The 72,089-nt window shown below is 30.7% G+C and overlaps 1 protein-coding gene across 1 annotated transcript; it reads left to right on the top strand.

Annotated features, from left to right (window-relative positions):
- The first annotated feature begins 33,349 nt into the window (after window positions 1-33,349).
- LOC124354825 (neuroligin-4, Y-linked-like) lies at window positions 33,350-68,562 on the top strand. Its single transcript, XM_046805571.1, has 9 exons — window positions 33,350-33,984; window positions 52,622-53,364; window positions 54,616-54,771; window positions 56,560-56,760; window positions 58,868-59,598; window positions 60,094-60,245; window positions 61,767-61,885; window positions 64,553-64,745; window positions 66,225-68,562. The coding sequence occupies exons 2-9, from the start codon at window positions 52,893-52,895 to the stop codon at window positions 66,955-66,957; spliced, it is 2,757 nt and encodes a 918-aa protein (XP_046661527.1). The 5' UTR covers window positions 33,350-33,984; window positions 52,622-52,892; the 3' UTR covers window positions 66,958-68,562.
- The last annotated feature ends 3,527 nt before the right edge of the window (window positions 68,563-72,089 follow it).

Here is a 72,089-nt window from a genome sequence, read left to right as displayed (position 1 = left end):
ACATTGATGTACACTTAACATTGCTGTCACTTTCAAATAAATAAACTGTATTTAAAATTACTTTATATATATTGTTTGAAATATAACATTTATTAAATAATACGATACATGATAAAATAAAGTATGATAAAATAAAGTATGTTAAAATGGAATAACAGAGTTCGTGTACAAGTAGCATCTTAATAAAATATCTTGTAGCGGGCAATTCCTGGAACATCTGACAGAATGCAATTAACGTCAAAATCAGTACTGGTAACACATCAAAAGCTACTGTCAAAGTGGAACGTGCCAAATAACTAAGATTAAGTCTTGCGAACACATTCGGACATTGATAACACTTTTTATAATAAAGATATTAAAAATAAAACTTATCTTTATTTTCTTGGGCCTTACATAATTTTGTATACACATTTCGTTGACATTGTAGTTCTTTGGAATGAAACAGTAGTCTGACAATTTACCTAAATGACGCATTATTTTAGAGCATGATCATCACTTCTTAGCACTAAGTGGAATATCAGTGGAACTTGATTGTAATAACTATATATCACTGTCGATAACTTTTAGTTTTAGTTCTCAAATACACTGATTGCTCTCAATGTAGTAAAAACTCTCAATAACATCACTGATAGGTTAAAATCATCTTTTTTAATAAGAAGTTATTAATTCTCGTCGACCATACTAGTGACACGTATAATATAAGTTACATTCACGGGATAAAGTTACCAAACCTTACATGAATATTCATAATGAAGTGGTATTGCTGTGAGAAACAGACGTCAATCCAAGTGAAGTTTAATGAAAAATCGGTTCCTGCCTGAAATAGCTAATAAAATTGAGGCCTCAAAAGATAATTAGAGTTTTCGACGTCCCCCGTTGTTATATATTTAAAAAAGTATAACAGTACTTTCCAAGCATTATAATCTACCACCCTCCTTAAGCGTCAATAACATTTAGAAATTAAAATGCACACAAAATGCATACATAACGTAATAGCCTTGTAGAGAAACAAGTTACTGTCAAAGATATGACGTTGAACAATATACTAACTTATTAAACAAAATTAGCTAGCTTCATTGTTTAATACCATATTACTCGCGGCTCATTAGGCAATTTCATGTTGAAAAACAGGGACACCGTGGTCATCGTTTCAATGACGCACTAAACACGACTAGAATATTGTATAGCCACTGAAGCATATTAGATTTACCTGATCCATTTTAGATTTAAATTCAAATAAAAGAGTTTTTGAATCCGAAGTCGGGTATTGACTTAAAATTAGTTTTGAAATAACATGAATTCATCTCCAATACTCGATGATATTTAATTAAACAGGTCCGTCGAGATTAGTACACAATTAAATTAATGTAGGCCAAAGAGAGGAATCCTAAAGTCTAAGTTCTTAGATTTTCTGTTAATGAAATTTTATGTAATAAGTAATGTGGCTCTTTGCGAATTTAAAACAGATGTAGTCTTAAATTAGGTACATATTAATTCAGTGTTCACGGTTAAGAGAAATTATGATAAGCGAAATTGCTAATAGCTTTTGTGTAGATTATCTATGGGTTCTAGTTTTTTCCTACATTACAATCAATATATATTCTTGGAGCATCACTAGAATATTACTACTGATAATGGGATATAAATGTATTAATGATTGATACGCTAAATTAGGTTTTGAACAAGTACTTTGGTTTTAGGAATGCTAATAGATTATTAAAAATTTGTTTTGCCTTACTTAGTTCTATATCAATCCTAGTAGCAGAATCTAAGAACTTTTTATTACGAAACTCCGAAACCCGAGCCTTGGAGAACATCTCTTGCCATACATAAACAAATTAGTGCAGAACTTGATTACAGAGGCCAGAATAAAGTCTTTTTTTTAATAATAAATGATTATAGTACATGTATTTTTATTTTACAAATTTAATATAGATATATTGAACGCGTCAACAAGGCAAACTCAAATTTTGCGTCAAACATATAGTTCATTTGATTCGGAACTGGTCCTAATATCTTGCTTTGATTCGGAAATCCTGCTATAAGTGTCAACAGCAGTTTAGTTTAAGCCATTATCGTCTTTTTAGTCCTTTTAAAAGTCTTTATTTTATATCTTCAAATATGGTTACATAAATTGCGAAACATATAATATGATTAAATTTGTTATACATAAATCCTAAGTTTTTTCCATAGAAAACAGAAGACCAAAACTAACACAGTTTCAGGAAAACTGTATGTAAATGCCTGTTCCATGTAGACCAATTATTTACAAGACATTCAAAAAAGCATTTATCTCTGCATTAAAGTCGTATATTATTACCACACATGTGGTTATACCACAATAGTTCAAACTAACTCATTTTGTCTATCTAGTTTTGATTTTTACCCACACTTGCTAAACATAATTCACAGTTGAAACACATGACAATTAATATTCTTTAAAGGTAAATTTTCTTGTTATTATATAATTGATTCGTTTTTTAATTTATATATCGTCTAACAAAAGGTGTAATGAAATAAACTAATGATTGAGATTTATGTATCGCAATTATTTGTTACAGTGCCATATACAATATTTTTATTTCGATTGCAATCTTTCTTGTATCCGGTCTTCTTCATGCACATATCATCTAAGTGCTGAAAATATTTTTTAATATAATAATAAATTTCTTAAAATTATTAAAAACATATACGTAAAAATTTACCATATTAAAAGTATACGTAATTAAACTTAAAAAATAAAGTTGATATAATAATAGCAAAATGCATTAATATTATATTTAGAGTATTACAAATGTACTTCTTGAGTTTCTAATGTATTCTACGGATGGCATTGATTTTTTAATTATCTACATTAAATACATTTTGCTACAACAATATCTCATTCTAAAGTGTGACTTATCTCAAGAAATTCTAAATAACCAACTTAATGTATAATATTTATTAAAAAATCCTGGATCAGTAAAGTCGTCAGAGAACATAGGTCTGTCCGAAAATTTATGTTACTTAAAACCACTGATAAAAAACAGATTAAGGGAGCTATGTGATATCTTTCAAAAGCGTAACCAGACTGCCCCCTTTATATCATGGAGTATGGATTCCAATAATCGATTTAGTCGGAATATAAATGACTCCTTTTTCTTTAAAGAAATGCAGAACAACATTATGCTTAATTTTAACTAATATTGGTTATTTAAGGATTATTCTATAACTATTGAACTTCATAAAGCTATTGTAACTTTTCCGAAACTTGAGTATTAAACACCATTATACTAAAAGTTTTAATAATATCATTTTTTTAATTAAGGTTTTTGAGTGAAGTATTTATAAACCCTATTGTTTGTGCAGTATTTAGTTTATAATAAATTATTAAAGCTATATTGTTTCATGGTAAAAGTACTTTAGTAAAATATGAGAATTATGTCACAAATAATAATACGAATACTTCACACACATATTTGGATCCAAAGTCAGTGGGACTGTTTTGAATTTACTTGGATACAATTGTAATTCTAGATGAGTTTAGATGTCTTGATGAGTGAACTACCTGTTAATAGAGAAATCTTTTGACGATTGATGTCAGTGTATAATGTTATTATAATGCAATAAAAGATTATTATTACTACTACTAATGAACGATACAATAGAACGTAACGAAAGAGTTATCGTATAGGTGGACGGATTACGCATCATTCAAGTCGGGCGGACAATGCGTGATATGGAAAACAACAAGGATTTTTCTTTCAAATGAGAGTAACCTATGAAATAAGTGTCACGAATCTGAGACCTTTAAATGAAGATTCATTCCACGAGAAAACTGTCCCAATTCATAAAGCCACTGTCAGTACGAGAACAGTTTATAATAAATACTCCTAAAACTTCAAATAAATATAACACAGTGATGATTAATTTATATTATACCCCTCATTGAACATTGTTAATTTTATTAATTTTTAAAAATTATTTCCTGTGTAAATAAATATATTATCAATAGTAAACTACAACCCTTAGCTAAAAGTTATTTTAGCCTATAAATCTTATAAAGGAACTTATAATAAAGAGCATTTGTAACGGTAGCTGTTGCTCTATTGCTCTATTATTAATAAACCCGAGTATATCTTGATGAACTGACCCAATGACTTTGAGAAATACTTCCCAATGTAGTTTTAAAAGTTGGCATGTAACTTATACTGAAATAAAAATTCTATAAAATTATCTCTGTAATATGCACCTAAACACCACCTTTAACTTAGCATTATCAAAAGAAATATCTTACACTATATTCAGTATTTAACTTGTTTATAATTGCCGATCATAACGTAACTTAGTATACTTTATATACCAGTCAAATTTAGTTTTAAGTAATAAACTAAAACAAGAATCAAAATTATTATTTATATCAAAAAAATTAGATAGGTACTAAAAACAATGCATTTTTATAATGTTACATTTCTTACATATTTTACAGATTCAATTTTTTGATGTACAGTTTGATTTAATTTTCATGCGATTACGATTTCAACTTAAAATTTAAATATTTATTGGAACGATTCAGTTAAATTTTATTTAATATTGGAATTCCTATTGTCATTCCTAATCTTGTGTTTTCGACAACGCGCAAAAAGCAAGTGAAACTGAGAACAACATAGATGAATTTGAGTTGTTCTGACATTACCTCAATCCTAATACTTTTGAAAGATTAACAGGATTATTATAGTGGACTATTGGTCGAGATAAGAGTAACATAATCAAATTTATTCGTCCCCGTTCCCAAAACCTTTTTCGATAATAATAATTTTCTTAAGTAATTAACAGGAATGATAAGCCGAGTGCTTTTTAGTAACCCACCAATCGAAATTGGCCTCAAAAGACGGATAGTTTAGTGAATATTAAACCTCTAGAGATTATAACACATATCGATGTATGACATTTCGTTCATTCTACTTCATCCTTAATATTCCATTCTATTATTTGCCTTTAGTACTGCAGTTACTTTAAGTTATGCACTGTTTAGAATTGTATCAGAATGACTATGTAGAGTAATATTGGTTAAAGCAATGAGGAAGATAGAAACATTAATAATTATTGCACTTTGTAAATAAAGCCTTATACAAAATACTTACTGAAATTTACATGAAATAAAAGACTATAAAAATAATTAAAGATAAAATTCCATGAACTCAGTTACTATTAAATTCATATTTTACGTGTATTTAGAGTTGTTACCTTTTTCTAGTTTTAATTCGACGTGCTGGACAATATCACGTATCGTAATTATTATACAGCTTTATTGGAATCATGTATGTTTACTTACTTTTAAGAAATCTATTGATTGTAATCATCATAATAACATTTATATAATGGAATATAGAATTGTGATATAATGTAACTTTATATTTTTAATATAGAATACTCTTTAATGTGTAATAAAAAATTCATTGCTTTATTAAAAGATAAATAAATTATATTCTGTTAATTAAACGGGTTCAACGAATTCTTAGTTGCTTTATATGTTAATTGGTTGATTTACATTAGATTCTTGGTCCTGTGAATTATTATTATTTTCTCCTTGTACCAGCTAGTTACATTCATAGTATTAATGTTATATTTTTAAGGTTAATTAGTCAATATTCCTGGATGATATAAAGTGTGCAAAGACTGTAATAATATAGAATTATTATTAACCTATTAACCATTCGAAATCTTAGTTACTTTAAGGCAATTAAAAAATCTTATCCGAAAATTCATCATGTTTCTATCAATGAAAACATCTTTAAATAAATGTTGCCTACATCTTACAGGAATCTATCAATGATATTTTTAACTTTATTTTATTTATGAAATTTTCTTTTCTTAAACAAAAAATAACTAAAATTTTGTGACAATATTAATTTATTTTTCCTATAGCACTTTTAAATTACCCCAAAATCGATCAGTTCTTTATATGAAATTATATTATTTTAATAAGAGGCCACTCACTACTACTGTTGCAAATTTCTAAGTTGATGTAGATGATAAATTAGTAATACAATAATCTATAGCCAGACGGTATTTGACATACAAGTATTTACTATTTTAGTATTTTAAGGGATGGAATTACCAGCTGTTAATACTAACTGTAGGCAATAGTAAATTGTATAGTTGAGAAACTTCTGGTATGCTAACAGGAAGCGAGTGGTGATTAAACCCAAAGATTAAACACTACTGGTACATATCCGATGGTAATAAATAAGTTTGGTACAACGCTTCCGGCTGTAGGTGATTGGATGATCGTGTAACATTGTCCCATCGTGTATCAGTTGAATTCTCTACAACTCTCGCTATCAATTTATTTTTTTGCATTGTTAGTATAGTTTGATTGGGAGTATAATGCCGATTACCACAGATTTACGTGGTTATCAATATTGTTACCCGCATTTTCGAACGCTGTTTCCAAAGGATTAGAAGTGTAAAAGTTTCACGTATTAAAAAATTGCTATGACCTTATTTTGTACGTTTTGCACGTAAAATAGTATTCTGATTTCAATAAGTCATATATATAAATCTAAACTACAATAGTAGAGTTTTATATCTTCTCACGATCATACATAATCTGACAAGAAAACACAATCACACAAATCAAAATCACAATACACAACCTGTTATATAATCTGTTGTGATCTGTTTACATCATCGGTATATGAAACCTGCTTTAGAGAAACGTTTTCTACCCTTTGTAATCCTCTTACTGTTTATGTTATTCCTGTTGACTCAGTGTCGTTTTCATTGTTGGCCCGATAAAGAAAACGCACACGTACCTTAATCTAAAAGATTTATTTAGTGAAACTTCTTCTTCCTGTCTAAGTTTTCTTTGGTGCAATAATAGCGCTTGCATTGTTTATACAGAAAATATATGAATGCACAGGTCAGGTCAGTAAAATCTACTTAGATATTTCCGAGGCCATAGCAATGTTTACCTTGATGTCCTAAGGTAAGAAGTATACACGAACATTGGTCTGAAAAACCTAATTTAGTTAAAGATTTTTACTTATAAGTTCTTATAATCTTCTTATATCCCATTGCCCCACTATCGTTTAGCAAAGTTGGCTGGATAAAATAAAAACGTAAACGTTGCCCTGAAACGTTAACTTCAGTAAAAGGCTTCTACAGGCAGGGAAAGTCTTCATCGAAGAAAAAGTGCTAATTTCCAGTTATTTTGCCATGAACAAATACCATTGCCCTTATTTTTATTCTGGTACCAGTATTCTCTTAAGGGAACAGTAAATATGTGTATCAAATCTGACCTTTCTAGGATAGTAGGATGTCGAAAAAATATAGTTCTTCAAGAGTTTTTAAAGCAGTTCACAATCTGTAGGATCATAAAAACTATTAGTGTTCATTAAAATGCTTTACTTCTTCTTTACAAATAATGATCCATGTGTCTATTACACTTAACATTTTTAAACTGGGAAGTTATGCCAAATGAAAATTGATGTGATCTCGAGAATTAGTGATGATTGAGTGAGTTTTTTGACTGATTTACCTTTTGGTAGTATGAGAACAATATACAAATTGAAAACAGTATTAAAAAACGTAAACCTTTAAAGATAGAATTAAAATATTGTTAATCATGCAATTAATTTTTTTTAATTTTGTGTCAAATATTTTGTCATATTTAATCTGAATATAGAAATATCTAACTAATAACTATATATTTCTAATCGAACTATACACGTATCGCTGATAACCAAATGAACTATTGACTTTTTTAAACTATACAGTTTTTTACATTTTACTTAGGAATTGATAGCACTCAGTTTATTGATAAAGTGTGACAAACTCAAACTAATATACAAAATTCAAAGAGCTAATCTCTTATAGTACTGTATTACTAGCAACTAAACGTTTCAAAGATAACATCGCAATAATACTAGACAATAAAAATGCTGACATTGAAACTTTTTTCTTATACTTGGTTTACCACTCCTTTTGCAAAATATAAATTAATGTGATACTTAATGGCAAGTTATTCTATCTTCGTCGCTGCTTTGAATTGTTGCAGGAAAATGCAGTTAAATAATTTTATAAAGTTCTCTATTCAAGATACTGTTATCCATTCTCATCTTCCACTCTGAATGAATGAAAGATGTAAGAGTGATGTTTGGTTTACATTACACCTTTCTAGGATTATATTTATTTCCTCTCACCATGTTAAAGGATATTAAATAATAAATCTTTTAATTATTTTGATAACCCATATTTAACCAGAACCTGTAAATGGTCATGTAGTTTTTGCGTAAATATATGGACCATTCTAATCCACCCTCAGTGTATTCCGCTGGTGCGTGGACACTCGAACCCACGAAAAACCCCCACCCACAGGCCAAGGCATGACTCCTGTCTCTGTCTCCCTAAATTAAGGATATCTCAGGCAACAGAGAACTCCTAAGGTATGAGGAAATCTGTCAGGCAGAAGCTGGGTTGTATTACGTTTCTTCTAACATCGTGGTTTTCCTCACTCTTGTTAAATATAAAGTATTACTAAATAAATTTGTGTGTGTCAAAGACTATTTTCCGTGCTAAGGTTCCCCGGTGAGAGTTTGCCTATTTAAATCTCGATACACTGATATTTATAATTAGTAAGCTCAAATAGGCATTAACAAAGGCCACCTTGTTTGCCATGCCTAAGGTCTGATCCAAAACCTTTGCTTAGTATCAAGCGTCATGCGAGATACTTCATAGCGCTCTTTTATTCCATAATGTTCTAGTCTACTAGGTCTTAGATAATGGTATCAATTACCGATATGGTAAGAAGAACAATCTCGGTCTATTCCGTCAGAATGAGGCCATGCTCAGTCGAGCAGCTATTCTGCTTCTTTGAATATCATCGTACCAATGATTGGGGAAAATCGTCCACGTATCCCACGAGGAAACTCCCGTCAGGCATTTCAATTCGGATAATCCAGTCGTGGATGGTTTTCCACAGGTTTAATTCCAGGACAAGCCCTGCGTTGCTCCTGCTGTGGTCTCCCTCCAGCCTGGTCCGTGAGAATTCGTATTTGTCAACTACCTATTCCTAAATTAGTTTCCATGCGTTCTTAGGAGGAAGACAGGAACATAGAAATCGTCCAGAACGATGCTAAGCGTTTCAGCCCACTTAATTGAGTGGTTAGCGTATCCCTCATCCAGCGTGACAAGCACGAACAGATGGCGAGTACAGTTGGGGTAACCTGCCCAAAATCTTGTGATGGATATAAAAGCAACCGCCTATGAACACTTTGAGAGATTGAAAAACACTTCCCTACTTTTTAGAGTAAACTGTTAGGTCTGTATTGTTTTGAGGGCCAGTTGTCACCCTTTCTTCAATTGTCGTGAGTCGTATTAATAGAAATATGTGCCTTATTGCAACCATCGTTTTTACATATTTAGCAGCAGTTGTAAAGATTTCCGAGCTTCTACCTTAGGCACGTATGCTGGGACATCAACGGGGCCAGCCGATGTACGCTATCGTATTTCTTTGACAGCTTGGGAAAGCTCAGCACAGTCAAGAAGGAAATCTGCTTAGTTTCAACTGAGTTAATCCCGTATTCCCTGACTGTATGGATTGCAAAACAAGGCTTCAACTACGTTGTTCGTAAGAGAGAAACTGTAATAGTGCCGGCTAACTGTGCTTGGAGTCTACGAATTTTAACTCGGTAAATAAAGTCCCAAAGGTTCGATCAGGTCCTCATTTACCTCGTTCCAATTATTGAACTCTCTTCTTACTTTAGCTAGCTCTAGAGGACGCCTCATTGTATGGAACTCCTCTACTGTGGCCTCGGGAACTATTAACTTCTTCAGCAATAGCAGGTAATCCTACTTCTTAGGCTGAAGTAACTTCTGTAGAGCAGTGCGATTTTCTATTTTTACCATCAGTACATTATAGCTCCACTGTGATTTATGCTTCTCTTGTTCTGCATAGAGACGTTACAGTTCACCATAATAAACTCGTTTGTAAATTATACAGTGTTTCTGGGCATCCCTCGTGCCCTAAAGTTTTCTCTAAAGATAATCTCAGTTGACAGAGTCTTCGCTTTCCTCAGAAAGCTTTAAACCTTGAGGTGGTTGGGGATGTGTAGATTTGAGTGTTTGATTCCTTGTAACGGCACTTAATGTGACATAATGGTGACCAGACTCAGTAAATGTTTAACTAGAGTGAGGGAACCCTGAGAGGTACTGTGGCTATTAACGAACATTTACATGATTTCGGTATACAAATCTGCGAGAGTATTTATTACGGTACTATTCACGTATGATGACAATAAAATCAATAGCACACCTCTTCCCACCAGTGTCACGTACTACGTTTTTAGGGGTGACGTCAATATTCGCATCTATAATTTTATTTTGACCCAAGTGAAAGCTGATCAGCAGATAGTAAACGAACTACTGTACTAGTAGTATAGTGTTTATGCTAACCCCTTAGATTCATCGACTGCTTACAACTAACAAAATTTGTGTAAATATTTTAAACATATCCATGCCTTTCAAATATACAGAGTGGTTGTAAATTATTGTACACATTTTAAGATTGAATAAATAAATAACCAATCAACTTAAAAACATGGAAATTGTTTTATTAAATAGCAAATTTAAAACAGTTTTATTACCAATGAAAGACAAAAAGATTACTGTTACTCATACTTTTACAAGGAAACTAAACTAATTCCACGTGCTCTCCGAGGTTTGCACGCAAAGTTTGTAATCTAAATTCAACCTCACACCATGTGTTTCTGATCATTGCTGGAGTTATGCTTCCAATAACCTCTCGAACTCTATCCTTGAGTTCCTCAATATCTTGAACTTTTTTTTGCGAAGACTCTGTCCTTGACATAGCCCCACAAAAAAAGTCTAAGGGTGTAATGTCTGGGGAACGTGGAGGCCAAGGAATTGGACCATCCCGTCCAATCCAACGACCAGGAAACGTGTCATTTAGGTAGTTACGTACTATCTTACCCCAGTGTGGAGGGGCACCATCTTGCTGCCAGTAAACATTTGGTTGTCTATGCTTAATTTGCGGTATTGCAAAAAGTTCAAGCATGTCGAGGTATACCTCTTTAGTGACTGACGGTTTTGCGAAGAAAAATGGTCCTATCACTTCATCTATAGCCAATGCACACCAAACGTTTATTTTAGGGCTGTCTCTTTCTTGTTCTCGAGCATTATGAGGATTTTCAGTACCCCAAATCCTACAATTGTGTCTATTCACCTTACCAGAAACATGAAAGGTTGCTTCATCAGAAAAAAATACTTTTTTCAAGAAATTGCTTTCTCCAATGTTTATTGTTTGTTCTTCGAGGTCAAGTAATCTAACAGCAAAATCGTAGTGTCGAGGTTTATCGTTAGGTTTTAGTTCATGTAATAACTGAATTTTGTATGGATGGAGCTTAAGGTGTTTGTGCAAAATTTTTAAAACTGTTGATCGAGGTAATCCTAATTCCAAACTTGCACGCCGAGTAGACTTACCAGGGCTCCTCGTAAACAATTGTCTTACTTGATCAAAAATAGTTTCAGAAACTGGAGGTCTACACAGCACCTTTTCTATGTTGGACACTTCCCGTCTGTTCAAACTGCCTATACCAGCGTTTTATACAATTGTTACTCGGAGGATTGCGGCCATACTCTAAACGAAACCTTCTTTGAACAGTTATTACAGATCTGCTTTCATGAAACCAAAGAACACACCTTGCTTTTTCTTGCACACTAGCCATTTTGATACTGAGGTTAGTTTAGTGTTTAGTCAACTGTAATTAACAGCTGGTGTGGAAAGATCCATTGTTGACCAGCCGACTATGTCACAACACAAGTCATTACGAAGAATCATACCTTACACCCACAGTTTAAGTGACATTTTTACTTTCTTTTTATAACTACTTTTTATAATTATTGTAATGTGGACAATTATTAATTTTCAGTAAGTATATAAAACTGTTTTAAATTTACAATTTAATAAAACAATTTCCATGTTTTTAAGTTGATTGGTTATTTATTTATTCAATCTTAAAATGTGTACAATAATTTATAACCACCCTGTATATTTAAATGTAATTATTAGGCAATCCTACTCTATTATCCGTATATTATTGGCTGAGCATTGGTGAGGCCTACACGCGATGGTCCGCAAATGTTTTATTTCTGGTTGTTGTCTACCTACATGTGCGCATTACGTATATAAAACGAACTAATCAATAGATTTTGCGTGTAGATTTAATTCTGTATAGGTAACATGGAAGTAATTCGGTTTTGGTGCATGTAGTTTCATGGATTTGATTGAGCGTTGTGGCGCCCGTAGTAATGAAATCAGAGAGCATATAAATTTGTAAAGAGAAGATCTGAGAATATTATTATTATGATTTAACATGTGACCTAGCAAAATATGTAGCAACAAGATTTACATTTGCAGGTTTTTGTTTAATAAAATCCCCAATTCCTGTACTTCAGTGACTTTAGACTAATATGACTTAAAAACTGCTTATACAATTATAGATTATACACAAACTAAAAGGCTGTATGTCTATATTAATATATGCCAATAATTGTTAGAAGTTTTTATTTCAATGCATTTTACAAACATGTTTACTGCCTAAAGTTGATGACAATATTTTCTAGTATTCTCGTAAACCGCACAAAAGAAGAATACTTTTAAACATATAGGTGTATAATAGCTTGTCGTATCATATACCAACCATGATTTTCAGTCGTGCATAATTTATATACTTCACGTTTTCTCACATTAAATATCACTATAAACCTAAATTTTCTAAATATATATTAAAAATTGGATTTGGATTATGCACAATAATCGTGGTTAATAGAATTTCGGACACTTTCCATCGTTGTATATTAAAAAGATCATAAATAACGATGGAAAATTTCAGAAATCCTGCTATCCTTTCAAGCATTTCATCGTCAACCAAAAACTTTTGACAAAGAAACGTGGCTAATTTTAAAGGCTATTTACAGATTAAACATTTAAAATAAATATCTTAAAATGTAAACTCTGAGATTAACTACGCTTTGAAAAATCGTATTCTAATCATTAAGCTGAAAAACTTCCTTACTGAACTAAATAATATGTTATTATTTAGTTCGATTATTTAGTATTAATTCGATATCAGTGTCAACAACAACTTTGATTGAATAATTAATGTTATATTTAAATTGATTTTAACTGAACATTATAATGGTTTAACTAATAAAAAATTAGAGAGCGGGGTAAGTGGCCTGGCCCGAATTATTCGAAGCACATCCTGAAACCTACAACACACCAGAATCTAGGTCAATTCCTTAGTACTTGAAATCTGCTGATGAAGGTCGCCCTGGGGAATCGTAATTTGAGCTCTCGTTTCATCTGTTCGTTAACTCCCTCGGTTCAGCTAGATGAGTCTTGTTACTGAATTACGAGCTTAACTTGCTGGTAATTCAAATCTCATTTTCATAGAATAAGATTGTATTAATAAAGGAAAAATTATTTCAAATAGGCTATTTATAACTAAACATGCATATCTGAATATTGTAGTGTTTTTCTGATAATCGTTCGAGCAAAATGTTGTTTACATTACTTAATACTTAATAAAAGTCGTACATTAGGGAAATTTTGTAAGAAATGGTATTTTATAAGTTCTGAGCCCAACACCTATTCTTAGTATAAGTGGTTTCTTTAGGATTAGACTTAGGACTGTTGTTAATAAATTAATATTTAATGTATTATTCAAGAACATACATGTTATAAATAACATTTAATAAAAAGTTTAAGTTAAACACTTTAATTTCAATGTTTAAGATTATTTTGTGAAAAAAATTATCTTAAATTGTATATTAATTTAAATAATAGGGTATTATTTATACAAATTTACATAGTGACTGTATGAATTCTGTCTTTACTATACATATAGTATTTACTTATTGGTAGTTTATACTAGTACTAGTAAATATGAAATAAATAACATATTTTATATTTATTTTATATTTAAACTATTACAAAGGACAGTTTTTGTCATAATAATGTCAATACGTTTTATATACTATAGTTTTTTTTATGAAATCAGGATTTGATAAACATAGTCCTTTACCTAACTGGTATTATCACATGTTTTACACGGAATAACCGAATTGTATTAACATTTTATCCTAATGTTTCTTGTGTTTTTTCCTTGTGTCTAGGGAATCAATATTATTTTTTCAACAGAGGCTCTTTATTTGACACAAAACGAACTTTTACTCCAATCATAAAGTCATATTTAAACTCTGAATGTATAACAAGCTTTGTTATAGGGTAGCTGTGTGTATATATATATATATATATATATATATATATATATATATATATATATATATATATATATTATTAATATCCATGTAGGAGAAATGTGTAAGTATCCTTGTTAAAGAGTATATTAATTTATATGTTATGTTTGTAATTGAAACTGTAATTTTAATATGGCTTATTTACTAATTCATATTCATACATAACTTGTAACTGCTACAATTTAAATATTATAATAACAAAATTATGAACATGAACGTTCAATTCTTATTACTAATTAAATCTTAACTGTGGAAAGTATGACATATTTTTGAAAATATAATCCCCTAATTATATTTTGACTTCAATGCGAATTTTGATAGTTAACGGAATTCACGGCATCAGCTTAGTAAAATAATTACTAAACAATGAATTTCGATAGTAAAAAATACAGTGTCATCGAAAAATAATGCCTAGATTTAATAAAATTATAACATCAAAACCTTTCATGTTAAATGAGTAATTCTTTCACTGGACGATAACTGGTGAACGCAAGTTTAGTTTTTAGTTCGTCTGATTGTGTTTCCCTGTCTTTGTCAGCCGGCCACAGACGCGCCGCCGCTCAGTACGATGTTGACCGTGCAACAAAAAGCACAGTGCGTGATTTGATACGCGGAGTCAAAGTCAATTGTCAGTGTACAGCGGCTCTTTCGGAGAAAATATCCGGGTCAAACAGCACCTGATAACAAAGCTATCGTTCGATGGTTTAACCAGTTTAGGGAAACAGGGACCGTCGGCAAAAAATCTAGACCAGGCCGACCAAGAACATCAGAAGAGAATGTTGAGCGTATCCGGCAATCTTGTGTTAGGAGCCCAAAAAATTCAATTGCTCGACGAAGTCTTCAACTAAACAGTCCAAAAACAACAATACAAAATGTACTGCACAAACGGCTAAAACTTCATGCGTATAAAATTCAGATAAAACAGCAAATAAAACCTACCGACCGCCCTAAACGAACTGAATTTGCAAGTTTTATGTTAAATGAAATAGATGATAATCCAAATTTTCTACAGAGAGTGTTGTTTAGTGATGAAGCTACGTTTCACATAAATGGATGTGTAAATCGTCACAATTGCCGTGTATGGGGATCGCAACAGCCAAACGAAATCCACGAGTATGTGCGTGATTCTCCAAACTCAATGTGTGGTGCGCGTTATTTCATGACAAAGTTATTGGACCTTTCTTTTTTGTAGAAAAAACCATTACAGGCCTAGTTTACCTGGACATGCTTGAACTGTTTGTGTTCCCCCAATTAGACGATATCGAACAAAAGACTGGACAGCGAATCATTTTTATGCAAGATGGGGCTCCACCTCACTACCATCGCGAGGTACGCGCTGCACTAAACGCACGCTTCCCAAACGGTTGGATTGGTAGAGCAGCCCCCATTTCATGGCCTCCTAGAAGTCCTGATCTTACCCCTTTGGATTTATTTTTCTGGGGGTACATAAAAAATATAGTTTACGCAGAAAAGATTCGGGATTTGGACCATCTTCGGGAGCGAATTTCTTCCGCAATCTTAACTGTTACGCCAGATATGATTGGACGCACGTGGCAGGAAGTTGACTACAGACTTGATATCTGCAGGGCAACGAACGGTGCTCACATTGAAACATAGTAAGGTATGAAAAAAAAAATTATTTCTTTCCGCACATTTTAAAACTACAACCTTTAAATTACCTTTAATAGTTTTTATGACAGTTATTTAAAATCTAGGCATTATTTTTCGATGTATGTGACATCATTATGGAGTGTAAATTTAATGTAGGTTTTTTTGTCATTTCTGGCCTATTCGTCACGACGAATAAGATCCGATTTAAAGTATATAAGAACGGAATGAGTTTTAAAATTGACTTGTATTACTCTAAAAGGTATAATAACAGCATTATTGTAAGGTCCAGAAATTTAAATACTTTTTAAAATCATAACCAAATACAGTTAGAGTATTGATTTTAATTTCATACCAATCTGATAAGCTGATCAGTAAAGAGTCTTATAGCGTATCTATGTATCATTCCACGTATTATATACGTGCCGCGTATTTTAGAGACGAGACTGCCTCAGCACGTCTCCAGTGTGTTAGATGTATCATTTTATGCTTGACGAGACTTTATATTAGTAGAATATTAGAAAACAAACCATCAGAACATTTTGTTCTATCACAGTGTTAGGTATGTGAACGTTTAAGTAGCCTACAATGGGTTATTAATATTCTACCAAACCTTGTTGCCATTTATATTTTGTAACAAAATAAAAATATCTCAATATATAAAATCTCGTATAAAACTCTGGACATTAGAACACGCTAATAATCATGAACATGCATAATTATAACATGTTAAATCTATTTTAGATTCGCTTACAAAACAATTTTAAATATCAAGGTACAAATATATTATTAAATGTTTCAGTACCACCTATTAATAGCTAAAACAGTAATTCGACTGAATTATTTTTAAATTAAACTAATTTTACTTTACGTTAATAATTTAATTTTGTCTAGAGCTATTAATTTAAGTTTCTGAGACCTGCCAAATGTCATAAAATGCAAGTATAAAAATGTTTCTCAATTACTCAATATTAATGTACAGTAATTTATTTATTTTCTAACAGCATCCATCTTGGAAATTGCATAGGGTAGATTGTAGAGGTTAGATGTATATTAAATAATATAAATAATAATAATGTATAATTATAAAAAATATTTGTCTGGTTTCATAAAATACAGGCTTAACGTAGAAACAGAAATGTATATAGGGTATACTTATGAATAAGAACAACTCAGTTTAGCAATTCTAAAATAAGTTTTCAGCTTTGTATCTTGTTCAGTTGCTGTAAGTTGTTCAGTTATACCAATCTTCGGAAATGTTAAACACAAAATTTATAATAACACAAACATACCTGGAACAGATTTTCGTCCATTAACCATGTCATTATCGTCATAAATTTTAAATAACCCTTCCGTCATGTTTGAACTGAGATCAAGTTAATAATGTGAATATCTAGGACAAGTGGGATAGGACAGAATGCAGAGACGTGAATTTCTCTAAATAACTTGATTTGATATTTTATTAATTAGAGTTATGGCTCCCTGGGAAGCTTGCGGGGAATGGTAAATAGAAAGACTTAATATGTCAAATCTTTTAGTTTTATGGGACAAACGGGTTACGTAACATATTCATTGACAGACATACCTAAATACTGATAGATGTCAGGAAAGAAAGAGCATGCGCTAAGATCCTCATATGTATATTACTTAATTATTAATAGCATGACAAACTAAGCACTTAAAATATATTAAAAAAACACTTAAGAAAAGAGGTGCATGCAATAATATTATAATTGAAATCCTTATAAGACACGTAGTAGAAGTTTCTGTAAAATATTTCAGCTAAACTTAAAAATTATAAAGTAATCGTAGAATGAAAATAGAAGTCTCATTCTAATGAAGTGTTTGATGATTATGCTCAATGGTACAGTAATGGCATAATCTCCACGATTATGATTCTCTACAACGCACATGAAAGTACTTGTTTTGTAAACAAACAGCTGTTTGTATTCAAATATATTCAACAAACCCCAGAGTAACTTGGGTGACAGTGAGGGGAGACATGTGGCTTCAAGCAGGCGAAAATCATTCTGCATTACTTATGTGCATGTTTATAATAGAGGAATAATATTTGTAATGAGTTATTATATGAAGGAGGGTTTAACTACCTAAATTTAATTAACATATATTCTAGTATTATCGAATAGTACATAACACAGAAAACATTCACACACACACACACACACAAATTTATTTATTTTCTTGTATTCTAATTTTAACCACGGCAATACGATCAACGTAAAAATGTATCATAGCGCTCACCAGAATCCCATAGAGTGAGATTCATCGAACTCAGTGTTATGCAAAATTTTAAGGCTATATTTCAGTTCGCTTTAGTATATCATGAAGTCAGACAGGTAGATATACGTAAATATTTTTCTATTAGGTTGTAATTTTGAAGAACTTTTCTAATATGTATGTGTTATTCGTATTAAACAAGAGGAAAAATTGAGTGAAATAAATTTAAAATGTTTGGGCTGCTCCTGACAGATAGATGTTTATGTAATTTCTGTAACATTCTCTTTATTTTATTGCCATTAAATGATATAATTGTTTTTATTGTATTATGTTAATATTTTGTATATATATCTTCGAACTATAGATAGTAAGGTATATTACTGAATATAAGGACTAAGTTTAATTGAGCTGTAAAAAACCTGTAATGGACTAAATCTAATGTATATGATACTATTAAATAGTACAGAGACAAGTTTGTATGTTAAATAGGTTAAGTATAACATTCACAATAAGATTAGTAACACTAAACTTAATCAGCAAACACAAAGTTATCAGCGGTTTATAATCTTATCTCTTAGTGAAAGGCTTTGAAACGTTTGATGTGTTATTACTTCGAGAAATAACTTAACGATGCCTCAGAAGATAAGCAGTGTAATTTAATTGTTTTCTTACCTGAAAATCATACGATAGTCTGTACTATGTTTTAGGACCAGATAACTATGATTATAATACGTGCCTAACCTGCGCTTACAGCTGATTATATTAGCCTTGTAACTATTTGTGTCTAGTCTGTTATGCGCTTTTACTGAATATTAAGAAACAAAAGGTTCAGGACGATATAAATATATATTTATTTAACGGATATTAATATGAAATATTAATAGCGTTAGCACTTGACACCCACATTTATGCCCAAATAATAGATACGTTATAGGCATATATTTTTTAAATGATAAACAAAAACCCTTTGGAGATAAGGTAATATAACAGTTTTTCAATTTACGGATACATAACCAAGTATATGGACGTACAGTTTGGAAAAGAGTGATTTTGCAACCTGAAACGAGAGAACAAAAAATATTTGACAAATTTCCTGATTAGCAAATACTACATTTAATTATTTCGTTTAAAACGTATTGTAAAAGTCTCAACGATTTTAGTAATAATTAAACGATTAAAACCATTATGGATGAACCCTAATGTTAAAATCAGTAACTTTCTTAGTGAAATCACTTACAATGTAATACGATGAGTCTTATGGTATTTATTATAAGTAGGCTTAAATCCTACGGTATGTTAAGCAGAATCAGGCACACATCATTTACAAGTTTTTCAGGTCAATTTAGTGTAATTAAAATATACTTTATCAATAAAAAAATTTAGTTTGGTTTTTTATCCCGATAAATGATGTATGATTAATTGGGAATAAATTTAATATGTATAACATAAAAATCATTGATCATATCTTTGTCATCTGTTACGTACAATGTTTGTAAGTTTTGAAAATACAATAAAATAAAAAAAGAGATATAGAGAATAAACTTATATTTTGATTGCTTAGTTAACTAGATTTTATGTATTGCTGGTGAATGATTTTAATATTCTTTAAATTTTAATAAGATCCTTTATTGTAACAATATTATAATAATTAAATTACTCCATTCAAATTGAAGCAATTATAGAATTGATTTTGGTTAAGACGAATCTTATGTTTACAATTGTTTCTCAAAATTATCAGAATTATTATAACCAATTTAAAGCGTGTGATAAGTTATTCTTTGTCTTAAAAACATTTACATATATAAATACATTCTTTGGACTGATAGGCCTACTGCATACAGTTAAAGGTGTCTACTTCCTTCGCGTGTACACCCTTTCGGGTGTTAAGGGTAGAGTGAACAAACTTAACTCGTGTTGCCTTACCTATTAGTATACCTGCAATGGTGCGAAATCTCTTCTATATGTACTAACTATTATTGGGTATGTTGTATAACCATACAAAGACATTAACACTGTTCAAGCTGTCCCAGATTATAAATAGTATTTACTATAAAATTAATTCCCTAAAAGTAAATGTATGCTCATTTTATGAGCCACTCGGATCATTGATTTTGTTTGTACCCACGGTAATTATTTTTATAGTATGAATAAACCACATGCAGTACATTACATGATCTTGCTTCCCAATATATGTTCGCTATATCTGTTCCCATTTTCTAGCTTTATTCTAGGCATTATATCAATATTTATATAACTAACCAGTATCGTATATCACATCAATGCGAAACAGATGTTACATGCCTTTGCCAAAAAATGTATGTGTAGTGTATGGCTTATTGTTTTGAGGTTTCATTTGGTATTAGCATGGGGTCACTGAGCTCGCTTGCTTCTTGAAATGTTATCCAAGGAGCTTAGTGTCAGTTCAGTTATATTGTGAGTGCTCTATCTGCCCCAACCAATATACAACAGTACACAAAATGGTGACACTGCATGCCTGTATCTCAATCAGCTGTTAAAAATTTTTATAACGTATTTTTTAATTACTTTTAAGAGTAATTGTGATATTTTTAATAAAGGCACGTGTATTTTATAATCCTATTTATAGGTAACAGACATGCAAATACCATCTAAATTTGGCCAATATGTATTGCATGACTTAGTATTAAACATTCAAACATATTAACAAACTTTTGCACTTATATTACACTTATAATATATACTTGTACATATATGTTTTACAAATGCCCTTGGATAGAGTTAATAAACAGTTATTTCTTATATTAGAATGTTTTTCTTTTTTTACTATATTAGAAAATCTTTACCATATCACTTTTAGAACAAAAGTATATAGAGCGAAATAAACCAAGCTTTATTAAACGAGTTTAATTATTATAAAACTTAATAACACCTACAAACCGGAATATACACCCAGTTTCATTTTAAAAAGTCATTTACATACTTTTTTGAACTAAAAACTAACAACACACGTTAACGTTAGCACTTTAGCATACAGAGAATTTATTAAATGATGTTAAATCTTGAATCCACAGAATAAAGTAACACTCAGCCATTTAAAACTCTAAATGCACCTGCAATCATACTATTCCCATAATAGATACATTGTTGAAGGGACCACAATGAAGTAATTCATATTAATTTAGTGGTTAACTTTATAGAGACTGTGTATAATGGGTCGGGGATTTTAGCATTAGTGGTATGTAATTAAATTGTGGTTACGTTGCTTATGTACCTATATTATTCCTATTGATATTCGGTTTACATATACTGTAATTTATTTGGGAAATTTTCATTCATGAGAAATATATGTTTGAGGTTTTATGTTTCAACTGTTGAACTAATTATCTCTTGACTCACATACCTTACTGTTAAGCTATATCCCGATTTGACATTCTTGATTACAGGATTTACTCTGAATTAAACCTTAGGCACTTCTTGTATCTAAATTTTCTTTGTCTCTATAACTATACTTTTAAATGTACAATTTAGAAAATGTTAAGAAACTAGTGCTTGATTAGTATTCTAATGTACATAATACAATTTAAAGTTAATTTTGAATTATAACTATAAAATATAGTCTCTTTTAAAGCCAATCTTAGTTGTCTTATGGCAGAAGTAGGCTTTCTTGATATGTGTGTTTTTTTTTCTTGATCAGGAACCTAGGAAAAGTCAACAATCAAACATAAAATTCATTGATTAGAATCAATTTCAATGGTTACTGAGACCTATGTAGGCTATATTTTACCTGGGTAACAAAACAGAATTAGATATGAAATATGATTAATTTAAAACAGAAATTCTCCTAAAACGTGACATGTCGGAAAAGAACGCTAATAATCTTCACAGTTAAAAATAAAATAATATGCTCCTAATGTATGTCTACTTACGTTTTAAACAGTCATAAAACTCTACCACATTACATAATAGGTGCCTTTACTAAATAGTAGAAAGATTTCGATTTTAATCGCTGCGTCTGTTCAGACGTGTAGGACCTAGTTTCTCTGTAACTATTCTGCCTATAACACCTAGAAGTAAACTTCAAAATTAATTTATTAAATGTTGTATTTGTGTGAGACGAAAGATCAAATTTGTATAGTCAACTAACAATATTAAAACTAAATACATTATTGATAACGGTTTCAAATTAGGATTGAAAATTAATTAAATATAAATTGAACTAATATTTTTTTCAGCACATTAAATCTATATTTTGGAATGTGTGTGTGTGTTAGCGTGTTTCAGGCATATGTATCCAATATAACATTAAAATCAAATTATTCATTCATTAATAAAATAAATCATCCATGAACAAATCATATTGCCTTAACGACTTACACCGCATTATGTATTTAATGATAGAATCTAATTATTCTCACATCCTTTATGTTTTATAATTATGGATTGACTTTTTTCATCAAATAATATTACGTAAACAGAAAACATGAATGCATTTTCTGTCTTCACCTATAATAAGTAACTGTATTGTAGTATGATTTAAATGACATTTATATTCATTTATAAAATAAAATAAATTTTAAGTTTTATTACAAATATTGTATTTTATTCTTTCCACATTGGAATGTTAGAAGAGAAATATCACTAAAAGTATATGTTGGATGCTAACAGGCCTTAAGTCTTGTTACTTTCTGTATAACATCATAAATATCATATTTTACTATATTCGTATATTTATTTCTAATGTGATAATAGGTTCAGATTTATTAAATAAAATTACATATATTGAAGCACTTATAATGTTAAACATATTTAAGTTCATAGATAAAGCTGCCAATAAGTGATACCCTACATATCCAGGCTGATGCTAATGCTGATAATTGGGTCTTTGTGTAATCGGAAGCAATTATCTCTGTACTATATTATGTGGTGGTTAGGAACGTATCACAGTGCTAAGTATCACCAGTTATATTGCTCCCATTGTTGAATGTCTTGAATGATACCATAAAATAGCTACATGTAATAATTTAAAAACTTTTGAATGATACAACTGTTACTGTGCAATCAAATGAAATGTCAAAACGGTGTTGAAAGTCTATAGTACTATTATATCTTATAAAGAAATAAAGTTTTTCTTAATTATATTATTGCGTAAGTAATATTATCATATTTTGGTCACCAATTGATCAAGTAATGAATAAGTACAGAATAAAATAAGTCTTACAGTTTTTATTGTGTATTGTGATGAAAGTATTAATTTTATTTAGACTAACCTAGATAGTTTTAGCTATTATTTTACTTTTCATGAATGACTCACTAGTCGTGGTGTTCACATGTTTTAGAGCTGTGAGAAAGGACAAAAATAAAACGGTTTATAGTGTTGTTATGACTATTAATATTCTCAGTCCCGATTCAATGAAAAGCCAATGTTCTGTGTTTCATCTTAACCCTATTTTTGTGATAGAAACCATATTTTGATAAATTTGATTAAATAAATCCTTCTACCCTTTAACTATTTCCACTATTAACATATTATCCTACTTTAAATTGGCGTACATTTTACTATTTTAAAACTGTACTTTAATAACTAACCCTTATAGATAATTATAAAACATGTCTTTCACAAGATTTACCTATTATAACCTAATAGTAAAGTTTCTTTTATTAAATGAGTTAAAATCCATTCTCTCTACTTGTATATCGTAATTAGGCCAAATCCACCATAAAGTCTTCCATAATTTACAATACTAAAATATAACAAAAACACCTTTTTTAAAGTTAAGTATAACTTTTTTCTTCTCAATCTACCTTGATATAGAGCAATGTTTTTTTTGTTATACAAAATGCCACATGTTACTAATACATGCAATGTTCTAATTCTCAAATACTTTTAATGATTTGTGTGAAACTAATTGCGTTCAAAATATTAACAGACGATAATCGTTTGGCCCTTTAGAGGTATTGGCGACGCTACCACCGGCAATGATATGAAGATTGTCAAAGGTCACAGTTAAGGTCATACCACGTAAAGTCAAGGATACAGTTGGTGGAATATATATATATATATATTAACGTTCTAGAAATGATAATGGAACATTTAAACTTTGTATTATTGTACTTTTTAAATCATGTACTGGAATATTCAGTAATATTCTGTATATTGTTGAGGGATTTGAAAGAGCTTGTTACAGTCACGTCGTTGTCCGTCCATCTTTTCATTTTTGCAAAGAACCTTGGTAGAAAGAGTCTAGAAAGTTGACTATAGATACATGGTCTTGGGCCGAGGTCAAACGCTATTGATTTTGAGATGAACAGGGAAAACGACAATCCGGTTTTGTGTCATTGAATCTGTGCAATGAATCTTTTCTAATATTTTTCTGTTTCCTCGATATTCTGATATATATGATATGGAAATGAGTCTTACATCGCACTCTACTTTATATATATATATGTGTGTGTGTGTGTGTGTGTGTGTGTGTGTGTGTGTGTGCGTTTGTTTTTGTGTATAATTGTAAATATAGTCACATCTTTGTTCTTCCTTGTCATCCTCAAGTTATAACCAATATAGTTATTTATAAAGACTAATTAACCCTGAGTACAATTTGCCTTGTTAGTTAACCCTTAGTAGTCACGCAAAGGACTTTGCATATAAATTAGCTGACAGTCGGATAATTGATTCATCCACTTGTTCCCTTTTCTCTGTCATGTCAAGCAAGTGGTTCCTGTACAGTTTGTGAAATCCAAATTGCTCTATAGCGGTAAGACGTTTCCGCTTTAATATAATGTAACTCAGGTACAGAATGTTAGTTTGACTAACATCACTGTCTTGTATTGCTTGTATTAGATACATGTGAGTTTGTTGATAAATAGGTATAAAACTGCAACTTGTACGGTCACAAGTATCCGTTTTATACTTGATATTTTAAATGTCAATACAAAAACCTACAGGTGCAAAGTCCACGACGAGGAAAAAAGTTATTAAGTTTAAGAATAGATATGTGGGTAACTTTACACTCTTATAAATGTAAATAACAAACTGCAATTTCAAACGGAATTTCATTTGATGTAAAAATGTTATTGCCCTTTATCTGATTGTACTTTGTTATTACACGACTTATTTCAACAGTACTGAAAAGTATATTTTATTTCTAAATAGTCAATATAACGTTAATGACGTTTAGTAAGATATTGAAAGGGCCTTAGATAATAAAAATAAATTTTGCAGTATATTTTCTTATGATTTAGTTACTTAAATTTTAAATACATAATATTATTTATATATGTTTTCCCCAATAGTATTAATAATATATTGCATGCGAGAGAGGAAATGCTAAATAATATTGTATGTAACCCGGATTGTCAGATGTGATTTTTAATTTTCTGTGATATTAAAATATAATGTAAGTTCTAAGGGTTTAAGAATCCTTTTGCAACTTTTGACACACCATTGTCATACCACGCTAGATAAAAGACAATGTAGCCTATTGAATAACACAGGATTGTTGATGAGCTCAAGAATTCTAAGCCTCGGACTGCCCTTTGTCAAGGAAACACGTGTTCTAGACTTTAATGAGCCTTCGTTATACCGAATCTCCTCTTGTTACTGGATTTTATTCTTTTAATAAGTCTTGACAAAACAAATGTCTGGTCTTATTTACATAAATTTTAACAGTACTATTGTGCTAGTTTTAAAGTACTCATATTATACGGATAATTGCGAATTATAAATTCAAATGATTACATTTTAAGCGTGGCTGGATCATATTTTATAAAATGATGGTTAGTTCACAACTAAATTTATTATTATTACAAGATTTAAAAGTTTGTGAACTAACTATGTGTTGAGCAATGTACAATAATACGTCGAAAATTATAACAACATAACTGTAATTTGTTATTTAAAAACATTTTACTGGATACATTTTGAATTTGTCTACACAGATTTCATTCATTTAAAGTAATATTCGGATAATCTTTCGTCATATATTTTGGACAGAATATTAATCAAAAATGTAGTAACTTTTGAAATCATGGTAATATTGCTTTAAACGCATATATAAGTGCTTTAAATACATATAAGTAATCTCTAGTATATCTTTTTACTCTGTAACTTACCATTTAACTCTTACGGTGATCCGCAGTATAACCTTTCTTAATATATTGATAATTATTTATTTCAGAATCATAATAGTATAATAATATCCAAAAGTTAGAAGTAGTTAGTTAATTGCTACTAACTTAGGGCTACTTTTGCAACCTTTTATTGAGCAGTCGTACAATTAGATTTTCATACTGAAAACGAAATATCCGCGTATGTTATTATAATCTCAATTTATTTCATTATCTCTCTTTTGAGCACTGATTTAATAATTTAAACATACACATAATTGTTTTATTGGACGTCATCTTAAACAGTCATATTTTCATTTAAATAATCTGTGATAAGATATTGTCTTTCAATCTTCAAATTACATATGTAAAGTCCCAGTTTGGTATAAAAACGTGAAGTGTTTAATGAAACACGTTTTAACTTAGTACTGATACATAAATTGTAACTAAGTTTGTACCGTAACTATAATAAACAAATTTAAACACACAGATTTGAAACAAGATTTATGAAAACTGAATCAAACAACCAATCAAACTGAGTTAACAGAGTATGGATACTACCGCACTACCAATAGAACAACAAAGAAATTGGAGCAGTTTTATTCATGGCTAAGGGTTTACGTAAAACCAATTTACAGTCAACACGATTTAACAGAAACCGACTGACCTATTTACGATAATACAATCAGCACAATTTCATCAGGTTGTGATTTTATATACGTACATGCAATTTAATTGTTCATTACAAATCTATAGCTTCAATTCAATTGAAATATATACATACGACTAACGTAGTTTGTACAGCCAAGCCCTTTGGATATGCCAAATAATGCAATTTTGTAATTAGATTATTATCATGATAATGCCAATTAAAATAAACTTTATATATACTAAGTATAGTAATGTATATTGATTAATACATTTAATATATTATATTATAAATTCCTGAGTATGCCATCCACAAGTCACTTACTGTTTACATGTTAAAACTTTAAGCTTTAACTAATGTATATTTATTTAAAAATTGGCTCTTAATAATATCATAAGTTTCAGAGTTATGAATCTTCAAATTTGTGATGTGGTTGAAAGGCGCTAAAAAACAGTTGGTTCATTCTCTGTTATTTTAGATCACTGGATAGTTTATAAATAATTTTATAACAATTTATTAACTTTTTAATTTAGAGTTCAACTCCAGTTCATGTCCCTTTTCTTGCAGTTTCTGGGTAATTGACCCGTGCTGTATCAACCGCGCCGTTAGGACCCTGTGATTTCATTATCGTTTGTAACTAAACATATTAGATAGTTAATATAAATGTAATATTCATTTTTAAAGGACTCATACTATTCTCCTATTTATTTGTGTCTTAAAAAATTAAGATTTAGAAAGTAACACAACTCTTCATGAATTAAAAACTTTGTAATTGATGCGTGTTATCATATGGTTTATGATTAAGTAATGAAATATCGATTAATCCTCGATTAACTTACAGAAAACTTTATCAAACCAGAAAAAATAGTAAGAAGAGGATCAAAGCAATCATATGGTTTATGATTAAGTAACGAAACATCGATTAACCCCATCACTTACAGAAATCTTTATCAAACGAGAAAAAGTAGTAAGGAGAGGATCAAAGCAATTACAGAAAAGAGTCCCACCTATAATCGTCATCCTAGTTCTAGAAACTTACAATTGGCTTGACATAGTTATATACTAGTGATTCTATTTACTAGCAAGTTCTGATAACGAGTCGTAGTACCATCCTTAGTGAGTTATGAGGATTCACAATGTATTTGTTGATGACAGTTTGAAAATTATGTAACGGCCAAAACAACATCCCGAAAGCTTAATAAAAATTACCTTCAAGATTCAGTCAAGGTGAAAAAAGTATTCCATAGATCCGTGATAAGACCTTATTAGTATTTATGGTAATTAGTATACTTATTATTTAGACAAATAAAATAACTTTTTTTTCAAACATCAAAGAAACCTAGTTTAAAAATTTAAAGGTTACAAACATATTTAAAAACAGGTAAAATTAGAAATATTATTACCATAATTTACTATTAAAATAAGGCTTTAAAATTATTTTAAATTTAATGTAGCTCTGACAGGGTTCATATGAAGATATTTCAACAGATCATCAGACATATAAATAATAGTTATATTGAAGACAGGATACTAATAAAGGAACAGAATTTCGCCACTTTCAGCCAAATATTCGGGCTGTAGACGCTAATAGTTATCTGACCCAAATTAACATTTATTATATTATACACATATATTATTTTATACATTTACAAGTCAAGAAAAATAAAAGAAAAGGAAAAGCTAGAACAAAATTATCTTTGATGTTATTTACACTTCCAATAACCTCTCATATCATTCCAAACTAAAACTAGCATAACAGCATATATATTTATATCTCAAGAGAAATTTCAGATAGTTTGCATTTATACTATTTATTGGCCTAGGTTCCTAGATAATAACCGCTATTCACTTAATTTAAGGTATCAGTTTAGTGGTTTTGTTATAGTAAATTCATAACATAAACTGACTCCGTACCGTAGTTTTCCGGTTATTGTCTCTTGATGTATGCCTATTAGTTACAATACTTTGGGTAAGCAATTAAATGCATATAACATTGTTATCTTAAGGCTCCATTTAGAGATATACTATGTACTATCCATTCCTAAGAGATTTTTGAAAATGAAGCTTCCAGAAAAGAAAATACAATTAATATAAATAAATATAAAATTTAAAAATTCTTTAGTTTTTATTGGTAATGATACATTAATTTTCTTCATTATTTAATTCAACACTATCAATAAATTCCGCTTTAATTAGTTACACTGAATTATATTTGTTTAAAAACAATAGAATCTCTAAAACGACTTGAAACAATGATTATGCCCAACTGTAAACAAATCCGGTGTTATTACAGCAAACATGTGTAAAGAACAATCACCTTCAGGCAATTCATTATTTGTTCTATTAATTGGAAATGAAAACAATATTATTATTAACATTTTTATCATGATAACATATGATGTAAATAGCTGAAACTCTATTTCTTATATCTTTTATCCGGGATTGTTTGTAATAGAAGTTCAGAATATAGTTTATTTAAATAGTTTGTAAACCTCAGCCATCATGATTACACAAGAACACCACCCATAGTGTTCCTTTTTCGCCATGAATACTTCTCTTACCATCATCACTCTTCATGAATACTTCTCTTACCATCATCACTCTTCATGAATACTTCTCTTACCATCATCACTCTTCATGAATACTTCTCTTACCGTTATCACTCTTCATGAATACTTCTCTTACCATCAACACTATTCATGAATTTTTATCTTCTTCTAGCATCATCTGTTTGTGAACTGTCGTTAAAGCCTGACCCTTTTTTTGTCTTACGTGCAAGATTTTTAGAACACTTCCATTTGACGGAAACAGGTAGAAAATGATTCTTGTAAAATACTAAACAGTTGTCATTAAAAAAATATACTATAAGTTCTTATAGAAATAAAAAAAACACTCGGCTTATTTATAAAACGAACACTGGTATATTTTTAACAAATGAAAAAAATAGAAACGCAACGTTGAATGGAAATATTACTTTCTTCTCAGTCACCAGTGAGAGCTGAAACAAACATCTGGTACAGGACATAACGGAAATGAAACATACGGTACTCTATTTGTAAAACTTTAACTTATATATATATATATATATAAAAGTATGCTATATATATATATATATATATATATATATATATATATATATATATATATAGAGAGAGAGAGAGAGAGAGAGAGAGAGAGAGAGAGCAGTAAAAGAACATTACCTATGAATTTAGCTTTGGCAGATGCAAGTCGTTTGACACGTTTAAAGCTCCTAGTATTAGTTTGATGGATTCAATTCCACAGACCGTTGCTTATGTGCCCAAAGCATGTTGATTATAAACTATTTACTATGTTGAATTGTATGCTACGTCTATTAAACTGTCAACAGAAACTAATAAAATCTAGAAAGGTAATAAATTTCTATAATAATTCATATTTTTCGTTATAAATCTTTATTCTCCTGTATTTTAGCGGTTTATTTCAGATCATTTGCAAAGTTCTACTATCCCAGAAAGTTTTTTCATTATGACTGATGTTAAAGGGAATTAGGTTAATTATTATCTACAGCGTCATTAATTTGCACTACATACACATTCATGTTGCTTTTTAATTATTCATAATTTTTAATTACTGCATTACAGTTCAAATACGTACATCATTAGCTTTGTCGAGTTCAGTAGATTTGATGAAACATGATGATGAGTTTACGGACTCTATCCGACTTATACCTCGACATATGTTGAATTTCTGATTATGAACAATATTCATTTCTATTTCTTTAAAAAAAATTTTTTTTCAGGAACATTTAACGATTAAGACGATGTAACAAAGATACACTCTACTTTAAATGCGTTAAAATGAATTGTTTTTAATAACATGTGTTTATACTTAATTGATAATGCAGCTGTGTGCTCCTAGTGATGCAGGTTTGTCATGGGATAGAGCACAACAAGAGTAAGACCACCCGCTATACTATACGTAGTTGAACTGATAGTAGTGTGCTCCTAGTGATGCAGTTTAGTGGTGGGAGAGAGTACGACAGGAATAAGATCACCCGCTATACTATACGTAGTTGTACTGATGGTAGTGTACTCCTGGTGATGCAGTTTAGTGTTGGGATAGAGCACAACAGGAATAAGATCACCCGCTATACTATACGTAGTTCTACTGATGGTAGTGTACTCCTGGCGATGCAGTTTAGTGGTTCGATAGAGCACGACAGGAATAAGATCACTCGCCATACTATACATGTACGTAGTTGTACTGATGGTGGTGTGCTCCTAGTGATGCAGTTTAGTGTTGGGATAGAACACAACAGGGATAAGACCACCCGCTATACTATACGTAGTTGTACTGATGGTAGTGTGCTCGTGGTGATGCAGTTTAGTGTTGGGATAGAGCACAACAGGAATAAGATCACCCGCTATACTATACGTAGTTGTACTGATGGTAGTGTGCTCCTAGTGATGCAGGTTAGTCATGGGATAGAGAACAACAAGAGTAAGACCACCCGCTATACTATACGTAGTTGTACTGATGGTAGTGTGCTCGTGGTGATGTAGTTTAGTGTTGGGATAGAGCACAACAGGAATAAGATCACCCGCTATACTATACGTAGTTGTACTGATGGTAGTGTGCTGCTAGTGATGCATGGGATAGATCACAACAAGAGTAAGACCACCCGCTATACTATACGTAGTTGAACTGATGGTAGTGTACTCCTGGCGATGCAGTTTAGTGGTTGGATAGAGCACGACAGGAATAAGATCACTCGCCATACTATACATGTACGTAGTTGTACTGATGGTGGTGTGCTCCTAGTGATGCAGGTTAGTCATGGAATAGAGCACAACAAGAGTAAGACCACCCGCTATACTATACGTAGTTGAACTGATGGTAGTGTACTCCTGGTGATGCAGTTTAGTGTTGGGATAGAGCACAACAGGAATAAGATCACCCGCTATACTATACGTAGTTGTACTGATGGTAGTGTGCTGCTAGTGATGCACATGGGATAGAGCACAACAAGAGTAAGACCACCCGCTATACTATACGTAGTTGAACTGATGGTAGTGTACTCCTGGCGATGCAGTTTAGTGGTTGGATAGAGCACGACAGGAATAAGATCACTCGCCATACTATACATGTACGTAGTTGTACTGATGGTGGTGTGCTCCTAGTGATGCAGTTTAGTGTTGGGATAGAACACAACAGGGATAAGACCACCCGCTATACTATACGTAGTTGTACTGATGGTAGTGTACTCCTAGTGATGCAGTTTAGTGTTGGGATAGAGCAAAACATAAATAAGATCACCCGCTATACTATATGTAGTTCTACTGATGGTAGTGTACTCCTGGCGATGCAGTTTAGTGGTTGGATAGAGCACGACAGGAATAAGATCACTCGCCATACTATACGTAGTTGTACTGATGGTAGTGTGCTCCTAGTGATGCAGTTTAGTGTTGGGATAGAGCACAACAGGAATAAGACCACCCGCCATACTATACGTAGTTATACTGATGGTAGTGTGCTCCTAGTGTTGCAGTTTTGTGTTGGGACAGAGCACAACAGGAATATGATCACCCGCTATACTATAAGTAGTTTTACAAATGCTGGTGTGGTACTAGTAGTTTCATATGGAGTGACATAGATTTATGGTAAACATTTTAAGTAACATATTAAAGATAACATATTAAAGGTAACAGCAATAGTAGATGTTTAATAATTTTTACATAGTTCGTATTTTAAATAATTTAAATTCTGAAGTTTTTAATGATATTAAGACAGACAATACGTTAATTTTATAACAATATCTAAAGAAAACTCAGGGTAATTATGTATGTACTTTTTAAGCTTGGTGTGGCATACTCTATTTTAAGTTTTATTTGGTGTAGTAATTTCATAAATGACACGTTTCTCAAGGTAGTATTATTTAATGGATTTAATGAGAACACAAAGCTTAAACAGCATATATACTTTTAATATATCAACCAAAATTCAATACTTTAAACATTATTCAGGAGTTTGCCTTATAAACACAATATTAAGATTAATCTTTAAAATGTTTTGTATCATTTATTACACTAATTAATTTATTCATTTATAAATGTGAGAATACATAACATCAAATATAATAAATTACATATTTATATTTTAGAAGTTTCATGATTAAGAATTATTATTATCGTATTATCAAATAAATTTAGCCCATACACTTGGGGATTATGTGGACTTTATGTTGTAAAAACCACTCATATTGTACCCTGCACTTAAAACACCTGAGATCAGACCGTTTGAAGTGGGCGACACCCTCGTCACTTGGTAAGTATTTTGTAAAAGTGCTAACTACATCGTCATATCTATTGATTATTAAAGCAGGGGCCACGGCAGCGGCAGTGTCGGGCGTGCGCACCAACGATCTCTAGCGGCAGAGCTCGGTACCAAGCAGTTGCGTGTGTGGCAGGCCGCTGGGATGTCACCGCCCTTGCAGGCTCTCGACATGTATGTGACTGTGTGACCTTGTTTGCTCGACTTACCCTCTACCTACAAGCTAATAGAGACTGTTCTCTTCATTTTACTGATTAGAACTTTTTCATAAACGGATTTTAAATTATTAAACCTACACGTTGATTCCAACATGTGCAAAACGTACGAAAATGCATGTACTTATACATTTGAGTGTCTCACAACATTTTTGTTTTAGGTGAACAGTGTTTTTTTATCTTCATAGACTGATAAGAAATAATATATAAATTTTTTTATTACATTTATATAGTTTTACTAGTGTATTTTTTGTGTGAGATATCACAAGGCATAATTCACTGGTGTGGCGCCAAAACCATTGACGTCAGGCATGGTCTAGTGACCCTACGGTGAGAACAGTGCATCAGAATGCCGATGTACAATAGGGTGGGTCCCCCTTTCACAAGGTTTGTGTCTCCGTGGTCGACAGATTTTACGGGAGATAATTGGTCTTATTTTCCAACTCCGTGTTTCCAATAATCCTGTTGGATTTTTGTTGGTGGATTACTGTTGTGTTTTGTGCGACATAGTTTTGTGATCGACGTCCTGGGACTGGATTACATTTGTTAATAAACAAGGTAGGATTAATGTACTAAAATATTATTATTAACATATAATATTTACTATGTAATACCCCGCATTAGGCTTAAGTGACACACAGTTCATATTTAATTTCTAAAAAACGTTTAATATTATTCAAAAATATTAGTATTGTTGTATATCTATAAAAGGAACTACGTATAAGATTAAATATAAGTATATTAATAACTCTATCAGTTATAAATCTTGTTGATATACGTAACTAAAAAGATTTGGTATAAATTTTAAAGTATGTTTTGAACATGAATATTGTTTTTAACTAAATATATACTTTAATGTACTTAAACGTATACAGATTACATACTTTTGCTACACTCCAAATATGTAAGAAAAAGATGTAGATAAAAAACTTTGTATATTTTATACCTCATGAGAGCTTTTATGTCCCTTAATATATTTTATACCATAACTCACTACGTACGAGGCATTTAAAATGTATTCACTATATTACATGGTATCTAAAATTAGTATCATATTTCGATACTAATCGCACATCTCTCGTGAAGTAGGTCTTTTATAGCTTAATCAGGACATTACAACCTCTGATGATTATATCTCTTTCGATCAACTTTGTTTTTATGTATATATAACTTGAACAACGAAACTATGATAATATATCGTGATTAAGATAGTTTTAAATACTTTTTCCTGCATATAAACTTAGAACAGGACTGTTTTACGCTTTTTATGATACATTTTAATGTTTATTAGATATATGCGGAATATTTAAAAACAAAAGTTTAGTTTTTCTGAGTGTTTTCCATTTGAAGGAGTGAATAATAAATTCTATACTTATTTCTTAATGTTTACAAACACTTTTACACACTAACGTGGGGTTGAATATAATCTTACTTGAGGAAAAATGGTTCGCTGATTCAACTTATTTTCCGCATTCAGCACTGAAGTGTTCGTCATGGAAGAGCTCTTAAATAATCCTTATTTTTACTTTTGAATTCATGCAAGATATAACTTTGGATATTTTAAAAAGGTACGAATAGTTATTCAAATTTTGATATGTAAAATGTAGGACGTATTCTGGAAACTAAATTCAAGATACTTTCTAATGTAAAACAAATTGACATTAACTCGTGAGAGGCTACACCCGCGGCAGGTTGTTGCAATTTACTTTTAATTTTGTAATATTATTATAAGTATTTAAAAAACCAGCTTAGGAACTCATTTTATAAATTATCATTCAAGACATAAATTATCATTTAATCATCGGACGTTCATATCAGATATTCTTTTACTCACTTTTTCCGTAATAATTATTATTTTGTTGTCCTCTCCACCTAATTCGGCGATAATCTTTAATTCCAACATATATCAATTCAATAACTTATATATAATAAATTAAAGATCCATTTCGCCTATAGTTCTTTTATTAGACAGATTTTCTTTTGAAGTTCAAAAAATTATTTGTTTTCTTACTTGAAAATGTTAATTAGGCAATTTACGTTATGGGTAGTAGAATTTTACAGCGAGTTTAATTTACTTTTTATATGTTTTTACTGATACAGCTTTATTTGCAAATAATTTAAAGTAGCTTTTTCTGAGCATTAGTTAGTAAAATAGATTACGAGATTTCTTAAGAACATGTAATATTTAATTAAAATAAAAAAGGTTGGCGAGAGCAAATTAACTTCAAGCGCCCTGTCGCTTCGAGGAAGCAGATGGGACCTCTCACGTGTTGGAAGTCCCTGTATATACTTTGCAAATCGTCTAATAAGCACGTAGTTGTTTTCTTCAAACGTGCAGTTACTTTATAACTTTAGTTTAATTCGTAATGGGTTTACAAACCATCTAAAACATATTTTATCAATTTAAGTGTTCATTAAATACTAGCCAAAACTAAAAAAGGTTAGCTACATAATTCGTGTTATAATTAAAAACATTAAACATTAGCATTTAACATTTTATAACTGTTAAAATATAAAATAATGAAGGTAAAACAATTATTTCAACTCCTCTGATCTTTAGCTGTAATAACTGTAATAACAATGTTGCTTAGATAGCAAACTACCATTTAATTAAAACGTTTCATTTGATGTTGTTATCTCAAAAGCTTATTATCAAAACATATTTACTGTCTCTTATGCTGGTCATAGAAGTCACGTCGATGAAATTAATCACAAGTCTCACATTTAATTTGAAAGGAAATGTTTTTCCTCGTTTGCTTCTCAGATATTTGATTCTGCAGCGTATCTCAGGTGGTGGAGATCAAAAAAGGACCAGGGAGGCTTATGGGCAAATATCAATGTTTTTAACTTTCCTTTAAATCTCTCTTAACCGTACAATATTCCGCCTATTCCTTAATACTTGTATAACTATACAATATGTATATAACTGTTTTTCCTTACTAAATAAAATAATGATACAAGCCTTTAGATTACGTCCTATCTGTACGTATATCAGATCAGAAAAAGCCACTACCATCAGATGGTTCAGTCAGAAGAGTGTGTCTTTACGTCTGTGGCCAACTGAGAATTATATATTTAATTATATTTCATTTCCACTCGTTGTGATGTTGAAAACTGCAGGTCTTACTTACGACAATATGTTCTCACGATAGAAACACCCTGAAAGGATTAAGTAGAAGTAGCGAGAAACAATGACGGACCATAGTCTTGCCAGTTAAGAATAGATATTAGCAAAATAATTATGTTTTAACTGATAAGCTTCAATGCCTTATTGTTCATCAAACAGTTTTTAACTTACAAAGAGTTCGTAATTCAATGCCAGCATTGCACCTCTTTGTATGTAGCCTCCACCTCCTATGAATCCTGGGTTATGCTACCGTTTATTTTACTTAATTACAATCATTTTCCCTTTAATTAGATTATGTGCAATAGGATGAGATATTTAGATGGCTAATACCGAGCTTATAGCCTTGACATTAAGCCTGTCTCATACACAATAAAGAATGCCAACCGGACTGATAGCAGGATCAACATGAAAGTCAGTACAGTACAAGTTCGAATGCTCTGATAAACATTCTACAGGGGCAGGCTGGACATAAACCTGAAAAATCTTTAACCCACATTTAATGTAAAATGGTAGACTAACATTGGGCGGTCACCTGCTCTCCTGATCCGTGTACCTATATTTCATGTACAGACAAGAACTCGTAGAGTAAAAACCAAATATAGGCACTGGTTTTGTTTAAGAAGTACAATATAGTAATCTTAAACCGTCCTGGTTTATACTTAGTTCTTTAGTTGTCCAAGAGAGCGAATTCTTAATGAATTTAGGCTTGAAGTTTCGTCTATTGATAAAATCAAAACTTTAACAAGGTCAAAAGCTTTTCCAGTAATGGGAAATTGCACCAGGACGGAAGAGGTTTTGGAGAGTCAAGTAAATCGTCCACGTCTTTCATAGTAGACAGCGGGATTAATTGAACATGGATGGGTCAGTGTATGTTGAGCAACCCCTATCATGCAACTTAATTTATCCATCTTCCTTAACTTTGGCTTCATTTATGTATGACAAAAAAATTAAAAAGAACAATTATACAAAGATATTTTATTTTGCTGTATGTATAAAATTGTTTTGTTTTAAAAGGCAACTGCCTCTTTTACCCGTTTGTTTAGGAAAGTAAATAAAAGACACGTACTGTTGTTTTAAAGTTGCATTAAACCAGGATATTAATAATGTGGTCTTTTTTATAATATATATTTTTATATTATTTTTATTATAAAGTAAATATAAATTATCAGTATTATATGTGTGTGTGTGTGTGTGTGTGTGTGTGTGTGTGTGTGTGTGTGTGTGTGTGTGTGTGTGTGTGTGTGTGTGTGTGTGTGTGTAGAATAATTTTTTCTATTCAAAGTGTTTTGTTCTTTTGTATATTTTCACAAAACTTTACAGATACAGTAACATATTTTCGTGGAACTTAGAGTAAATGTCATAAAAACTTTGTAAAGGTAATGGTTATTTTAATATTTATTATTTTAGTTGCATGTTTTGCAATTGAGTAGTTATTGCAAAATCTTTTAAACAACACTTCTAAGTATTATAATAGGTGATAAATCACGAATAAACAAATCACTGTAAATGTTACGGAATGGCGGTTGAAATATAGGGCTTTGTTTACCCTTGGGTCAAAAGTGCTGGAAAATAAATGTGTTCAAATATTGCGTTACGTCTACGAGGGACTTTATGAATGAACACCTGTAAAAGTTTTAAAGTTTAATCACTTTTTTTAACTAAAACCCATCCTGCGTTTCGTATATATATATATATATATATATATATATATATATATATATATATATATATATATTTGTTGCTCTGTATATACATCAAATCCTAATTAATGTTGGTTAACTACAAAGAACCTTCCTTTTGAAAAACGAATAAAGTATTATACAGAATATTTTACTCTATGATACAAAAATGGTTTAATTATGAGTTATATTATCTAAGTAATGTATTATTTATGGGTAATAGAGTAACTTTAGAGGATATCTTGATGACATGTCTCGATTTAGATTTCAAAATTTGATTAAATCTTTATTTATAGTATCGTGAGATTTCGTTTAAAGGAAAGATGTCCCTCCAGAAAATATAGCTGAGCATTAACAAAGCCTATTAATCAGTATAATGGTAAAATTTCTCTTCTACCTGTTTGTATGTAATAAACAGTTGCACACCTACAGTTTTGAAAGTTACACTGGCCCCCCAAAAAGAAAATAAACATTCAAGTTATAGACCACTATTGCAATAACAGATTAACAATTTGATAATTCATACGTTGAATTTATAGTTTTGTTTTATCCATCCCATCAGTAGAAAGTAAAAATTGTGTATTAAATTATATTACCGATTGTTACTAATTTTACTATTCTTTTACAACGACGACATACTACGAGATAAAGCTATCTATCCAAATTATTTTATATGGTCCTAGACTATTGTGTATGTTTGAAATGAATTTTTCAATAAACATTGCAATAACCCAGTCCGCCTGCAGGGCTATTGGTGGTGGTTCGAAAGTCACGTTTAAGCCAGTTGGTGCCAAGTGTCCGGGAAGGCTTCATAGGACTAACCTTGCCTGTTGAAATAACATATACTTTATTATTTACTGTTTGTCCCTCGGTATTAATGTAATGAACATAATTATAATATAGTTTATTACATTTGCCATGAATAGAGATGGGTATATACATTGCAGAAAATAAATATTAAAAATTCTCAAAAAATGCTTTCAAAGCGTTGGTAAATTATCAATATTCTTACCTTTACAAACAGCTAGTACTTATTTGCTCTTAAAAGATTTCACAGAAGCAAAATCACTGAATCGTCTTCAGCACTTCACTTTCTGCTTCACTGCTATTTGAGTCGGAAAGTTTCATAATTAATTTGTCAACAGTATTTTATGTTACACATTCCTTTTCAAAGTTTGTTTGGTGTAAGTCTTATTTGTGCTCGATTACAGATTCTCAGTTTATTTACTTGGTCTAGAGCACCGTGAACAAATTACTCAACTTTGCTTATTTTGTGTTTTATTGTAAGTTGCTAACTTTCTTTTATTTCAACGTGTACTTGTTCAATTGGATAGTATTTTCTGGTAAAGTAACGAATTTTAGGGTGCTGTTTATAAGAATAACTCTAAGATCTTCCATAAGGCCTACTAGTCTTAAGTTCCAAAACATTCAGCATTCACTTCATCGTGGGCATGAGTATTGGATCCCATTTTTGGTCGCCTTATCCACTTACATTATTGTGAAAGCCATCCCTACACAATCATCTTAGCAAAATATAAACAAATATTTAAGTAATATGAAAAGAACTTTTTGCACCTATTTTGAAGAAAGTACAGAAGAGTTGTATCTTTATTGCAACTTCTAATTACTTTTCACATCTCGATATTTAGTATGTGAGAATACGCAAAAAATTAAGTTTTCTATATCATTTGCAACAAAACTGTTAGTGCTGTGCATTTTACAACTAATATTCCCAAGATAAAACTATTTTAGGCTCTAGTTCTAGGGAGGCATATTTTTTAATATAAGTATTCTCTGAGAACAGAATATTTGCTGACTTTTTGCAAATGACACAGTTCCTATAAATGCGTGCGTTGGCAGTTTTTAGGTTGCATGGTTAACAGATTCGTTAGTTTGTGTTAAAAAATTATACAAAATCCGTTACGAATTGTGTCAATTATAAAATTATGTAATGCATTCTTTTAAGTGTGCAGTTTTACTCTCTCTAATAATACTAAAACATATAATAATTACTTACCAGCCCTTAATAAAAAAAGAATATTGGAATAGTGAAGCAGTCATAACAAACAGAGGATTTTAGTTCTCCCTTGAAACGAATGGGACTTGCTCCTAACATCAAGAATATTTGCATTAATATATTGATATAATATTTCTATATATATAAATACGACTATGTCACCACCAATGTTTACCAATATATATTACCAATATTTATAAAAGCAAAATTTACATAAAGAAAATTTATAACGTGATGCCTTGACTGTACGATAATGTAACTGGTAACAAACAGAATGCAGAATCTATATTATAGTCAGAAGTGTTATGAGCAGTAAATCACTGTGAAGTGTAAGTACTGCTTCTAGTTTCCAGACAGCCGGCATAAACTTGCATTATAGATCCTCTACAGAACTTACACTACTATGTATTCTCTTACTCAGTTTCAATTGGAACTAACTGTTTTTGAATGTATAGAGGGTGTTGCAATTATTTCTCCCCAGCTAAAATTATAATAAACTAAAATCCAAACACTAAAAAGGCTACTAAAACCGTTACGCGTTTTAGTAAGTCATAGTTTTAACTTAATATTTTACTTTTCCATATATAAATAGATCTTAATATTGAATATATCATATAAAATTGTATGCCTTCCCGTGTAGTTCATTTGAAATCTAATATCCTTAGCAAATACAGATAATCTTATCGAAATATAAAACATTTTTATGTTACAACATAATATAAAAAAACTGAAATTTAGTAAATTTACTATTAATTTCTGATTCTTGTTAGATCCCTCCAATTCTTGTATTTCAATATCAGTTTTTCACATGCTTATTTTTTAGAATGAGAAATCATTGACATTAGGTCAAGTTACTTTGGAAAGAATTTACGTTCATTAATACAAGTATTCTTTTATTACATGAATTTTAATTTCCAAAATAAATCTTCTCACCAGTGGTGAATTTAACTTTATTCATTATTTGCTTCATTATTTATAAAACTAATTATTTTTAATTATTTATGAATTAACATAAAACTTGTGTATGACTCATGAAAATCGTTCCAGATAAAGAACGATGTTCATAATTTGTCTGTAAGGCATTTGTATTGGGTTTAGGAAAATACTAATATGAGAATATACAATATTATTATAATAATCACCATCTTCTAATAACTACATGAATAATAAAATAATTAAAAGTCAATTATGATTATTTTCAAATCAGCTTTACTTTCTTTGACGGAAAATACCCTAAAATCGCAATATTTTTTTTTACTCCTTTAAAAATACAAAATGGTCATTCACCAGAGCCATTTGTTGATATAGTGGATACAAATTTCTTTAAGCCACATCAATGTTAGGGGAAAGAGTTGCCAGTTATTTTTGCTTGGAGAGTTTTAAGAAAAAAGTAGGAAAATTATGCTGTTTTTAATTAAGTGCCTCTATAAATTTAGAAAGCCGGGAAATTTCTTCTTCAAGATCAGTGCAATACTTTTGTATCAAAACGGAAGCTATATCCCGAATTTAAATTTTTTGTTATAAACCGATTGTATAAGACGACACTAAAGACTTCATTGGGCTCGAAATAAACGTTTAATCAGTTATCTATTTCAGTATAAATGTTTTCGATTATAACATAAAATGTATTTTAACAATTTCCTGCCTCCCATCAGGTCTCGTGACATAATTATCTCCTCTTGATTTGTCATGAAAATGTTTTCTCTTTTTTGTTTTTCTTCAGTCCAGATCAAAGTCAGCAGCCTTCCTTTAACACAGATCCATGTCCTATCTTTAATAATAATGAAACCTTTATCGTAAAATTAGAATATATCCTTTAAAGGATCTGTATAATTTATAAATAACTCTAAAATCAGTGTTTATGTTATGCATAGTTTTTAGTTCATAAAGCATTCTAGTATGTGATGCCAAAACACAAGTATTAAAGCTATTTATATTCTCCCAATAATTTACTAACAACTTGGACTAAGCTATGCACCTGGATCCTGGCTTTGTCTGCGGTTTCTGTTAGTCTTTACGACACTCCCAGTAATAGAACATAAAATATAATGATACCTGTCAATTTGGTAACCCATCTTACAAATAACAGTAATTAGTTGCGTGTGTGCCCACCAGATTCAAAGAGTATGCCGAACACGGCAGATAATATGCCAAAAGGCTATAAGGTATGATTTGGTCTTACAATCCCAATGATTCCCTTGAAATATTTGGGGTATTTTATACAATTGAGCGCTAATATTTTCAGTAGAAGTTCTAGTGATGAAATTTTTTTTAAGACCAGGCAATTTAAGTTTCAGTGGCCTTTTCCATGCTTAAAAACGTAACAGAGCGCAGCACAACCATTCCTTAAGGCCTATCGAACAATAAAAGTTAATGTCATTATGGGGCCATTGTGAGCCATGTCAGAGTTTAATAGACACCCTCATTAAATAGTTTTTCATTTCTTTTAACTCTTTTAAAGTTAATAAAGCAATTAAAAATATACATTATATCAAAATACTTATTATATTTTTTACTAAGAATTTGTCTTTTCCTACCAGTATTGCCATTATTTTATATATGGCGTTTTAACAGGTCATCGTATTCAGGTAAAATCGAGAAACACCATTTGCCGTTAGCTAAAGATCCATAGACATAGTATTCAGAAACCTTAAAGTATTTATGTAAAAAACTTATTTACATAAAGAAGTTTCCAATAGTGTTATTAATTGAAATACCTTACTTTTGGCGTAGAGTAAAATCGATTTTTCCAATTACTTAGTTTCTTATAGCTTAAGATCTAGTGTTAATCGAATGCTCAGAATTTTTGACGTGTTGTTTAAATTTATATTTATTTTTGTAGTCGTTACAGCATTGGCTAAATACATTTTCGTAAATACTTGTATGGAAAGGCTTCCGCGTGACGTAGTACAGTCAGTGTTTAGTGTGAATATATTAAACTCTCTTTTTTTAAAGTTGTCAGTTTGCTAAACAAGTAAAACGTAGTTTTCTTGGTATATCACATCTGGACAGATACACTGAGGTCGGGAAAACTTACATTCTGATATATTTGACAAGTGCTGCGATCGCTGCAGTTAAGACCATCGTTGTTTATTGCAGTATTTCAGGAACTGTAATTTATAAAAAATGATTATATAAAGAACTTATTTAAACAAACAATATTTTGTACAGATATAAAATACGTCTAATTACAATTTTTAACGTTCGTCTAAATTTTTAGTAATTTTTTATTATTTACCTGTAATTTTACAGCAAAATTTTAATAATCGTTCACAGTCACACTAATATCACCAGTCAAACAAGAACATCAATTAGTAACTATAATAACGTCAACGTAACATGTACCTAACTACATTTTCAACAAATTTTCTACATGATCGTGTATAGATTCATAATAACCTCACGATAACCTAACCTCAGAATAATATATTGCTTTTCGCGAACGCATGTACTGTTGCATTTTAGGTGGCCTATCGGACCCATCATGGGTAACCGGTGTAACGCGCGCGGCACAGCACAGTCACTAAAGTAGTCACGAACAATTTGGATGAAATCCGACTAGTATTTGAGAAGAAAACCACTGTAAAAACTGACAAGCAAGTTCCGTAAGTCGTAGGTAAGTAACTGCCTATTAAAATAATTATAAACTTTACGAATAAAATTGTACTGTTCATAACAGCAAAAAGGTTGCAGCCCCTTTGTGCCCGCGGCTTTTATTTACAGGTAAAATGGATCTTTCTATATATTACTGGTTTTTACTATTAATAAAAAAATATAATTGTAAGCTTGTATTTTTCAAACTGTTAACCCTATTTAATCTAAATATTTTATGCAAATTTTAATCCTAATGATTTATTTCCCATCTTTACATTCCAAAAAGAAACAAGGTAGGAGAGACCGCTTCAATCCATGTCACATAACAGGTTTCGCTGATGTTAAATCAAAATGTAAAGTCTATATCTAGTTTATTATTGAGAGATAAAAATATAGACAGTCGTACGGAAAACAATGTTTTAAATCACAAGGTAATAGAAATTAGAATTTAGTCAGCCTATTGGCTTCAACGACGAGTAGCAAAATGCAATAATTAGACATGCACCGTCATACCGCTCATTCTTCTCTACATAAAAAATATTCATGAATACAGGCGTAATCTTATTCAGTATATCTAACCACACGTTACATTCACATTTTTGTTTATAAATACCATGTACTTTTCTTATTATTTTTTTTATATATCCCCTCATTTAGAAACTTGATTGGTGACTTGGCTAAAGACGTTAGATTTCAGATACAATCAGCGGTATGATTATTCTATTTTTACAAACACTATTGTATTGCTCTCTTTCCATATTTATTCAAACTAGAGCATTGGAATACTGATCCATAGAACAGTTTGGATTATCGTAGTGGCTTTGATTTTATCCTTTAATCCTGTGCTATGGTTTATATCCTGTACATGCGTCTTGATTGAAAAGCCTAAAGGATATTCAGAAAAATAGTACACGCAGAAATGGGGCTGTACTAGTTTGGTTCCCATTTAGCTTATAAAGTATAAGTAATATTGAGGACATTTGTGTAGTACAAGTTTAACAAATTTTTAATTCAAATACAATGAAACTGTTTTACCAACTCTATTATTTAGCAAAGATTTATGGAATAGACACGAAATAATCATAATTTGAATTCTTTCACTAAGGTTACTGCATAAAATGTTGTAATTTGCATTTATTCAAAGTACGGAGGCAAGCCAACAAGGTTTTGAAACAGGGCTCAATAAATTACCTTCATAGACGAAATCAAATATTAAAGAATTATTTTCTATTGTGTTTTATTTTGACATTGTTCACTGTGTTCCATGTTATGTTTTAAGATTTTATCGTATTAAAAATAATGATATAAAGATTATATTGATATTATGAATTTTTGGGTTTATTAGGAAAGAGAAACCCGGTTTTAGAAGTCATAGTAATTATTATTTACTACATATAAGGATTATTATGCTAAAAAGTACCTTTTTAAATAGTCGAATTTACACTATTGAAATTAGCTACAATAGATGTTATAATAATGATAAAAGTAATGAACGTTAACCTTTTAGGCTGATGACTAAGTACATTTAGGGAGATTTTAATATAGTGTACCTCTAGTTTTTATTTTATTTACATAATTACACTTTATTGGTATTATAGGAGATGGAAAATATTAATTCATACATTAACACTTTGTATATCATCATAATTTATTGCAATAATCAGTAATGGATAGTTTAATAAGAGTTTTTTAAGCAACAGTGATATTTAAAGTCAGGAAATATAGAGTATGTAATTTTACTAATAATAAAAAGTAAAGGGATAATTTTCTCTTTTGGTCCATTCCGAATTCCCAAATAGCCTCTTAGTTCTAATACTGCCACAATGTATAATATGTATATATAATCCCAAATCTAATCTATATAATCTGCCCAATATAATCTATGGAAATTTAGACATGCATAAGTAGCTAGATGGGAGGCTAAGAATGTTATTACTTGAATTGAAACGCGTCATAAATCAAAAAGCTTTTGTGAGATAAGTATTCTACTTCGATAAATCAAACGAACACATAAAATTAATACTACGTATAATAGATTGGCAATTTAATATCAATATATACAATGATATATTTTTAAATATTTAAAGGACAGAAAAACAATTAAAACAATGCACGGTATTCAACTTATTTACTACAGAGCAGAAGAATATTAATCCGATGATTGACTAACTCATTATAGTACTAGCACTTCAATATCGTGTGAGATTTTACCTATCCTTCTACAAAACATGAGTAAACCCAATTTATGATAGAATGAAACTCTCGTGTTAACACTTTTCCTATGTATTCCTGTCTACGTAAACAATAATAAACTACTTCGAACAAACAAACACAGCTACAATGTTCTTAGAATGTTACTACACTGTAGTGGTTAAGTATAAACTGTAAATGTATATTTCAAGAGGTTAAAATTGTAAAATATTTTATTTTTATGTTGATAAAAATTTGTATCGCTAGTTTCTACCACTTATTTTTTATTCGATTCAGTTTAATTTTGTATGATACTGAACAACTAAAACAATACAAAAAAGGAAAAAAGAGTACTTTTTTATGTGTTTTACAAGGTCAAGTATAAGATAGCTATAAATATTGATATAATGGTATATTAGGGTAAGTTTTTAAATTATAATAGCTATTATGTTACTAATATTGTTGTTGCTTTAATAATGTAGAGTAAGATGGAATTTTTTCATAAAGGGGTGAGAGTAACTTTGTCATCTTAAAAGAGAAGTTCAACTGCACAAGTTGAACTGAGAGCGACAATTCTCTTGAGGTTCGGAATGAGCTTTCATGGTATACACAAAATTTTCTCCAGAAAACGTGTTATAAAATAATGTTTTATATATATATATATATATATATATATATATATATATATATATATATATATATGTATATAAATATAATATATATATATATATATATTCTGGTTTTTTTTATTGAACCATCGTAAGTTTAATAGAACGACTTTTCATTTATTGATTTTAAGGTATGACAAAATAGGAATAATAGCAAAACAAATATTTTTAATTGCGTTATATTACATGTTTTAAAATACTTTTATGTCTAAAATAAAAAACGGCGTTTAGTAAAAAAAAAATTACTTGCATACTAATTTATAGGTATAGTTATGTTTGAAATAAAACAATATAATTTCATAATTTTTTTCAAGTTAACTAAAAGTTGTAAAATACAGGTTTCTTTCTTACACATAACCGGGGGTTAGTTTCAATATAAATAATAAAATACCAGTGGATATAGTCTAATTACTGGTATACTAACTTTTTATTTAAGTTTTGCATGTTAGTGAGTTAATTCGCCCTAAAAGCAATTTGAATCGCATTTTCCTCCACTTAATTAAGGAATATAAACAAAGACAATTGGTCTCTGTGTGGAGAGAATTTGGCCTTTAAACACATATCTGTAGTCTTAAGATTTGGGTCAACATTATATTTACAAAACTATTAGTGACTCAAAAATTTATAAAGAATCTTTGCATGTAATTATATAAGACTTGGAATGAATTCTTTGGGTAGTGACCCTGATAATATTTTATGTAAATGATGAGTTAGCTAAAGCTCACTAACCTCTCAATGCAACGTGTGGAATATGTTGGTGTGAGACACTTCCCTCTTGAAATCTGGAGTCATTTTCCTATAAAGAGATGAGAAAATACGAAGGATTTAAAAATCAGGAATACCTTTTCATCTAGATTACACTATAATCTATAGTCTAGGCGTATTTGACGTCAATAGTATATAATTAGTTAGTTCAAGCTTCTTCACTGGCTTGATGTTTTTACGACCTCTTCATAAGAACATGAGTCTATGTCTTCGTTCTCTACGCATAACGGAATGGGTAATTAATTATTGAGATTGGAAGTCAGGGCTATAAAGAAACTATTTAAACTAAATATAATAACAAATATATTTGGCTTACATGACAAAATTAAGCGTTGTTCAATTTATTTGAAACTTCTTAGTGGGAAAACCTAACTTTTATTAAACAATCGATGATAACTGATTTTACATATACCGCAAGGCTACCCACAAAACGAACTTATCCATGACATTTGTTTGAGTAACATTCAACAACGTACATATAAAAATTGTAAATAATTTATTAAAGGTGGTTCATTGATGAATCTGAATACATAATATGGATATACATTTCTTGTACATCGTTTCTTATTTTTAACATAAGTGGATTATTTATCAGGAGAGATATGTATTATTAAAACAGATTGGTACGCGATCATTAAGTCTGGGATTGAAGGTTCTGTGCACAATAAAGTATATTATATAGCTCGTTAGCCGTATCACCTACGCCACAATAATATACCAGGTGACACTGATCATCTGGCTAATATTGATATGAGAATAACAGCTTAGGGTAGTACCAATAAATAAATTTCAAAATCAATAAAGAAGCTAAAGATTCTCTATAAAATTTAGATTTTTATGTTTAAGTTTACAGTTATTTATTGAAATAGAGCGTCATGGGTTCAAATCTCGAGAAGACCAAATGTAAACATAGGTGATTTATCATTTGGTATCAAATATCCCTAGATAAGGTGTTTTCTATTTTCCCATCCCCAAATTAGGATTGCTTTTATTACTCGGTTTGGTGTCCTTTTCTATTCAACATTACAATAGAGTACCCTTCAAAAATACCCAACAATGTATGATAATTAAAATACTTGAGTACAAAACTCATTAATGGCGTATATTAAAAAACGTTATTGTACTTTTAATAATTAAGAGGCCCATGCCCAGTGATAAATATCATCAATATTGGAATTTGTAAGATTTACACAAGATATATTTCTATCGAGTAATTGCATTAAATTTGTAAGCCAATTTTAAAATATTTATAAAATAATTACTAAAACGATTGAAGTAAAACCTTTTATAAACACGAATCAAGGAGTGAAGTAACATAATATTTATATTTCAAAATTAATACAAAAATTTATCTTTAAACTGGATGTTTCCTTACTGGTCTTTTAATCTCTCATCTAATTACATTGATATGTTAAAAATAGTCAGAAACGATTTAATCTTTCTATTCTGTTCTATTTTTTGTCACTTATATTTTTTAATCCAATAATTTAGTTTTTAATGTCAATATATTCTTTAGTTATGTTTGTGCATAAATTACCGACTTAAGTACAACTGACAATCCTCTTAAAACCGTAATTAATTATAAATGTTAGTAACACATTATAAGCATGCAGGTCGTGCTATGATATAAGTAAATAGTATAATAAGCCTATATGATGTAATTAAAAATACACAGAAAAATACCATTTAACTTTTGTTACAGATTTTACCAGCGATTTGTAAAAAGATTGAATTTCTCCTATAAAACAATCCTATACTCATTTCGATTTATTGTAAAGAACATTTTGATAACAAACAACTCACAAGTTTAATCAATAATATTACTGAGTCAACTGGTTTCAAATTATAAAACAAAAGTATATTATAAATGTAAATATCAAGTACAATGTAATGGTATAATATCTTCGATCTTATGATTATGCAACAATTGTTCACGAAACTGTTTACTGTTAATATTATTAGCTATAATGAGCAACTTGAAATAATTTGCCTTCGTGTGTGCCTGAAATAATAGCAAACATGTGTTAAATTTACACCTAAAACAGAATGTATCCCTCTGGTTTTATTTGATATCTTGGGAGTTATATTAAATGGCCAGATCTCCACTTATAAAATGGAATTAATTTTATGATACGAGATTATTTACAAAATTAAACTCAGCTTATTTACAAGAACCAGAGATATTATTTTATCTCCATATAAATTCAAAATTTTATATATAAATTTGTCATCTTAAGGCATTCAATGTAAATCTTTTATAGACAATGAGATAAAGCAAACAGGAATCAGTATAGTTTAAATAACATAAAAAGAAACATGTATTAAACAATGGTAAATCCCCAATAGATTTTCTTTTAAAGCTTCTTAAGGCAAAGACTAAGAAATGGGCGAAATATATTGCAGTGGTTATAAAGATTGTAAATTATACGGAATGTTCATGTGAGTATAACTCGAGAAAGTGTCTACTCTCTTAAAAGAGCCTATGGGACAGACATATATTGACCAAGCTGTTACCTCCGTGCTGAAAGTAATATAGCATGTCCCACATGTTTAAAGAGAAACCTCTTAGTCCCGCAACTCTTTATTTCCATTTAATCTGGATCTTCTCTTATTGTTTTCCACCCTGGAGAACAGCTCTGGACATCACGTCTGTCCCCAAACACTTACTCCGTTTTTTGGTAAGTGCGGGGTTTGATACAATGTTTTGAAAACTACAGATAAAAATCTACTGTTAATCTTATAATTAAATCACTTATAGTTTTACTGTTTATTCAATATTTGGATAAACAGTAAAATTATATCTAAAACAATTATAGGGGTTAAAATAAGTTTTTTATATTATACACCAATACAACATTTTAAAGTTAAACATAAATAGAAAAATATTAAGTATTGACTTTGTTTCATACCAATTAAATTATAATAACATACTAATTGTTAATAAACGTACTTTATAAAGTATTTATACATTCTTGGAGCAATTATCAGTAAACACAAATTAACGTGTTTCCAAATCTTTTTTAATCATAAAAACACAATGCAATTCGTTCTCAGATTGTTTTGGCTTAGCGAAACTAAACTGGGAGAACGTAGGGATATAACTAGAGGTGGACTCTAAACGAAGTCGATGACAACTTTGACGCAGCCTGTCACTGCTCGATCGATGAAGACTTGAGGGTGGAAGGGGGATCTTCAAGTCTGTGAGCTAGTGTTACAGATTTGACAAGACATACACAACCAATCTTAGCTTACTATTGCTTGTAATAGTTTTATACACATGGATTAGCATGTAATGGTTTTTCTTCAACCTGTTCGGTATAATGGTTGTATATTAATGCTACTTAAAATATATTTGAAAAAGTGGTCTTCACTGTAACAAAATAGTATACACCAATTAGTGTGTTTATCCCCTTCAAATATCACAAGTGTGGAGACTGAAAACAATAATATGTTATAAAAATTTTTTCTACATGTTTCCTTTCAAATTAAATGTTTGAACATTCTACTCTCGAGCAAAACAGTGAACATGCTATTTAAAGTATTAAGACAAATCAAGACAGTTCCTTGTTCAATTAATCATTAAATAAGGTATTGAATTTATCAGAATCTGCGTTTATTGATTATTGTAAAATAAATTTGGCTTTTTAAATAAAAAGATTAAATCTTTTTAAGATTTTTATCAACGTATTTTTCTATAAAGTATAATATATATCAAAAATGTTTTATAGATCTAAACACGACTCATAAATAACTTATTAATTAACTTATTTATTTCCTTTTTTAAATTGTCTAATATTTATATGTGAAGGTGAAGTATAATAATTACGATAGTTCAAATTTACAAAGTTACTCGTTTATCTCTGCAATTGGTTGACGGAATGCTGAATCTCTGAAAGTACAAGCAATATATAACTAGCAAATATGTTTTATTACTGATAAGAGAAAAACCAAGGGAACTATGGTATCGGAGTCATTTAATTAACGGCTTATTTGCTAAAGCAGTACAACCAGTTAATAATTTTGACCTGGAAGAGATAGATATACATCGCAGGCTAGACGAACCATTAAGTTTGAAAGAATTATATTAATTTTATATTACCTCCTAATCTTAGTCAAGAATTAACCCAAAAAATTGGAGACGAGAGTCCTGATCAAAAGGACATTTCGTATTAATACATATATTATTAACCTTTATTACGTTTGGCATTTTATTTATAAAAATATGAGACTACAGAGGGTTACTTACACATTATGAGATAAGGCGACAGGCAAGCTATTTCAATGAAGAGTGGTTTATATATCAGGCTTTATCCAAAAGTGTAATATGAAATCAGCATTTTTACACGTTCTGCAGTATCGGACATTAAATAAAAAGATTTTAAATATTCAGTCTTACAGCTAATGAATACAATGTTTGTCAGAATTATTTCTAAAAATTGATATTAATATATGTGTTTGCTAAATATGTAGTTAAAGCAATTTAATTTAACTATTTATTCTATGTAATTTTCTGATAAATAAAGCATTTATTAATTATTTACAGTTATCATGCTTTATCAACACTGCAAATTTTAAAGTACGCCGTTTTACGTTATACTTTACATCTCAGATCCTCTACTATACTACTTCAAACGTAATGAAGAATTTAACAACTTAACATTTTTTTATACTACTTACTGTTTACATATTATATTACCGACCAAATAATAAAAATCATGTACAAGTTCCTCACTGTTTAGTAGAAACTATACTCATGTTCTATAAATTCTAATAATAGTAAAACCATGTGGTTCCAAGGCACCATTGTAGAGATGTGACAGTGGATCGTCGCCAAGGGAAGCTCTCAGGATGGGACAAGTCATATATTATTCGTGTGCAGTCCGAGTTCACCTCTTATTCTCTTGAGAATAGTAAATGAGCCTGCAGGACCTCTTTCTGCAGCGTTGGCTTAGCTCCTTTCCTCCTGGCTATTCCTGAGCCGATTCAAAGGGTACTTCATGAATAGAGATAACGTTTAAACTCTTGAGCCGCAGTGTACGAAATGTTTCTTACACAATCATTTAAGCTGCTGTATTGGTTCTACGGATATGTTTGGCATTTGTAAAGATTGTAGCTATATAATTACGTTAGTTAAATATTTTGTTTTATGTTGCAGATCGAATGAAGGAGATGATTTGTGAAGAAAACAGCCAGACATCTTGCCAGTGCCCAAAGAGTTTTGATGTCCCATCTGACATTAGTCAGTTTAACTTATATTTTAAACTAAGAAGAGGAAGATAAACAACACCTCGTGTAAAATATGGACATTTTACTGGTTTAGCAATGCTATAAAATACTTGCAATAGTTTAAATAGGTAAATTCTAAATTTAATATATTTTTATTATATTGAAAATAAAATTCATGGGATGAACAAATCTGAAACGATATGGAAATAAAATGGCAAATCAAAATGGTAAACTTGCAGCGCCCTTCGTTATGGTTCCTGCGAGTTGTGTTCTCGATGTTGTTGTTCCTTACGTCCAGTGAGAGTGGTGGAGGAAATACTTTAACAAGGATTGTACAGACACGTTACGGGAAGTTGCAGGGGATAGTGAAACCTATGAATCCTTCCAAACACTTAAAGCCTATAGAAGCGTTCCTGGGAGTTCCTTACGCTACTCCGCCAGTGGCGAGCAACAGGTTCAGCCCTACTCGCACCCCATCTCCCTGGGAGGGTGTTTTGGTCGCAGACAAAATGAGCCCAGTGTGCCCTCAACAGTTTCCCGACGTCAGTAACGAAACTGCCGCATTGCTGCGCATGCCTGTTGGAAGACTGAGGTACCTGAGAAGACTTCTCCCTGAACTCCGTAACCAGAGTGAAGACTGTTTATACCTCAATATTTATGCACCTGCACAAGGTAATCGGTCTATAAAAGTGCAGTTAAAGTTTACTTTGCACAATTACTTATATAAAACTGTAAAACAGAAGAATTTAGAATTAACAGAGAAGTTTACAAAATTAAATTTAGATAAAACGACAATAGTATTTGAAAATTATGCAAATTTTAAAAATTCATTACTTCAAAACAGATAAAATGCATGTCGTATTAATATAATAAGACATTTTTCAATTATTATCTTTATTAAAATTTAAATATTTGGTAAGCAGGACAGTAAACAAGTAGGTATTTCATGACAGCAAAATGTTTTAAAATGAAATCAACAGGTTTAAGCTCCAAGAAACAATACGGTATCAAACAACAAGGAACTGATTTGATTTGAAATCAGAGCTTCTTGTTTGTATAAATCACTTTATCTAAGTTGCAGGAGTCTCGTTGATTCTTTTAGTACCAATCTTGAATTGTGTTTCCTAAGACTTTATCTTTTATTTAAACCGTATTTCCTTAGAGTTTTAGGAGAGCTTATTCTCTCGGGTTTATAAGAGGCCTACCTTCCTTCGTTATTCGAGCACATCATACAACGTATAGTATGAAAAATGTTATCGTTAAAATACTAAATTTCTATAACTTAAATATATTAACTTGATATAATGTAGGTAATGCTTAGTAAATTATATTATAACAGTTGTAAAACCTTATTAGGATTTTATTTTAAAAATATCTTTACAAAACCTAACAGACAACAAACCATGCGTTTGAAGTTTTTTTCGTGGTTCATAGTATTATCAAATTTTAAAAGTAAAAAAGTATCCAACGTGCGTAAAATAGGTCAACAAAATAAGATATATAAATGTAGAATTTATAATTTATGCTAGTTATAACTGTATATTTCCCGACTTAGCGGACATTAGCTAAAATTTACTTATTCAATAGTGATTTTCATTGGTACATTGGTACCTAATGCACTATTTATTTTGACAAATTGTAAAAGATATTAATTGATAAAAACTACTGTACTTGGCTTAATAATTTATTGAGTAGCTCGTAGGATAGACATATACAATATTACACGAAGTAATTAAAATATATATATATATATATATATTTAATGCATACATTACAATTTAATATATATTACCAACTCAGAAGATATGTCACTTAAATAGCTGAAGAATATTAATACATTTTTCAACTAAGGAAGAAATAATGTTTCTTGTGGAATGAAACTGACAACTCAGACACTAAAAACTTCATGTGTCATGTTGACAGACGTAGCCGGTGGCCGGATAACGCGACATCCGGTCTTGCTATACATTCACGGAGAGTCTTATTCCTGGAACTCCGGAAATCCTTACGACGGAAGTGTCCTTGCCAGCTATGCTGACATCGTTGTAGTCACTCTAAACTACAGGCTTGGCATTCTTGGTAAGTTGTCTTTGTTAAGCAATGTAATAATGCATTGTATTCTGTAATGACAGTGCGTTATTACATGAGACTGTCTTTTAACATAACAAAATATTGTGTAAGAAAACAACTGATTTATTCTTTAACGCCTCAGTTATACATTTAGTTATTGTTAATATATTTACTTTAACTTACTAAATATTATGTGTATAATTGTCTTCCTACAATAATCTAAATAAAAAATATGAAATTTATCGAAATATCCAGGATTTGCACCATCAGCAACAATAGTCAAGTTCCATCTAAGTTAACTTAGTAATTTCGGGAAGCAGACCTAATCAATATAGTAATAATATAATCAATAATCAATTCTGATAGTTTTGTTAGTGACGGTAATGTTTTAGTTTTTTTTTTTTTAACTTTATATTATATCTCTTGATGTAACAAACAATTTTTTACATCGGGTGGCAAGTAAGAAGATATAATTAAATTCGTAAATGATATTATTTCCAGTTTCCAGTGTGTTGTTTTAAGTAATGTTGAATATTCGAAGCCTTCAAAGCAGTATGTTCCTTTTGAAAATCTTGATTAGGATAATGGGCAGTTGTGTTATATTTGTATCTGCTCAATTCTTATGAAAATACATACTACTTATAAGGTATAGAATATATGTATTATATGAATTGTTGTTTACTAAGCATCATCTGCAACTGCGTAAAAAATCTGAAATAGAATGGGAGATAACTCCATTAAGCAGCTAGATATTGCCACAGTTGTGTAATCCTGATCAGATTCCGACTTAAATGTATGATTAGGTTTGTTGTACTGTTCACAAGAATAATGTTTTAACATTTTGTGATTTATGCTGCAAACTTGATGTTGTTTTAAAAAGATACGACTAACTTAATTGATCTGAAATTATGAAAAGTTGTGTTGATCAATGGCAAACAGTTTGCTCTCTAGGGAGGTAACTGTTTAATGGAACGGTGAGTAACTGAATCTAAAACTGTCACAGCAATAATAATGACACTAAATTTATTGTTTTAATGTCATGTTAAATCACATTTTGTAAAATTCTTCTTCAGAACTTTAGTAATAACTTTTCGAATCCCTAGGATAATTAAGGCAATATTTTTTTCGTATACCTTTAGTCCAGCGAGTACTTAATAGAAATGTTGATAAACAATATAAAGCTTCCATAAAGCGTTTTAGTAAATATGTATGAACGCTTTGAGGGTTTTAGCACTCAGTAAATAAATTTTGAAACCAACATGAATGTTAACTATGAAATATTACTTCGCCTTCAACCATGTCTCCAACTCATACACTATGAATTAAAAGCACGTTTTCCATCTTTAATTTTTCATAATGTTACAAGCTTACTTTTTGAACAAGTATAGTATAGTATAGTATGAGTATTTTATGACACTTGTTGCACTAAAGGAGCGTTTTGTGGCGTTAACCGTTTCAACATAAACACTACGAGACATAGGCCAATCCAGTTATAAAAGTTGTTATATTGATTTTTATTACTTTACTAGAAACAACCTCCCAAAATACATTTATTATTCTATATATTTTATTGAATAAATTTCCTATATCGCATTTAATAGAAGCACCTAACTCAACACTTTTTTGCCTAGAAATCGATGTTTAAATTACAAGGTGTGATAGTTTCAAAAATCGCTGTACTACATTAACAAAAAATATTTAGTAAGTCGTCTGGTTATAAGAGAACCATAGCCATATTTAATTAACACGTGATATATTACATTAATATACAGTAAAAATGACAATCTTATTTAATAGGGTTCCTGAATGCTAACGCAGCCCCACACCTTAAGGCTAGAGTAGCAAACTATGGGCTGATGGACCAGGTGGCAGCTCTCCACTGGGTGCAGCAGAACATCGCAGTCTTCGGTGGAGACCCAGGGAGTGTTACACTCATGGGCCATGGCACCGGAGCGGCCTGCATTCATCTCCTTATCATGTCCCCCACGGTCATGCCAGGTCTGTCCGTAATAAAGCTGTTATATTTTAAAGTCATATGTTATATTAATTTATTACAATAAGATACTGATGCCATGGCAGTGCTTGATGATCCTCAGAATTGACGGGTTTGAGGATAGGGGCTGCCTCCTTTACACATCCTACGTTAAATACACAACAGAAAGGAGTGCTGTCTTAGTCATGTTATCATGAAAAACGGGATTTAGTTATATAACTGGGTTTTCCCGTCAATCCAGGAGTTGGGGTATTCTCACGTGTTTTGCCTGGTTATATCTTTTTATATATTAAAAAAAAAATTTTTTAATGCCTTATATTATACTTTTTACTTAAAACTTAATTTTTGTATGGTCAATCTCTATGCTTTTGATACTTTTAATAACTAAACGTGAATTTATGTTAGGTACAGTTTTTCTGTAACTATGTAAATTATTCATTACCTATCCACATTTTATTATAAATGGTCCTTTATATGACGGCATTTGGTGTATAAATTTTTCATTTGGAACAATACTAATCGTGTTTTTTTATTAAATTTGATGACCGTTTTTCAATTTTTAACAATTTCATAGTTTTTACGCCTTTATATTAATTCGTGCAATTCGACATGCTCACACACCATAAATAATTCACCCCTTTTTGCTTTTTACACTTTACGATTACCCCTTCCCAGGTAATCTTTACCAAAATTTAAGGTAAAGATAGTCCTTTTACTTTAAACCTCCATTACCAAAGGTTGTTAAAATGTGCTTAAATATTTTTTTATATAATCAATAATAAAATTATAAGCATAGTTTCGCAACAAAAATGAAAAAAAATACAATTTAGTATACATGTACGTCAGATTAACATTAGTTTCAGTACTTATCTGCATGAAAAGGGGCATTACAGTAGAATTCATTATACACTAATGTAATCGGATTTATAGTAATACCTTATTTGATTGAAGTTTAATCCTGGAGCAAATTACACGCCAAATTGCATGTCCATGTAATATTTCATGATTAATTAACAAAGGTGAAACATGGGTAACGGAAGGGAGTGTCACAAACGTCACAACCAATATCTTTTTCAAGAGGTTTGTATTTTACTACTTTCCCATAAAATAAAAAATTAAAATCAATATAGAACATTTTCCAAACAATCTGATCAAAGAGGACAATATGAATTTTACAGGTAAAAACTTAAGAATGAGGTCTCAATAATGAAGCACCTATCGATAAATCTCATCTCATAAATGGCGTGACTAAAACGCTTTAATTATAACATGTTTTGACTTTACTGGTAATTGGGTCAAGAAACATTAATTATTTATTGGAAAAGACAATAAATTATTGTATTTACCTTGTAATACAACATATCAAAGTAGTAAACAATTACCAAAAATAATAATTTGGTTAAACCAGTTTTTTGACGATGAAATATCTGTAAAAGCAAATTGATTTTGTATAGTAACTAACCTAACACGTAACTAATATAAAGCCGTATCGTTGTTAGATTGATTTTAGCTATGAGTTACGATAACAATCAATACGAGGTATATGCATGATGGCAAGGCTCGTAACGTAGTATTAACGAGTCTTTGTTACTTGCAAGGCTCGTAACGTAGTATTAATGATTCTTTGTTACTTTTTGTATAACGGGCACAAAGGTCTGAAATACCTTCTTACCTCCAAAGTTAGAATTGCATAGGTAACTATGCTTGACCGGCAGCTGAGACATCTACAATTGGTGAAGCAGGTACTTATTCTTCAACAAATATATTATTGATAAATGATTGGTTATATACTGTGTTCTGTTTTTTCGTCTAGTAATACACCATTTACCTTTATTACATTTGAACCAATATAACTGAATTATAGTCTTCAGTCTATTATTTGAGAACATGACTACTTCCAGATTTCTTTGTAATCAAAAATCCAAATGTTTTAATTCATTGAAATAGGATTACACAATACTAATCCTGAAATATAAGTTGTTACGATAAAAGTCTATAAGTTGTTACGAAGTATTAAATAAAAACACTGTATTTTAGTAATGATGGGGATTTATCCTATGCATTGAAAATAAATAAATAAAGATGTATTTATATGGTGTTTTGTTTTTTTAGGACTTTTCCATCGAGCCGTGCTTCTCTCGGGGTCAGCCCTGAGCTCCTGGGCGATAGTTGAGGACCCGGTTCACTCGGCTATGAGGTTAGCTCGACAGGTCAACTGTACCGTACCAGAGGATCTGTTCAGGGATCACGAAGAGATCGTGGACTGTCTTCGAGATGTGCCACTCCAGGACCTGATACGGAACGATGTCCCCGCCCCCGCTTATCTCAGTTCCTTTGGCCCCAGCGTGGACGGGGTCGTGATCAAGACTGACTTCCGGGAGGACTTGCTCACTCACTTCCTTCCGGATATGCAAGGACTCAACTCCAACGTTAAAAGAAGTGGAGAGTCAATGGGCGCTAACCGGTACGATCTATTATTCGGCGTCGTCACCAGTGAAGCCCTCTGGAGATTCTCCTCGACCGATATCCAAGGTGGTTTTGACTTTGAAAGGCGAGACAAGATTTTAAGAACTTATGTGCGCAACGCGTACGTATATCACTTGTCGGAAATATTCCTGACTGTGGTGAATGAGTACACGGACTGGGAAAGGACTGTGGTACATCCGATTAATACGAGAGACGCTACTGTCGGGGCACTAAGTGATGCCCAGTTTGTGGCTCCCGTGGTACAGACAGGGGATCTGCTGAGTACACCAGTTACCCTCGAGACTTCTCCTCAGGCTAACACAAAGTCTTACTTTTACGTTTTTGACTACCAGACAAAAGATGGCGATTATCCACAGGTATTTATTACTACAAAACTAGCTATACCATCTTTATATTTTATTCCGCTTTGATACTAGTTAAATAATGAATGCATTTAGATAATAATTAAATTAAATTAAAATGTAACTATGAGCTTACTTCATCGTATATACTATATCATGGTAGCATTTAATCGTACTTTCATTACTAATATTAAAGCATTGCCATATAAATATGAAAAGGATCCTATTTATTTGTTTAAATCTTTACAAAATGCAAAATATGCTACTACTGAGATGATTTTATTTTTTACCTCTATATACTATTTTCAAGAGGTTTGCAAAATTTTGTAGTAACTTAAAGATTTTCCTTCTTTATTTCTTCTATCAAATATTGTTTTACGCAATAATTTAAGTTTAAAAGAGCAAGTTTTAAGCGACATGTATTTAAATAAAAAAAATCCATTAGATAAGGACGACGCGACGGCATGTTGTTGGCAGCATAGACTAATCCCAGTAATGCTGTGTTGGCAGAGGCTTGGAACAGTGCACGGTGACGAGTTGACCTACTTCCTGGGAGCGCCTCTTGTAGAAGGGTTCTCACATTTCCTGAAAAACTACACAAAGTCTGAAGTCGCACTGTGCGAGTCTGTCATCACGTATCTCGCAAACTTCGTGAGGACAGGGTATGTTCAAATTATGATATGTGGAGAAGTATCTTACACTTATATTTTTATACTGTAAATTAGTAATAATAATTCTTTTCTAACATTTTATATTCATAAAAATAATTGTTTTGTTATACATGACAATGTGTACGTTTAAAGGGTATAATAATGATACATAGTAAAAAATTTATCACTTTGTATTTTTATATATTTAATCCATTTAAGTAACTGTACGTATTTAATTTGATGTAAGGATATTCGCTGGTAGTTCAAAACACTTATTAAAGCAATAATATAGGCATAGAAAACTATACATACTGATTTGGTACTGGAAAAATTCATACATGCTATTCTCAGAATTAATAGCCTTATATGTTTTCTACCACGTAACACCATACTGTACGATAAAAAGAAGTAATTACGCCCAGTTATATGTTGAAATGAATGCATGATCCGGAAAATGCTAGGCATAGAACTATGTATGCATATTTTTAGAAGTAGTTGTACACGTAAAATTACAATAAGAAAGAACTATACTAAAAAACCGACCTCTCAACTGTAATGAATTATATAATGAAGATGTGGAAAGGCATAAATAGTTTATTAGGAAGAACGAAAGACATAAATAGGCTAGGCATTTACTGATTGTAAAAACGATGAAAAAATATTTTGTAATATTACACGTAAGTTTGCTACTCATTTTGACATGGGATTTACGGAGGATATTCACAAATTAAATAGCATTAAATAACTAGTAAGAGAAAATATTATAAGAGAAAACGTTTATATCCCTTGGGCTACAGCTAGACAAATCATAAATCTTATTATATATATATATATATATATATATATATATATATATATATATATATATATATATATATATATATATATATATATATATATATATATATATATATATATATATAGTTAATGATGGTAAACAAAGTAGAAAATAAACAATCTATTCACACATGTTTTTTATTTCGCCTTGTATATTTTTGTCTTGTTGGAACTTTACGTAAAGCAAATACTAAATATCAATATGTACTAACTTATTGTAAATTCCATGCTGTAGATTATAAGAATAAAACTATTATTTTTATTCAAATAAGACCGCAACTGTACATACTGACAATAAATATAAACGTGATAAAACATATGTTATGCGAACTTTTATTTCTTTTTTCGTGTTTTTTAACTTTTTTCCCAAGCAGCTTACATCACGTGAAACACCGTTTATATAAATTAATTATTCTATGAGCATAAAGAATATGTCTAGGTTTTATATAATTATGTTTTTAAAAGCAACAATAAATTCATTATATTTCTTTAAGTCCCGTGGAAAAAGTTAAATTTAAACTTGTACATAATTCCATGTGAATATGCTAATACACTACAACTTAAAGTTTGCTAATAATATGTTTCTTTATAAAACAGTATAGCTGTATTTTTAATTATATGACTTTAAAAAATTAAATTTTACGTATTGAACGGATTTTAATAAGTAGTAAATGTATTTTTCTTTTATTATTTCAGGAATCCCAATGATCTTCAGAAACAAGAAATGACACTACCAATCTCTAAAGAAAGAAACAGATTTAGATCGATTGTGTGGGACGAGTATGATCCTGTTCACCAGAAGTATTTGGAAATAGGTGAGAAGAGAACTGTATTGAAAAGTAAAATCAATTTACAAATATTAAAATTATAGCTATCTTTTTACTGCAAAAACTATTAATTTAGCAAGTGTTTTATATTTCTTACATTCGGTTTTTAACTAATATCTTCTGCTTGAAATAATTCACCTTGCAGTTTCACAGCACTGTAGCGTCTTGAGCTTATTCATTTATAGCTCAACAGTTTAATGTTTCTCACGGTTTCTTGTTGATATTAGGTTGGTTTATGGACAGTTGCCGCCGTTATATTAGGTAGAAACTGAAATAAGAATGTTTTATAATGTATAACAGGTAGTTGTTCTCATATTCAGATATAAACCCTAAAACGTAAGACTTAAGACGCTGAAATAGCTGCAAACATTTCACATCAAAACAGAAAACAAGCGATCAATAAGCAAAGTCATAGTTAATTACGTAAATTTCAACGCCACAAAAACAAACCTATACATGAAACCTATCACCTATCACGGAAAATAATCGACATATTAAATTTTTATTTACAGCGGTGTGTGTGCAAAAAAACTGTACTTTATTTAATGTTGTCGTTTTCCGTTACTTCCTTTCTCCCTGGTGTTGGTTCTTAATTATACTTATTTGGTTCTCTTATGTATACTTTCTTTATATTATTGTCTTATCTTGGCTTCTTCATCACTATGTTTTCAATGTAATTTTCTTGTATGTTACATAGAGTTTTTGTATTTAAACCTAAAGAAATCAATTATAATTTATCTCAATCCGTCTTTTTTTTATAAATATGTTGCGGTTATTCCATTTCAATTTATAGTAACGTACGTATAATTTAAAGGTAGGCCGTTTAAGTATATTGTTTTTTATAATTAATTGTCTAGATATATGAATAAAATATGCGTATGATTGTGTTATTGTAAGGAACTAATATTCTACTCACATGCAAAATTGAATAATATATATCGGACCTACGTGCATTGATCGACATTTTATTTACTACGAAACCGAGGCTTACAATGATATGTCTCGTACTATAGTCAAATATTTTATTATATTTTATTTTTATTTTAATTTAGTTTTAGTAACGTTGTAATATTTTACATAGGTTTTAACTATTAGCAAAATCAGACTTTTTACACCTATGCCTTTTTTACTCTTTTTTCTGCATTTTAAACTACTAAAATGTTTATTACAAACGTAAATAAACAATTTTAATAACTTCTGTGGATTTAAGGAATAGAAAATTAACGGAAATGTATAATATTTTATTTACATAATAATTTTAAATAGTAATACAATAATGCTTTTAATAGAAATATTAAAATATATTTGTATGGTGAATATTAAAGAGTGGTACTCAAATAAATAATATTTTATCGCTAAAGTTATATTTTTGAAGGGAATTGTTTATTTATATCTATTTAAATTATTACAACATCTTAGAAATTACATTAATAACAATTTAATTAATAAAAAATCTCGTAGTACAGTAATTAGTACTTTTATAGAATGCAATATTTATTGTATTTTAATAATTAATTTTATTTTTCACATAAAGTAATATATGATGATTCGAAAGTAAAAATTTTCTTCTGTTCATAAAAAACGTAAATAATTAGTTAAATAACTAAATATAAACTATCCCTATTATTGCTTAACTCTCCCTTCTATAATTCTATATGTCATTTAATAACAAAACTCATTCAATAACCAGATTTGATTACTGTACTAGTTATTATATAAATGGCTCAAAATGAAACATCATCACGTAATGGACTAGTAACTCTCAGAAGTTTCAATTAAATTCATGTAACTAATGAGTGTGTCACCGGGGTGTGATGGACCGCTGTACGTTACACAAAAGTTGAGTTAACACATGAGCTGTTGGTAACATTATTATGAAGTTCCAGCATTATTTGTACATAAAATTAAATAAAAAATATGTCACTCTTTTCTGTTATAGGTTATTGATACGAAATTTGACTAAATTTCGTATTGATTATAAGTTAAATTGTGGTGTATAGTGTTACCATACAGAGAAATATAACTAAATAAGTTTTCGAATGTTAATATGTTTCTTCTATTGAAGTCTACATAACTTCATGTATCCTATATGCACATTTATTATATCGACGCTTACCTTGAAGTTAAATTCTTTTTTCAAATTTATATCAATACCAATTCCAGTTGTGATAAACACCTTAGATGCAAATTTAACGGTATCTTGATAACCATTGTTTTATATTACAATGTCCAAAATTACGGACCTTAGAACGGTTATGAAAACACACACACACACACACACACACATACACACACACACACACACACACACACATATATATATATATATATATATATATATACATACATTATACTCGTACAGTATATATATATATATATATATATATATATATATATATATATATTAACAATTGTAATTTTGGACTTTTCTATCTTACTTTAAATAGCAGTAGCTTTCACTTTGTGAACACTACCTGAAGTAAACATTTTAAGAGTATATATATATATAACCTTAAACCTACATTCATTTCTTACGTGTATCTGAATAATGCATTTTAAATCACGTTTAAAAACCCCCATTGAAAATATATTTATACACCGTTGTTGCAACACTGCTTTGTGTACTTTATCATTTTAACATTATTATTTTGAAAGGCTTAAAACCGAGGATGAAAAATCATTTTCGGGCGCACCAGCTCTCCGTCTGGCTTCGACTCATCCCGGAACTTCACCGTGCAGGCATGGAGGATGCTGCTGCCAGGCATAATCTGTTCCGTAACCATGGAGATGCCAGCCTGTACGACGGACCTGTACGCCCAGACCCCCTCTCTAGGACTGATGACTTTAGGTATTTGAACGTACTATATTTTATCATATATATAACTGATGCAAATAAATTATATTTGCAACAAACAGTTGAAAGAAACATTTTGTTTGAAATACGCTCTTTAGAAATATTGAAGTCGGTAATTATTTATTCTACGTACATGAAGGAATAAAAAAAACAACATTAACCGTCCAAATGCATACTAATATAAAAACACAAGTTTTAAAGGGAATAAATATAGGGAAATTCAGACTTTCTCCAACAATAGACATTTTTACGTTTTCTCTTTATTGTAAATAATATATGCCTAATAATATAACATATAGTTACCATACAAATGCATTCAATTCATAAAGTTATTAAAATATAATTTAAAATGCATGTATGGGGTAAAATTAAAGAAGAGGTGGGTTCTTAATGAATAAATATTTAATCTTATTAGAAATGTTTTTATGAGTGGAAAAATTTATGGCTATTTAAATTACAACATAATGTGATAAACTTCATTAATATAAAATCGTGCTATTCATAGTATAGGAATCAATCTTTATATTAAGATACAACATTGCATTTCTGTATAACAAATTAATTTGTGTTTGTTACATTATATAATAAAAGTAAATTATAGCTGTGTCACATTTTCATTATAATTGTACAAGTATAATAATAATTTTTATGCTATATTTAAATCAAGATCTGTGAATTATATTACGGGTAAATTGGTTGTTAGAATTATAATTTAGAAAATTCTGATTAAAGTAAGTTGTGTTGTCACGCTCTATATTAAAAGCAACTTATAGTCATGTACCATTTTCATTGTAGTTATATGGGTATAATAATCTTCATGCTGTACTTAAATCTATGGGTGTTAATAATACAGGGTGAATTAAACATACGCTGTATAAAGGATATACTGGTTATAATTAGAGTTGAATTGAGAAATCGTATTAACATCAATCAGCATTGCTTCTTCTGTGGTCGGTGACCGCAAAGTTATATTTTTGTGAGCTTATTATCCACCTACTCGTTCATTAATGGTGGTTGCGCAGTCACTATTAAGACTATGGCTCACTCTACTTATAAAATTAAATAGCTATAGCACTGAGAATATACGCGAAGCCCCTTATTATTGATTTATTAGGGTTGACTTAATTCTACCACATACTGCATTAGACGCAGTTTAATTTATAACTCACAGTAGAGCTATTCTTTGCAAGAAAGCTTGAGGTTCCTTACTAGGCTGCGGCTACCGTGGTAACCGTAGCTGATTGATTATCATACCACCTTATAATTATTTAGAAACAATATACTTATAGTGTCACATTAAAATGACTATCTCAGTCATTATGTATATAAATTTTGTCTGTAATCCATAGAAAATGCAATAACTAGAAATATTTAATAACAGGTACACGTTTTAAAACAAACTGCACAAACACCGAATAAAATTAGCGTTTTCTAATTTTTACTGCACTTAATAAAGTATAGTATAATTTACAGGAGACGGCAAAACCCTGCAGTGAATGGCACAGTGGCCGAGGTCGTCTTACCGATCACCACCATGGAGACCATGGTGACCACTTGTGTGAGTGTTATCGGCAACCAGGGGTACGTGAATCCCCACGTATCCAACAGCACTGACACGCTAGCCAGTCTGGAGGCTGCTGGATACGCAGCCTACTCCACAGCTCTCAGCGTAACGATCGCTATCGGCTGCTCTCTTCTGGTGCTTAATATTCTCATCTTTGCCGGAGTGTACTACCAGCGGGACAAGACGCGACTCGAGATCAAGAACCTGCAGCAGCAGAGAAACTACGAAACCGGTTCGGTTAAACATTATCACCACAGCCATCGGCCCTCCGCCAGTGTCATTGTGGACGTCACGAGGGAAGCCTCCAATGAGTCGCTGCCCTCCCCGTCAATGGTCCACCCGGTGGCGACTCTGCCCCGACACCACCACGTGATGCCCACGGCTACGCCTCGAGTTCCATCGATGACTACACTCCCGCGTAATATGACACTTTTCAAATCCAATGACCCTTTGGCTTCCTCCCCTCCCAACGGTTCAGTCACCATGCACATGTCACTTCCCAGGCCACCACCTCCACCGAAGTGCAAGTCTCCACCAGAAATGACACCTATGGTCGGTAACCACGTGTCGCCCACCACAAACACTCCCCCTAAAAGTGCTTTAAAAGTGCCCGCAGCCGCGATGAACGAGATGAGGGTATGATACGTGAGGCAGACCGACGGCCGGAGTAGCCGTTCAGTTCTTGTCCTCTTCTTTTGTGTATAACTCTGTAAATAGTTATAAATAACTCAAACGACGTATTCACAATTTGTAGATAAGACACTTTAATCTTTAGATTTATTATATTATTGTTTACTGTTTACAAACGGAAATAGTTAAATATGAATTTATTATCTTGTACCCTTTCTGTGATATCATTAGTTGAAAATCTATATCAGCATTTTAGATAGTTTCTATTTCACACACGATTACGAATATTATTTGTAGAAGGAAGGTTTTCTTACTATAAATTTGTACTGAGTTGTTAGTTAACCTATTCATTTATTTCTTATACTTCTATTTTCTTTCAATAGGCGATTGTTCTTGTTCTCAAGTTTTCTATTAAGAATTCCAGTGCGTTAGTAATCACATAAATCGTAAAAACAAATCCATTAGTTATAATTATAATAAAAAAACCTACCACGCATTTAAATTTAATTTATTACTTAAAGTTGGCATAAATAACACAAAGTTACTAGAAAATAAATCCACAACAATTTTTTAATGTAACGTGTTTTACCAATAAGCATTTAAAATTCACAAAGTTACATCCTATTTTTAATTTTTGGTAATTTTAAACAAGACCAGATAAAACAACCATCTATAATACTGTGTGCATTCCTGTTACGCAAACAACGCTATGGCTTCTTTACAGTATCCTTTTATGAAATATAAATTGAGTAATAAAACTCAGTTGGAATTAAAATACAACATTTTATCCATAATAAAACTTTCCGAATCTTAAAAATGTTTTTATTATTCCTTTGTAGTGAAGTTGCTTTCGAATATTTGTTTGAAGCATGTTCTCGCTACATAACACCTCCGTTTCCAAAACGTTAAAAAAAGGTATAGAAATGTTTTCAGGTAAACTAAGTTATGATTTATGTAACTTTATTTGTTCTGTAAATAAATTAAAAACTTTCAACTTATATATAAAAATAACAAATATAAATGTTTCCTAATATATTATTGACAATAAAATCATTATATAATATTTAATGTTTTTACTGAAATTAATATGAAACTTACTTAGATAATAAAACTCATAAATTAATAAGCTAAGAAATGTTCATGTTATATAGACTAATAAATTATACGGGGTACAAAATTATATAAACTTTTACTGGGTATTTAAAGCTATTTTCAAATTTTGGAAATTCTATGTACATAAACCATACAATCTTATTAAAATTAAATCTGATATACTTTCTGTCATACTAATACACCATATATATTTTTAGTTCATTAAGTTTCACATTTGTTGAAATACAAAAATAAAACGTTTACACTTGTTACTTATGCTAACTTTTAAAGTTAAATCTAAAGATGTTACCTATATTATAAAATTTTTACAAGTTTTAGTAATCTGAAATTTGTTGACATGCACTAATTTAGTTTTATATTGGTAGTTTATTTTTCTTTAGTAATTCCTTGCTGTATTATAATATTATCTTATCCTATTATGTTTTCTTAATCTTATTGTTTTAAACAATGGGTGAATTTAAACGTTAAAACGCAAGCGCTCATTAATAAATACTATGACAATGATTCTGTTGAGTGTTTTTCAGCCTTTATTTACGAGAAAAACATAAAATAATTTTTACAATTCGTGCATAGTATAGAAACTGTTATGTTTAAATCACACCTTTCTCTAACGAATAATCACACCTTTAAAAACGATAATTTCTCTTAATTATCGTTTTTAAGGCCCTCTCTCTCCCTCTTTCGTTTTCTCTCTCTAGTTTCAGACCTTAAAACGCTTTCCTGCAAGATCACTAACTTCTGATGTGGACTTAATGACTGTAAACTCATGTATTATGTAGTAGCAAATCTGGTAATTCTTTTGTGCTCCTGTGCTCAGCCGCATGCCTAGCTCTGTTGCCTTTTTTATCATTTATTTAATGTTATTACTGTAAAGACCGAGTTTTACTTGCCAGTCCATTCTCCACTAATCAATATCATCTTAATAGCTGGCATTTATGCACCTCTTTAATGTATTATCTCATCCCTTCTCAGATTATGCATTGGGATTACACATCTTATTTATATTTGTAACTTTTTATAATGACAAATTCTATTATTTTGAGAATTTAATTATGGTCTTTTAGTCACATAAATCATGTATTTGTGTATTAGAGACGTAATTTTAATTTACATCTGACAAATGTTCCCCTAAAATGAAGTTTCCGTTACTCAAAATATGAGGATCCACGTTAATTTAACACGAATTTGAAGACAGAGTTTTCAATTAATAGTGAGAGATGTGGTATATAACTCGTTCCATGAACTATTTAAACTGATATGTTCTCCTGTTTATTCGCATATTAATAACACTTAATTGTATTTTCGATAAAGTATTTGAAAATATTTAGAGAACTTTGTACGTCATGTTGTTTACCGATGGCTGTGGCTAGTAATATATTTTTCTCCATGACAACTCGTCTGTAATGGTTATACTGTATGGAATCCTAAATCATAAATCATCATAAATGAATCAATCATAAATGAATCATAAATGAATGAATTTAAATTTCTTTTTATCATAATTCCTATGATGCTTGATGAGGTAAGCAAACTTACAACGGTGATCCCCCATGGACGTTAAATTGAATACTACTTCGAGTAGTAAAATACCGAGGTTTATGAGCTAGAAATACCTTAACTGTGATAGAAGAGGAAAGTTATTTTAAAATCTTTACACCAGTTAAGATCATACGTATCCAAAAACTATTGTAGCCTTTACAAATTGGGAAGGGGTCGTTTGGGGAAAAAGTGCCAAACTGTATGACATGTGTGACTGATACAGAACACTGTCACCGAACAAAAAGTTGTTGCATCAAATGCCATTAAATACGGGGTACTGTGTTTATGACTGATGATTCTTGACTTGAAGATCTCACACAGCTCTTCATGCGGACGCTTTAAGCTTGAATACTAGACTTGCTCATAAGGCTGAAAGAATTAATCTACTTTATTAGTCTTTTAATGTTTGATCCGTCCCAAATGTATAATATCGTGTCAAGTTTTAAAGAATGTAATGTTTTAGAGTATACAATAATGTTGATTTATTCTCATCTAATTATGGCGTTAGGCAGCCAAATTATCTTCAGTAGTTAAATGAAAGATAAAAAAGCTACAGGAGCTTTTTGCATTTAAATAGTTCTTCCACTCCATAATTGTAAATAGTGGGGAATAGACTGGTATAAGTATTCCGCCAACCCTATTATATGTCCATGTACATCTTTGTTGACGTTATAGAAGTTGACGTGAAAATTAAATTTTTGCCATAATACTTTTTTACGGGGTCAATATCTAACCAATCTCTGTATAATAAGTGTTCGGATCTCACCAATGTGTTGGGAACAGGTTTCTTCATCGTACAGTGTGTGCTCTGCAATTTTCTTGAATTTCAATAATATAAAATATTTTCTGTATATAAAATATTTTTATATTGAAATTTTTATGATTAAGGTGTATTAAAACTGCCTGCTATAGACATATAGATTTTACTATATTAATTTATATTTACGAGGTCCATTCGTTATCCTAATAAATGTCATTACAAAAGTATGTCATATGTTGGTAATTAAAATAGTTTTTAAAATTTCGTAGAGTTTAATACGCGTTAAAAAAGCAACGTTATAAAAAATCATAGCATATAATTTTTCAACTTTAAGAAGCAAAATTGTAATATGTTTTACTTATACAACGTGGTAACATGTTCTTACTCTCTTGAGACGATGCTAGTTTTTTTTTCATTGACCCTTTTATATTATTTGATAAAGACAGCAGAATCCATTACCTGAGAATATGATATATTTTATACTTAAACAGAGACAGTTACTATACTTTGCGTGATATTCTTCATTCCAGTTGTGTGCATGTTGTAAGCACAGAACCCATATAAACATCCATGACTGTCTCACTGGAACAGTATGGGAGCTCATAGATTCATAGATTCCCCGGGAGTGTTGTCAGACACATTGTACTCGTACTTGAGCATTGTGCTGGTCCAGATCGTGCTATTTTGGATGCTACCATTTCTTCCCTCGTGATGCTCTCAGAGTCAGTATTGCTCCGAAAATCAAACAGCTTTATCATATTTTCCGGCCCAATGCACTTTTTCTAATCATACATAGAATTTAGTTGACATTTACACTTTAAGCTTTAAGCTGTTTTAATTGAGTTCCTGTTAGTATTTCCGATGAAACAGTACCTCTGGAAATATACATTCCAGTTGCATTCAATAGAGCTTGGTTGATAAACTATTCAGACAGGTTTTGAAGGAAACCTTTCATTCATTTTAAGCTCCTACAGTGACTCCGGTTAGTACAGTGAACAATATTAGACAAGGATAAGGCAATTCTCATATACATAATAATAAATTCAATGTGCCTGAAAACACTCCTAGTGGAATTTACGACGTGACCCCCTTCAGATACAGGTGTCCTAGTATCTTTTTCCAGTGAGACAAATATAGTGACAGATATGAGTTCCCTGTTTACATAATGTTGTTTACTTCCATAAGGAATTAATTACTGTCTCTGTTAATTTCTGGCCCAGAGTGTAGAAATTATAGTGGAATTCTCCAAATGCTCATAACTTACGTGAGTGCTGCTGGGCAAATCGTCCTCTTTAACTATTTATAGCAGCCGTGTCCTCTTGAGTTTGCGTACATACTTGCCTGCATAAAAGTTGTTACATACTGCCACCTCTTGCTCTACGAGTACTAGGGTACGCTGTTGGATGTTGGTCGTATTTAAATGTAATTATCAAATTAAAATCTAGAATTTTACTCCTCTGTTATTCAGGATACACATTTAATACACACCATTTTTAATACATTCTACATTATTTTTAGTTCCTTATTTAATTCATGCATTTTGCATATAATTAAAAATTATAATTATGGATTAATACAAATCTATCGGTTCACGGATTTCAATCTGTTTCGACCGCTCGTCCTCAGCCAATATATTGTTATGGCATTAATAACATTTGGTAAATATTATTACCTAGATATTAGTGTAATCTATTAGGATTATTCGTACTTATTTTGGTTTCTAGTCTTCAAA

The sequence above is a fragment of the Homalodisca vitripennis genome, chromosome 2, assembly GCF_021130785.1.
Source record: "Homalodisca vitripennis isolate AUS2020 chromosome 2, UT_GWSS_2.1, whole genome shotgun sequence".
In the NCBI taxonomy this organism is placed as follows: Eukaryota; Metazoa; Arthropoda; class Insecta; order Hemiptera; family Cicadellidae; genus Homalodisca; species Homalodisca vitripennis.
This window is presented reverse-complemented; position numbering and strand designations above follow the sequence as displayed.

Coding starts and splice junctions, on each gene's coding strand:
- LOC124354825 (XM_046805571.1), top strand. CDS start 52,893: ATGGAAATAAAATGGCAAATCAAAATGGTAAACTTGCAGCGCCCTTCG. Junction 56,761..58,867: donor GTCCCCCACGGTCATGCCAG/GTCTGTCCGTAA, acceptor TTGTTTTTTTAG/GACTTTTCCATCGAGCCGTG. Junction 60,246..61,766: donor GCAAACTTCGTGAGGACAGG/GTATGTTCAAAT, acceptor TTATTATTTCAG/GAATCCCAATGATCTTCAGA.